This window comes from Canis lupus, chromosome 7 (genome assembly GCF_011100685.1).
Source record: "Canis lupus familiaris isolate Mischka breed German Shepherd chromosome 7, alternate assembly UU_Cfam_GSD_1.0, whole genome shotgun sequence".
Classification (NCBI taxonomy): Eukaryota; Metazoa; Chordata; class Mammalia; order Carnivora; family Canidae; genus Canis; species Canis lupus.
This window is the reverse complement of record NC_049228.1, coordinates 7526571-7598659: the sequence shown is the minus strand read 5'-3', so window position 1 is coordinate 7598659 and position 72089 is coordinate 7526571. Positions and strand designations below refer to the sequence as shown.

General features: G+C 41.6%; 1 long non-coding RNA gene and 1 pseudogene across 2 annotated transcripts; both read left to right on the top strand.

Moving 5' to 3' along the window:
* The first annotated feature begins 15852 nt into the window (after positions 1 to 15852).
* On the top strand, positions 15853 to 51018 carry LOC111096609. 2 transcript variants are annotated; one of them, XR_005361576.1, is made up of 4 exons: positions 15853 to 15991; positions 25971 to 26022; positions 27940 to 28010; positions 50193 to 51018. It is a non-coding gene; the product is annotated as an uncharacterized LOC111096609 (long non-coding RNA). The 2 variants fall into 2 exon arrangements; XR_005361575.1 differs by lacking the exon at positions 50193 to 51018 and adding an exon at positions 29781 to 29989.
* Positions 46984 to 47984, top strand: LOC490271 (annotated as a pseudogene).
* Positions 51019 to 72089: the final 21071 nt, after the last annotated feature.

Here is a 72089-nt window from a genome sequence, read left to right as displayed (position 1 = left end):
TCATTAGTCTTGGTGCTTTTTTACTGTTATTCACACTGGGATAATGAGATTATTGGAATATTTTTTTTCCTAATGAGAATGAGACAGACTACCTTGGTCTCTAAATGATTTAGTCACAGGGGGAACACATTACTCTTCCCTTGATTGCTGTCAAATGCTGGAAAATTGGAATATTATACTGATATTTATCGTGATGGGCAATATTTTTCCTGCCTTCTCAGTGTCAAATGAGATGGCAAAAATATTTGTCTGAAAAGCAGACTCCTTTACAAGGTTTATAGAAAGGAAGACAGATGAAGATGCAGGATAAAGAACCAGGGGTGGAGGTTAGAAGGAGGATAATTGGAGGATGGTTTTTTGCTATTTCTTCATCTTCTTTTTTTCCCCCCACCAGTAGAGCTATCCCCTTGTTTTAATTTCCTACCATCTTCTCTTCCAGTAAGCTCACCACTGCTTGGGGCTAATTAGACATTGTTTAGATTCAGAATAGAAGGTTAATTTCAAGGGGAAATGAGTTTGTGCTGGTCTGGAGGTCATTAGTGGCAGCTAGTTAATTTGTGTTGCTTGGGTAGAAATAATATCCTCGGGATGGAGAATTCCTTGCAGAGGGAAGGAAGGTTTTCACGCTTACTCTTAAGAACCTTTCACCTGAGACTTGTCAGCCCTGGCCAGTATGGACTAATTGGGTGACCTGGGGCACTGAGGTCCAACCCAGGTCATAGGTGGCTTTGCAGCCAACTGGACAAAGAAATTCTGAGTTCTAACTCCTGGTCCAAACTTGTTCTCCAAGAAGGTCTGAAGCTTTGAAAAAAATGACCAATATTAAGTGAAACACTGCCTGTCATCATTATGTGCTGGCTTTCAGAAGGGAGATGTCTTCGTATTTCTACATTATAATCAGGAAATTTTAGTGTTCTCAGCCTAACAGGTGGAAGAAGCTTGCAGCATAAGCACTGGCCCTTGATGTGGAGATGCGACTCTCTGTCAGATTCATTCTGGGATCCAGTTATAAATACAGAAATTCAGGCTTTCCCACGGTGGTCCTGATGCGGTTAGTTCAGGTGGAGGCCTGCTCATCTGCATTCTAGCAGCCTCCAGGAGGATCCTGTTGCAGCCCTGGACATAAACCAGGGCTCTTCCGGGGAACGGAGATGCTCTAGATGCTTTGAGTGGTGGAGGAGGCGGCCGGGAAGAAATATTGGAGGCTTTATGCGAACGAATGAGATGCAGGACTTGTGGATGTATCTGCGATTAGGATTTTTAATCCTAATCCCTGGAAATGAAAAATTCCTGAGGGCCAGGAAAGGGGACATTCCTGTAGCTCAAATGGTGTTTGGATTCCAGCTCCTCCATGAAATTTCCCACCCCTGGCCTGGAATCTCTCTTCCTTTGAACACCTCCGAATTAAACTCAGCAAAGTCCAACTCGCTTCTGTGTCTATATCTATAGGTGGGCAACTGCATCTATGATTTGAACGGTGTGCAACTTGAGACCAGAAATCATGCATTTTATTCATCTTCGACTCTCATCCCTGGGGATTTCTAGAAGGGCCTTCCCTGTGATCTATTTTGTACTGAATTAATTAAGTGGACAAAATTGTGCCACCCAGAGGGACCACCGGGTGGAATGAGTGGCCCTCGGTGGCACCCTGTCAGACACCCTTTCTGTCTCTTGCTCCTTCTTTGTTTTCCTATTCGGGTGTCCTCCCCTCCCCCATCATCTCAAGCTCCCAGATAATGGTTTGCCTTTTTCTTCTTTGAACCCCTCCTCTTCTTCCCTCAGCATCACCATAGAGACATTACTTAGCCCACTCCTGGGTCAGTGTTCCCTATTGCTGCCGGGGACCTTGGGGAGGTTGGGGATTCCAGCATCGTTTTGCATCAGAATGCATGCAAATCATTTCCTGGGTGTCTGTCGAGGGATAGTGTATTCCAGTCACGCTTATTGCTCGTGGAGCTATCTTGCGTGTCACTCCCAGTAATACCACTGATTTAGAACATATCAATGTATCGACAAGGTCGGAGAGCAAGGCTGTCCTAAGGTGAGCTGCACATTCCAAAGGGGTGAGCACTAATTGTTCCGGTGATTGTTTATTTATTGGCGACCACATAATTACTCTCTTTGGGGTCGCACAGTCCCCTCCAGGTTGCCACGTCCTTGTGGCCTTGGGATCAGGCCAGGGCAGAACATGGTCACCGACACTCACATTCCCAAAGCAATCAGCCAGAAACCTTCCAGAGAAGGTGGTGGCCTCTGTTGCCAGAGGGATGAGGAGTGGTGGGTGGAGAGGCTTGGCTTCCCACCCTGCTTTGGAAGCTCTCCTGGTTTTCTGGAAGGGGTGCAAGTACCAAGCGGGTCCAATGTGTGACCCAAGTGACCCCAAAGGGAAATGGGCAGAGCAGATGCATAGGAGTCTCATCCTGGGAGAGTAGTCCCGGGGCTCTGCATTTACAGGTGTGTGGCCAGAACCTATGTCACACCCTCCGAGTTTGGGAAGCACCCCACACTCCACAATCGCACAGCCAGTGACAGGCCCTGCGAGGCACCGCAGGGGCACGTCCAAAGCAGATGCATTTGACTTCTGCACGTCCAGCCACAGAAAACAGATAAGAGGCTCTGCTCCTGATTGGCAGGCAGGCATTTCCTGGCCACGCAACTGAGGTCACCTTCGGGGACCCACCGGTCTCCTCGGAATCGGGGACGACGAGGCACCTGTGGCTGGTCTGCTGCAGCTACCCCTGGGGGCGGCTTCGTCTGTGATGTTTCAGGTGGACCCACACCTGCAAGGGGCTGCGCAAAACTGCAAACCCAGGGGACCCGTGCAGCCCAGGGCTGGCACTGGGGTGACGTTAGTTTGCACTCTGGTCTCCAAGGCTGGCGGTTGTCCCCGGGAGGGGGAAGAGCAGGTGCCCGGAGACGGCTGAGTGCGGGAGAAACGGGTTTCCACCAAAGTGATTTCGTCCAATGTTTTTCTCTATTTCCTTATACATTTTTAAAACAGATTTATTGCTAGCAAAAGTGCTGGCTGGACAAAGCGCTCTCATGCTGTGCGTTTGCTTTTGCTTTGGAAGGGTTTTAAACCTCTCTAGGTGTTTTCTCTCTCTGACACAGGCTGGCAGAGAAACCTAGCCGTCTGGATTCCCAGTTCACTGCGGCAAAGGCTTCGCTGTGTGCTGGCCTCCCCGCCTGGCCAGCTCCAGGCCTGCTGGGCCCCACACTGCGGGCTGCACAGCACCAGATGGAGAGAGGGAAGGCCGGCCCGGCGAGAATCCTCTCGAAAAGCAGCAGACTGCCCAGGGAGGAGAAGGATGGTGCTGGACCAGTTGGACAAGAGCCCAGCTCTGCGCAGCTCCCTCCAGCCCCCCATGCAGGGGCTGGGGGTGGGGGGAGAACAAAACCACAAATGAGAACACTAGGGGGCCACGAGCCAGCTGGAGACAAAGGGGTGTGAGCCTCGGGGTGGGGGCTGTGAGACAAGGAAGGCTCTGACGGGATGTTCAGAAGTCTGGCCTGCTGGTGGACAGCTGCCGCCCGAGCTCCAGGCCCGGATCATTGTCACAAGTCCAGCAAGCTGAGCCGTCTGCCTCAGCCCAGGACCCAGGAAGACTGATGAGACCAGGAAAGGCCTCGGGCCTCCTCCCGCCTCCCCCATCTTTTAGCTTTTCCTGTCCACCCTGGGTGATTTAGTGAGGAGAGCCAAGACCCCCCTCCCCCACAAGGCAACTGGCAGCCGCAGGAGGAGGAAAGGGCTGAAGGGAGGGAAGGCAGGAGGGAGAAGGAGGAGGGGAAGGAGGAGGGGGAGTGGGAAAAGAGGGAGGAGGAGGAGGAAGGGGAGGAAAAGTGGGAAGGAGGGAGGGGAGAGGGGAGGAACAGGAAGGAGGAGGAGGGAGAGGGAGAAAGAGCAGGTTTAGAGATTCAGTGGGTTTCAGAGCAGAGGCTGCTTCTCATCATCCCGAGAGACACTGTCTCTCGGCAGGAAGCGGAATTGGTCTTTCTGGAGGGTTTCAGGCTCTCCAAATTTCAGAACACCAAACAGAAATGGAAATCCACAGCAGGAGGCTGGCCTCAGTCCGGCTGTCCCTATCCTGTTGTGCAGGCCACTCGCTTCTTCCCATTCTGGGTCAGAAAATCATCCCTGCTTGTGTTCTGACCGAACTTCTCATCCTGGAACATCAGAGAGCTTCTCTCCTCTGCCTATTACTGCACAACGCAGAAGATTAAAAGACTTCATCCTCCTCCACCCCCACTCAGAAACAAGAGCAACATGAAGTGCCATTTAGTCATTTCTTTGCATTAACTGATGATCGTCTGTTGAGCTGACTTGAGGTTTTCCAAGGCATTTTCCTTCCTGGGTAAAGATGGACAGGACTGGGTCCTGGTGTGCGGAGGAGAGAGAAGGTTAGGTTCTTTGAAGGTTATTATGCAACACACACACGCACATAATTCATGTCTGTATATACACACAACATACGAACATAGACATGCATGTGTATACTATACACAGATAGATACATAGATGTGCACAAATTTATACGGACACATATACGCTTTTATCTATGTTTAAATGACATTTATACAACATTTAAAATATCTGCATACTGCTTTATATTTCAAAAAAGTATTCCCATATCTAGTGTCACATTTGATGCGATTCGTATGACACCGTTGACGGATATGTAACAACAGAATCCTAGTTTTACAGAGGAAATTCAAGTTCAGGGGGGTTGTAATGTGTATAAAGTCACACAGCTCCTGAGTGGCGTAACTGGAATTCAAACCTAATTTTCTTTTTCAGTACAAGATTTTATGTTCTTTCCTTTACAGGGTTCTGCCTCGTATATTATAAGGTCAAGGAATGCTCGTGAAAGGGGTTCCTTCATCTTTATCAGGTAATGTGCTCGACACGATTTCATCTAATGTAGTTTTTAAAGTAGTTATTTAAAATAGGAATTAGTGTTGTTCAGTATGTAAGTGGTAAAGTCAGGATTTGAACCACGATCTGGATGACTCTAGAGCCACACTCTTTCCATTACTGCAGAGAATGGACAAGATGACTTCTTGCGGGCCAGTGGGGGGCAGAGTAGTCCAATGGTGAGGCATGAGTTTCCATTGAAACTTTGGGTCTGTTGACCCAAAGTCAACAGTTTATGCCTCAGTTTCCTCAAGCATAATGGGATTAACAATATCTATCCCACCGTGTGCTCTCAAGATTAAATAAAATCAGGTAGGTCTCTAGCATAGTGTCTGAGACATAGTAGGTACTCGACAGATGATGCTTATAAAGCTTCTGTCTATATTCTGTCTATATTGTTGCTTTGGATATGATTCCCTAGTCCTCACTTAGACCAAATAACCCCTACAGATCAGGAAATGTCATCTCAGTAAGAGCAGGACGTGAAGATCCAGAACAGGGTTTTTGTTTTGATGCTGAAACTAAGGCTCTAAGGCAAGAAGAAGAAATCCTGGACCAGAGAGGTTCTGAGGATTGTTACTGTTGCCTCTCCCTTCTCCACTTAACCAACTTTCTGCCCCAAAGAGTGGGGGACAACACAGAAATACAAGTACACGGAAACCTCCAGTATTGCTCTCCATTCTGGCCAACCCCATGGAGGCCCTGCCAGCCGTGCCCACGTTATCCGCTCTATGCCAGCTTGAGGGGGTCATTCTTCTTGGCTTTACCTTCCTGAATGAAACAAAAGAGAAGAGTAGCTTAAGTTATATATTAGGACAGGGAACGTTCCAATATGAACCCTCTTCCCTTTCCAGTCCATCATGATCCGACCTCCACCTTGCCTTTCTGCTCATTGACAGAGTTGTCAAAACCTGTTAGCAATGACGGAACCAATGAGTTTACAGAGTATGGCCTGTACTCCACTTTCTCTTTGGTGCAAATGCCCTATCCCTTGGAAGCTTCAGGCTAACGAGGATCTCTATCCCTTCGTTACTTTGTATTTTAAATTAAATTCTGCCCTTTCTGTTTTAAAAAGAAAATAAAATACCGAATTTGCCCTCCAACTCTTTCTTTTCTCTGACACGTACACATGCTGCATTTCTAGGCTCTTAGTATTGGTGTTTTTTTCTTTTTTTTTCTCTGACGCATGTGACATTTTAATAATTCTAACACCAGGGGTGGGAGAAATGAAAAAAGAAACAGCATGACAAAATACGTCTGGGCCATTTTGGAATTAGTGATATTTTTCAGGAGTGATCAATTACATTACTTAACTGGAGAGCTCAGATTATAAAGAGAAATATAATTAGTGGCAAATGTGGTGAGATATATAAAGACAGATAGGCGGGCCAAGGAATGGGAGCTCATCAATTTTTCCAGGTTCCATCAGGAGGGCAGTTGTTTTACTGCAAGACTCCATCCAAGTGATTGGAAAGCAAATGCAAGCACACTCTGAGCATTGCCAGTGCTCAAAGGAAAAAGCATCAGCTGAAAATCAGCGGGTCTGCATCTGGTCTACCATTGATTACCACACAATTCACTTCTCCGGCCCTGTGTCTCAGTTTCCTCCTCTGTAGAAGAGGATTAACAATGCCTATCCATCCTGCCTCCCTGGGAGCTGTTGTGGGGCTTAAATAAACCATATGGATGTGGACTTGCTTTGAAAATTAAAAGCCCTATATACATGCAAAGGAGGATTAGGAATATTATCGCTATTTGAGCTGGATCTTGCAGAATAAGTAGGATTTGACTTTCTGGAAACAGATATGGGGGATATCAATTAAAGGATACAGAACAAGCAAGGCTTCGAACCCATAATTAGTCTCCTGTAGCATAGAATATTGAAATAGAAGAGGAAAATATTATAACCAAAACATGGGCTGGAGCCGGAACATGAAGGCTTAGGAGTCTGAGGGTTTTTGTTTTTTCCCCCAAAGCAGGAGCAACTGCTGACAAGTTCTAGTGGGTAATTCCATAATCTAGCCAGGTTTGCAGAAAGATGAAATAGAGAGTGTAGGGTAAAAGGATTTGTTAGGGGGAAGTGGTTAGGCCACTGTGGTAAGAAATAAGGGATGCCGATGCAGGGACATGGGATCTGAGCAAAGAGGCATTGCAGGAGAATTAGTGAGGTGGGATACACAGGGCTGATTGAAAGGCCAGGGAAGAGGCTGGGGAAAAGGAAAAGGAGAAATCAGGCCTCCTTCAAGTATCAGAGTGTGAGTTTCTGGGAGGATGGCTATGCCACAGACAGAAATCTAGAATCCGGATTGAGGAGCACCTTGGGGTGGGGATGGAGAGCATAGTAAATGCGATTCATCCTGCCAGTGCTGATTTTAAGGTGTTGGTTAGATATGAGTAAAAACTTGCCAGGCTGGAGTTCAGGAGGAGTTAAGGTATTTTAAAATCATCAGGAAAGAGGAAAAGCCATCAGGGTTGAGAAACTCTAGGAAGAAAACAAGAAGAGTCAAGGGGACAGACCCAAGAGTTTCAAGAAGTTTACTGGAAGGTGACGTGGATCTGTCAACCTCACTCGCTCATCGAATTTTCTGCTTTCCTTTTAAAGCTTGTTACTCTCAAGGACAGTGATGCAGAAGGGAGGCATCTTATCTCCTGGGAGGAGGCAACCTAGGGCCACAGCGGGAGTGAGAATGTTCGCTCAGATGGGTCATCCCTGGTGTGGCACTTGAAGAGGGGAAGGCATCGTGGCCCTGTCAGCATCCACGGAAGTCATGGTTGGCCAGTCTGGCCTCAGGGAGTCTGGGAGATTCCTCTGCAGCTAGCTAGGAATCACTCTTAAGGATCAATAGCATTTTTGGATTCCCTGTATCCTTATCCAGAAAATTATCTCTTCTCTGAGCATGCAAATGGCCTGTGTGGCAGCTTTGTTCATGGAAAGCTAGATTCTACTTTACTGGAATGTTCTCCACGCTGGCAGCTTGTAGGTATGGAGGAACCATCAGCCTGTAGCGCTCCTTTCCCTGGAACACAGGATCGACACTGTTATAGGAGAAAGGAAATGAATTAGATCAACAGATTGGAAACTACAGCCGGACAACTTCCCATTCCATGGCTGAAAACCCCACCCCCAAATCGGAATGCCAAAAATGGCATCTTTGCTTTGGTATCTCCCTGTGCCTGGGGATGGTTTTTATGGCTTTGTTTATGTGTGTGCATGTGTGCGAGTGTTTGTTTTTGAAATCTCAGACACACATTTTACAGGAAGAGTACTGGCATTTCAGAAGTCATTGATGTTTTGGGTTATTGTATCCTAGAGATGTGGGTCATTGCTGAACAACCTGACATGAGCATTATCAGGCTTGCAAACCTGTTTTCAAGTGAGATGTTCTAAAGCAATATTTATAGCAAAGTTATGACCTCGAGGCATCTAAATGTAATCCATTTTTAAATCTCATTTTTTCCCTCTGAATCCTTCAATCTAATTAGGCTCACATCAGTATATTATTACGGAGAGTAATCATTCCTTTCTTCTAATAACATTCATGGATAATTTTATTTCTCATTTCCAGCCTCCTACTCCTGTGGTGTAATTAGTGTCTTTGGCACCTCGTGATGCTCAGAATGAGTTGCAGCTGCTAATTGCTAATTGAAAAATTAGAAACTCAGTTAGAAAAAGGATCTAATTAAAATGAAATTAGATAAAATCCCTTCAAACCAGCTCCTGTCTCTCTGTCTTTCTCCTTTTTCTTTGTTTTTCTTTTTTCTCCTTCTGCCTTCTTCTTCTACCACAGAACTATTAGCACTTGCAAAATATGTGTGATAACTGAAAGCCAAATACCTTTCCAGTGAGTGCTATCCAGGGGCCTTTAGGAGGGAATTTTGGAGAGTTTATAACAATTGAACTCAACTTCAGAACTTGGATTTTCTCTCTAATTCACGTTCCACCCATGGAGCTCCACCTTACAAATAAGACTTCCTTGCTCTCTTTGGAGGATAAGTGTGTGATGAGCCCTACGTGCTTTTCTTGTGTGTTTGGAAGGGTGAATCATTGCCAGCCTCCTGCCTGTGAGCCTTAGGGAGTCACTCACTTCTTGTCGCAAATCTACCCCACTCTCCTCTCTACTGTATTTTTCCACCCAATGAATGATTATCTAGTAAATTCTCAGCCCTGTAGGAGACACAGAGTGAACCAAGTCCCTTCTGCCTCCAAAGTACTTAGAGTCTGTCCAGAAGGCTGGACTGACAGACATAAAAACAGAACAGGAGAACATATAATCAAATGCAAAATAATGTATCAGACTATATGTGATATTTAACTCAACCCTTCAAGTATTTTTGAGCACTTTCTTACTGTATGCCAGGTACTGTGCTAGAGCCTCGAAATGTAAAATACACACCACATAGTTCCTACTCTTAAGGAGTTCATGTCTGAACACATGTAAGTCAGTGATTTATAGTATCATATGACAAAAGCAATAGTAACAAATGCACAAGTTGTCAAATTAATGTAGAAATACGGATGATGAATTATGGTGGGCTGGACAGAGAGGGCATCAGAGAATACATGGAGGAAGTGATATCCCCATAGGATTTTGAAGGATGAGTAGGAGTCTACTAATGGGACAAGCATTTTAGACAAAGGTGTCATTTCCAGAAAACAGACGCATAAAATAATATGGTGACTTCTGAAACTATAAATAAGCTGGCATTTCTGAAGCCTAAATTGGAAGATATAGAGCAAGAGATGAGACTGGGGAGGTGGGTAGATCACAAAGCATCTTGTGTGCTTTTGCAGTTTAAAGGATAGATAGATTTGAATATTTGGGAGAAATTTTCTTGGACGATATAGGAATTAAATGATGGTAGGATCAATAAAAGTCTTCAGGAGGGGGTTTTGTGGAATGAGAGGAACATTCTAGATTGAACAAAAAGATAGGAAAGACTTTGCATATCCAATATGACTATGAGAGAGAGAGTAGTTTAGAGAGCAGTAGGTAGAGAAAAATCAAGTGAGTTCAGATTATGGTTAAAAATCAGGTAAGGCAGTTTCTTTTAAAAAGCAACAATAAAAATAGGCACTTTCAACTGCATATTTTCCTTTGTAGATATAAGTGGACTCTCCTTTAAGATGTGGATACTGAGTCGCAAAGCTTAAATAATTTATCCGAGATCGCACAGCTAATTTGTGACTTAGAAGAACTGCAACCCCAGTAGGTCTGGTTCGGGAAGCCATTCCCTCCACTTTCCACCAGCGCCCCCACCTCAGGCCCTGCCTCAGCCCAGTGTCCACCCCACCACCTCTGCCCTCTGCGCATTCTGAAGGCGGCAATTTGTGCTCCGCACAGCTGCACTCCTCCTCAGTCGCTGGCAGACACGTGGAGAATGGATCCTGGCATTTCTTGACTTGCCAGTCCCTCTCGTTCAGCAAGGGAGGCAGTCACCACCGATTGATCTGCAAGCTGGCACTTAGGGGAGGCCATTCTGTCTTTTAAGAATTCTCAGTCAACAAAAAGCACAGAGATAAATGAGAAAGAGTGGTGAACTAATGGGCCAAGGGAGTATTTCCCTGCATATGCTGTGGAAGGAGAGAGCCGGAAACTGCTAATACCAGGAATTCATTCACCAATAATTTAATGTGTTTGGAAAGCTTCTACACGAGTAATCTATTTTCTGCTTTAGGAATACTGTCCAAACAACTCTGAAAACAGAGGTATACATGTTCTGTTCCTCATAACTTATTTTGAGCCCCAAAGATAATGGAATGGCAATTTAAGATAAGACCTGCCTTCAAAAAGTCCTTTTTGATAGCTAACCTATTTTTCATGCTGCAATTCAGCTACCTTCCCTCCAGTTTATCAGAACCAAACCTGAAACTTTTTTTTTTTTTTAAACCAGCCTATTCTCCTAGAATAATTAAAACGCTCTGGTTTGTGCATGACTCATCACGCTGAGCAGAGTTCAGGTAAATGGGTGTGAAGGATATTAGTGTGTGAGCTTCGGATCGGACCCCTTGGCTTCCCACCTAATTGTGCAAGCTGATAAATCTCCCCATGGTGATGATGATGGCAAAAAAATACTAGTATTTGTAAGGTTTGAGGATAGTTACATGAGATAGTACATGACGTGTTTTAGTGCATGTTTGACACACATGGGTCCTGAGACAAGAGAGTGGGAAGAAAGAAAAGAAGGCTAGAGAAGCACAGAAGGAAGCGATGCTGGCCCTGCTTGTAGCACTCAGCTCTCTGCCCGACAGAGACTAAGCCCTCTGTGCTCACGGCTCGCTCGTAGAACGAAATGTCTAGATCGTGCGGATTCTTTGCCTGATTTGCTTCCTGTCACTTCTAGTCATCCCAACTCCATTGACCCCATGCTCTCTTGGTGGAGTGAGATGTTCCGAGGCATACTGAGAAAGGAGATGACACACTGACAATCTCCGGTTTGTCACTTTGGGAAGAAGATTGAGCAAGAAAGAAAACGGGATTGTGAACTGGTCAAGGGAATCAGCTTGAATGCAATTTTAGGAAGCCACACCAGGGAGGAGGGAGGCTACTCCGGTTGCGGGGGTTCCAGATGCTGGTTCTCCTCGGCTTCTCTGTCCTTGATGCTCTCTTGCCCCTCCCCTCATGAGGTCCCTGGGCCTTGAAGCTTTCTGCTTCCTCATTTTGGGGGAAGAGCCTGATAACTAACTGGATACGATGCAAATAAAAACTATGGGAAAGTTAAATGAAATGACTATTTCCTGGAAAAGAAAGTTAAAGGGAGTGGACGGGGCGGGCGGGGGGGCCTCCTGTATATGCTAATTTACTGAGAGGCAGGTTTTAAAAACAAGCTGTTTGAGAGAGCATGTATGGATCATAAATTATAACACCCTTAAAATTCGGTAGCGATCAGCTCAAGTTTTGGGAAATACATTGAGTAACTTGCCTCTTTTCTAAACGATTCCCTTGCACATCACCTTTTTCCCATTTTCCTCTCCCACAAAGCATCACGGCACATTGACACAAAAATAATTTAGCCTAACATACCAGGGGGAGAAGCATTTTTTCCCACTTCAACCTAAACTGTCTCTCTCCTCAAATAGGCAACTGGGGAATTCTCTACCCTCTTGGACTCTGCGTTTTAAGGGGGAAAACGAGAAAATGCACATCAAGACAGTACGTGAGGCACATCCATATTCAAAGCATGATTCTGTAGGACAGGTCAGTCCTTCTGGGGTTCAGCTCACTTCCACCTCAACATACCCTGCGAACTGTAGCCAAGATGGCAAAGCTATTGCTATTCAGCTTCGCAGCGAAGGGATTCTCAAAGAAAGGTGACTTTGAAGGATTCAAGGTGAAAGTCACTGTCAGCTGGCAGAGCTGGCTGTTTGCAGAGAAGGAATTCACTAGGGGATATAAGGAGGGCTGGGGGCTTTACGTCCTCGCTATGGCTAAGCTTCCCATTTCAGAGAAGCAGGTCGTCCTGCTAATTATCTGTCATGTCACCCTGGCTCTCCACAGAAACAGATAATTTCCTTCTCTGGGTTTTTCAAATCCATTTAGAGTTGCAAAAACACCCTTCCCACCCCGTCTTTCAGAGATCCCAGGAACAGGAGTAAAGGTTGTGACCGCTGGAGCAATTTTCTTCAAGGACTTCTGAGTATGTTAATATTTTTGCAGGAAGGTGACTGTGCTAACTCGGTCACCACAATATCTTTAAGTGAATAGATGCTGTTGTATGGTTGCTAGCTACCTGGGGGAGGAGGGATGAAAATAGTAGTAAGGGCAAATTTACTCAAGGGGAATAATACAGTGTATTATGAGACCCAGCTAAATGTCGCACGTAGGATTTTTTGGGCACTCTGACCCAAAAGTGCCAGCACCAAATATTCTAACGATCTAGATTTTATTATGTGCAAACACCTCAAATCACTCTATCACATAATATGAAAGTGATAAGAGGGAAATCAGAATAAAAGGAAATGCAGAGTGATGTCCTCAAGGGAGGCTGGGCTTCCACGAGGTCTAATAAGACTGGTGAATCCACTGAAGTCTAGAGACTGTCCCTCAGCTTTACACGTTCAGATTCACATCGGTCAGTTTCCTGGGGTTCACCAGGGGGACTGGTACTCAGCATCGAGAGTAACGTAAGAATGTTCTATACAACTGCGCTTATCGTGTGTCCTTCATCGTGTTAAGAGATGGCAAAGTCCAGCGCTGAGGAGGGAATGAGCCCTTGGGGAGATGATTGGGTACTATTTTCTCTTTGTAGCTTCAGCATCCAGCCCAGTGCCTCGTCCCTAAATACACTTTGCTGGATGGCAAATGACCACTCAGTGACAGAGTGATTCACTGGCTGGTTGGGTAGGTGAGTGAGTAGATGGGGGCAGGTGGCTGGAGAGATAAAAACAACAGGCAGAAGAGAAAGAGTGAGGGAAGGGAACTTGGCAATGGTCCCAGCTGGCATTTATTGGACAGCACCATGTGCCCAGCACTGTGTTAAGTGCTTTCACCTGCTTTGATCCCAAAACCCTCACAACAACCCCAGAGAGGGTGTGCTTGCCATTTTATACAAGAAGAAAGTGAGGTTTAAAGGAAGGTAGTTGGCTCAAGGATACCCCAAGAGTATGTGGTAAAGTCAGAATAAATTCACAAGAGACTAGGGCATAAAGAAATTTAAAAAAAGATTTTTAAAATTTATTTAGTTATCATGAAAGAAAAAGAGAGAGAGAGGCAGAGACACAGGCAGAGGGAGAAGCAGGCTCCGCAAGGGGGGCCCAATGTAGGACTCGATCCCAGGACCCCGGGATCACCACCTAAGCCAAAGGCAGATGCTCAAGCACTGAGCCACCCAGGGGTTCCATAAAATAATTTTCCTTAGGACACAATGAAGACTAGAACACCTAAGTTAACACCACCCTTGTATTCTCTGGCAAGCATCGTCTCTCCTGCTGGACAAGCTATGTGGGACGCCAACTGGAATCAGACACATCCTTGGGGAAGTTCACCTCAGAAAGAGGAAACCTCTAACCACAGTTTAAATGTTTAATATTGTCCAGTGCCTCCCTACGTGTTCATGACAGCAGTATAACTACCAGGGATCAAACCTTCATTTAATCCTTCCGAGCACTTTCTTCCCTGGATGATACTCATGTGGAAGGTTCTATTTCCCGATGTTCTGTGCTTCCATTGTTCTTCTTTTAAATTTACACTACCTTGGAAATCAGAGGTCCTTTATGATAATTTTAGATATTTCTACTCTAGCGTATATTGTGTGTAATATCATCAACAGCTCTTCTTGTTTCTCTCATTTTTCAGCCGCTGCTACACATTTCAGTGTCACTTAGCATTAGCCCCAAGTAGGAAGTGAAGTGGCTTGCTCAGCTGGATGGGACCGAGTCTCCCGATTCCAGCCTAGTGCTTTCCTGCTATATTACATCCACAGTTGAGCGAATAAATGTCGTTTCACAGAATCTTATATCCATCAAATTAAACTTGTTTTTAATGAGATACGTCATGGTTTTTTAAACGCTCCATGAGTTCGGTGGAACGTGGGATTTCTCAGCTCTTAAGGCTTTAAGTCTGCTTTCTCAGATCTTCCCCAGCCAGGGACCTGCTTCCAGCCTGCGGGCTGCTGGCACTGGTTTATGGAATCTGAGTAGGTTTTTGTCTTGTGCTTTAAGAATTTTGGAAACCCAACCCTAGACCCTAGACCTAGACCTCGCTGCTTACCTGCTGCGAGGTAAGCAGACACAATGTGGACACGTTTCTTAAATCCACATGCCTTTCTAGTACATCTATTTTGACAACAAAATGTCAAGATTCCTAGGTATTCAGGATACCTGTCAATCCCACAGTTAATGGTAAAATTTCCTAGATCTAGAAAGACTTTTCTATATGCAATCTTGCAGGACTTTGAAGGCAACTTGATGACACCAGAAATTCTGGGGAGGTTGAGTGTCTTCTGAGATTTTTTTTCCCCCCAGCGAAGAAGCTAAATGAAGATACGACTACCATGGGGGTGGATAACTGATGGATTACTTTCTGCAAAAAACAGAGAGCTGTTTACAGGAACTTTCTCCCTTCACGGAGTAACAACATTCATTTGTTCCATGACAAATATTAGTAGAAGAAGCCACCCTCCTCCTGTGTGTAGGGACACTCACACACCCCCATGCCCATCCTCACTTACCCCCTCTCCCCAACATGGACCACCAGTGGAAAGCCTGAGAACTAATCAGACTGGCCTTACATGGCTAAATAGGCCTCGTCATTATTTTTCCCATATATTTTTTTCTGTTTCTGAGTAATGTGTCCCATACGCCCTCCAAGTACTTCATTATCTGCTTATTTTCTGTTTGATTCACCCCCTTCCTTAGCTAGCAATTTCACTGGTATAGCTCAAAATTACTTTTAATAGTTTTTTTTTTTAACTCATTTTAAAATATTCCCCTTCCCTAATCCCTTCATGCTAGACTTGGCTTTCTCCTAAACTAATCTGTGTGGTAGCAAATTAAGGTCAATATACATTAAATATACCACCAATCAAAGTTTATAATGAGAATCCTTCCATATATTAGTTTTGTTTTAAATTAGGTGGAATGATTGATGGGAGGGACTTCAGAGCATTGAGGATGATGGTCTAAATTCTCCGAGCCAAGAATAGGGCGGGCATCACCGAATCCAGATGGTGTATCTTCAGACATTTCTATGTTAGCACAGTCTGCAGTATTGCCTTATAGTGAACTCCTCAACCTCCCTGTGGGCTCAGGATCTTAATGTTTTCAGGACCCTAGGACAAAAGTACCAAATGGAGGCTCACATGCCCAAGCATTTAAACATTCTAACTCAAGTTAACAAACTGTTAACTACGTTCCAAGTGTCTACATTGACAATCATATCTAAGTAATAACCTGAGCACCAGTTGACATTTAGAATTCTTCAACCCTTCAGAATTCTGTTCTTGAACAATGAAGAATAAGGGCATGGGAAGGCCTGGCCCCTGACTTGTGGCCTTCCTTTTTACTTTCCACTGCTGGCTCTGATTTGCACTGCAAAGGCCCTCATAAGGCTTCATATGAACATCATAGTCTGCACACCCAAGGTCTGTCCTATCTTTACCAGCAAACCTCTCTTCTGTCCTCAATGTGAGGCATGGATAAACAGAAGACCCGGGGAAGAGTCTTACTTAGATCCTAGAGGTGAACTCCAGGCTGATTGGGTAGGGGAATTCCTGAAGGGGTCTGAGCACTCTGAGTGTGGTCAAGATAGATGGGCTTGGAAGACATGGACACTCTGGGTAGACATCACCTCTTGACTCCATGGGGTGGAGAGCAGTTAGGAGAGTACGACAAAGAGGAACCCTCTAAAGTGTGGGGCCCATAGGCTAGGTCTCTCTTTTGGGGCCAAAGGTTAGCACTGGTGTTGGAAACTCAAGAGAGTTTGGAAGAATTAATGTGAGAAGAATCGGAGCTGACAACAAATTATTACTTTAAGGATATTTTCATCTTATTTTTATGAGGTAGTTTCCATTATTATAAGCAATAACCATTTTTATTAAATTAATAAGCATTAAACACTCTCAAGACTACTCATAAATCATTCAGAGTGCTCTTATTTTAGCTAGATGAAACAATCCACCAACCCCCTAGCATCTATTCCTCCCCTGTACCTGTTCATCCGCCTGCATTACCACCAACACGTACACACACACAAAATGCATACAGACCTTCAGAGGGGAATTTTAATCTAAATTGAGCCTTGCAAGTACAACTCATCTAGTAAATATTTCTAAGCTCTAAGTGCTCTGCGAAATCCTTATTTCCACCCCTCTTCCTTTGTATAGAGTAAGAACTGAGGTTGAAAGACTGGAAATGATTTGCCTTCATTTGCCTTGCTGACCTTCACATCTCCAGATCTCACTGTGACTGGAAATCAGGATGTTGGGGCCAGCAACAGAGTTAATTCTAGGGAAGGGAAAGTAGCCAGTTGTCCCTTGATCAGTGGCTAATTGGTGTGATCCACTAAGAAATCATCCCCCTCCACCCCATTTTAGAAATCTTTTGTCTACTCTTGGGGGAAGTTAACGAATCAGAGGGAATGGAAATATTTTCACTTTATTCAGGACAGAGGAGATAGGCTAGTGTGTGTCTAAGAAACTGAACCATTTTACCCCAAAAGGAATGTAAGGATTTTTTTCTAAAAATCAGGATTATGGAGGTAAATTTTACTTTTAATAAAAATCACCGGTTTTGAAAGTACAATTTGATGAAATATTATATGTGTTTATAGTCAAAATCACCATTGCAATCATCACATAGACCATACCCCCAAAGTTCCTTCCTGCCCTTTGGATGTCAATACCTGCATCTGTCCCCAGCATTTGCCAAGTGATTAGCTCTTTGCTGCTATTGTTTTGCCTTTTCTAGAATTTCATATAAATGGAATCATATAGAAAATAGACTTTTGTGTCTGGTTTCTTTTACTTCTGAGATTTACCCATGTTGTTGCATGTAATAGAGGTTCATTTTTTAAATTGTTTGAAGAGTCCTTAATTAGATAGATAACCCACAATTTGCTTATTCATCAATTGATGGACACTTGGATTGTTTCCAGTTTTTGACTGAGAAAGGAATAAACAAACAAAAGAGAGCATCCCCTGACATTTGAAAGCTGGCCTGGCACTCACAGCTAGGTCATGCTACTGTCCTAGAGGATGTAAACAATCTCACAAAATAAAAATCTCAGACAAGGTTATTCTGAGACCATGATAACATGAGACAAAGCAAATCCACCTCGTAATTTTGTCTAAGTACAGACAAAAATATTTTTTTAAACAATATTTATTTATTTATTTATTTATTTATTTATTTATTTATTTGAGAAGTGAGAGAGAGAGAGAGAGAGAGAGAGAGCACGAGCAGGGGGAGAGACAAAGGGAGAGGGACAAGCAGACTCCCTGCTGACTAGGGAGCCAGGTGTAGGGCTGGATCCCGGAACCCTGAGATCATGACCTGAGCCAAAGTCAGATGCTGTACTAACTGAGCCACCCAGGTGCCTCCAGACAAAAATACTCTTTCTTATTTGCTACCTCCAAATTCTAAACATTACCCTTCTTGGACAAAATGAGTGACTACTGCTTCTTTACTAATTAGAGCTATGTGTTCATCTGCCCTCCCTATAGATTTATTATCCAGATACCCAATTATAGAACTACCTTCACTTTGACACCCTCAATCTAGAGTCAACCCCCACTTCCTTCTGGTGTCTCTCAAATGACCCAACCAGAGTCTGAATCCTATAATAGTCTCATTCTAATACCCTCCTACTGAGATTCCCCAAGCTTCCCCATTGTATGTGTTCTCCCTCATTGCAATGAATACTAAACCCAACCTATTCAACTATAGGCATCTTCCTGGGGCACTTTGGCTGGATAGCTATTTTTTTTAATTACTTAAATTTAGGTTACATACAGCTGTATTATTAGTTTCAGAGGTAAAGCTTAGTGACTTATGTTGCATAAAACACCCAGTGCTCATTACCTCAAGTGCCCTCCTTAATGCCCATCATCCAGTTACACCATCCCCCCTTTGTTTTACTCATGTGTTATTTAGAACTATATTTTTTTTCAAATAGTTTAGAGTTTTCTAGATCTCTCTTTGTTATTCATTCTATTTTCTTTCTGCGAACATATGATTTTAATTTTCTTAAATGTATTAATGTATGCCTATGACTCAAAATATGGTATATTTGGTGCATGTTTCATGTGTACATAAAAAAGAGGAGAATTCTACTGCTATTGAGTAGAATATTCTATAAATGTAATTGATATAAATATCAGATCATGTTTGTTGATGTTGTTAAAGTGCTCTATATCCTTGTATTTATGTGTGTGTGATTGATTATTTTATCAATTACTGAGAAAAGAGTGTTGAAATCACCAACAATAATTGTGAATTTGTCTGTTCTTTCAGTTCTGTAAGTTCACTATTTTTTTTTTATTTGTTCCATCTACTCTGATAGTAATTCCACCCCATGTCTTTTTCATTTCAGGTGCTGCATTTTCAGGAGTTAGTTTCTTTCTTTCTTTTCTTCTTTCTTTCTTTCTTTCTTTCTTTCTTTCTTTCTTTCTTTCTTCTTTCTTTCTTCTTTCTTTCTTTCTTTTTTTCTTTTTCTTTCTTCTTTCATTTCAAATATCTTCCTCATCATTCTCCTATTGTCCTTTGTCTTTTTGAACATATGAAACACATTTATGGTAACTATTTTGACATCATTGTTGACTAATTCTATCAACTGTCATTTCTGGTCCCATTCTAATTAATGAGTTTTCTAGTTATGGCTCATATTTTCCTATTACTCTGCATGTTTTTGACCGAATACAGACATTATGAATTTTATTTTGGGGGTATTGAATTTTGCTGTATTATTTAGAGAGTACCATATTTTATTTTGGCTTGCACTTGAGTTCTTCAGATCAGTTTGTCCTTTATAAGGCTTGCTTTCAAACATTCCAGGGCAGCTTTTGGTCTAGTGTTAATTTAGTTCCACTACTGAGCCAATTTTATTCTGGGGATTTGTCTTGTGTGTTTGGAAACTCTCACTTTGGCTGGTAGGAGAATAAATTATTCTCATTCTTATTTGATGTCTGACATTGGTCTATCTATTGCTTTCTGGTGGTTCTTTACCAATTTCAGGTAGATTTCTCTCCTGCATACTCAAAATGGTGCTCAGTCAAAGACACTAGGGGACCTTTCTTAGATCTCTGGATCTGTCTCTGTGAACACCTCCTTTATCACATTCTTCCTTGCAAACTCTAGCTACACTATTTCCCTGAAGTCCAATTTCTATGTCTTTAACTCAGCAAGACCATTGGCTTTGTTGTGTTCACCTTTCCTGAATGGTAGCCTGAAGAGTATCTCATTTATTTTTTATTCTCTTAGGACTCACAGTCATGTGCTACCTGTAATTAAGTCATTTTAAATGCTGAAACTTTTTTTCTTCTGGTTTCCTGGTTGTTTGAGGCACGCAGATAAATCTAATCCCAGTTTTCTCATCATAGTCAGTAGAGGAGGTCATTTGGTCACTTTTTTGAATGATCAACTTTTCTGTTGAGCTATGGGTCATTTACTGATTGCCAAACAAGACCTATTGTTGAGGTAAATGGCAGGAACTGAGTAAAAGCCTTAGTGGGGATAGAAGTCAGGGAAAAATATTGAATTTTGGGTTTTAAGCACATGGGCTCTTCTATGTGGTCATAGGATCATTTAGTAGTGTGGAAGGGTTGAGACTGATAGAGTTTGTGTGGATCCTTTTTTAAAAATATTTATTTATTTATTTATTTATTTATTTATTTATTTATTTATGAGAGAGAAAGAGAGTGAGTGAGTACATGCAAAAGAAGGGGGCACAGAGGGAGAGAGAGAGGATTTTTAAGCAAACTACCCACTGAGTGAGGAGTCCTCTGTGGGGTTCTGTCTTAAAACCCTAAGATCATGACCTGAGAGGATGCTCAACCTACTGAGCCACCCAGACACGCTTGTGCAGAGATTCTAATAATGGCTTGGTAGCTGTGTTAGTGTGAAAAAGAATCATTCGATAAATTCCGTTGTGTAATTGAGACAGTCAATGTTCACCTGTCATGAGATCTGAGCACTCTGTGGGATTGACACTTTGCCATATACCAGTCACTGATTCTGGAGAATGACAGGACAGCCATTGTGATACGTAAGGAGTGTCCTTTCCCAAATTTGTTCTCAGAAGCCAGACTAGGGCATCATATGTACTCTTATTACAAAAAGAAGATTGCTTTAGAGCTGATTTGTGGCTGTTAACTTTTTAATTTTAAAGTATTTTAATCTTTCAATGTCACAGCACTGGGTGGAAATAAATTAGTAGATGAAGCTCAGGCTTAGAATATTCTTTCTCACTTTTAGTATTAAACAAAAGATGGACTAAGAGGTTCATTATTCCTAATGAGAAATATAGCCATTCTTTTTGAAGAAGTTGAACACTTATCACCTTTAAACTTGATTTTTTTTCTTCTTTCAAGTCCTAATTGTTTTATAAAAGAATCGAACCTGCTTATCAATGAAAATATTTATGCTCTATTAATTAATTACTTTAAGTTAGGCCTACATCCTATTTATATATGTATATAGGGTAGTTTTTTCTTCTCTCTCTCTCTCTTTCTCTGTCTTTTAAAAATTTATTTATTTATTTTAGAAGGATTGCATGTGACAGCAGGGGATAGAGGCAGAAGGAGAGGGAGAGAGAAACTCAAACAAACTCCATGTTGAGTTTGAGCCGAGTATGGTACTCAATCCCATGACCCTGAGATCACGACCTGAGCTGAAACCAAGAGTTAGATGCTGAACTGATGACACCAGCCAGGCACCCCATTTCCTTCTGTATTACAGATTATGAAAGGGGTGTCTGGCTGGCTCACTTGGTAAAGCATGCAGCTCTTCATCTCAGGTTGTGATTTCAAGCCCCACATTGGGTGTACAGATTACTTAAAAATTAAATAAAAATTTAAAAACTGATGATGCTATTTGGCTCATTTGGACACAGGAGAAATAGATCTTTGTAACATGTGGTTATTCTCATTTACAGGATTTTTCGTCATGGTATTAAGAAAGTTGGGAAGATGGGATGCCTGGGTGGCTCAGCGGTTGGGCATCTGCCTTTGGCCCAGGACATGGTCCTGGAGTCCTGGGATTGAGTCTCCCACATCGGGATTCCTGCATGGAGCCTGCTTCTCCCTCTGCCTTTGTCTCTCCCTCTATCTGTGTCACTCATGAATAAATAAATAAAATCTTTTTTTTTTTTTTTAAAGAAAGTTGGGAAGATAGGAAACCTCAGGACCACTCAGTTGAACAAGGGGAATGAGAACATAATTCAGGATAGACTGGAGTTATGACAACCAAGCGTTGTATTTTAGATAGCCTTTTGATCTTCTACTGCCCCATTCAGTTGCTCTGCCGTTACAGTCACGATGTCTGCCTTTGCTCCTCTGTCTTTGCTTCAGCTTATTGTCCCTCTCTGGATTGACCATGTCTCTTTTCTTACTCATGGCTTCTGCTTGTTTATGATTTTGCTATATCATAGCTTCTATTTACTGCCTTCTTTCTACGTTTATTTCCTCTTCTGCCTTTCTCAGTTGTCTACTTGGTCTTTCTATATTCTGATTGGGCTGAATTCTCTTTTTGGGTTACATCATAGGCTGCTGGACAGATGGCTATGTTAGAACAAGTGCCCATCCTTGGTTCAATCACTTGTAACAATGCAGCATAAATAATACTACTGAACTGGTTGGCTCATCTCTATGAAACCACTTAGAAGGGTCCTGGGATGATTGAAGGCACTATGAGATATTCTGGAGGGGAAATAAAGGTGTTAGACATCTTCTATTGACTATATAATGTGTAGATGTCAACTACATTATCATTGAGTGAATGAATGAATTAAATAGTAAACCCACTCTCCTTTGCTTGACTGGCTGAAGAACACTTAGCTACAACATAATTTATGCTTTAAACTTCCATTTTACTTCATCTCAGTCTGTTTTTCCCCCTCTGTAACTCAAAATGGAACTGGGCACCCTGCGGCAGAGCAGATCCTCTACTGCTGAATGAAGGAAGGTGTTTCATTTTTTGCAGCATCCTATCTCCCAACAGCTAAGTGCCTCATTCCTCATTTGCTTCACAGGATGGCTGTGAGGAAGAAATGAGATCTTTTATAGAGAATCACCAATCTCGTGTCTGTGCCATAAAAAGTGCTTCATATCAGTTGGGTATTATTTTTCTGTGCTCCTCATGATTGGGTCCTCAGTTAAGCATATCCCAAGCTCCATTAAAAAAAAAATGTTCCCTTTCACATCAGGAGACATTCCTTGTTTTTGTGCCATCAGTGGCATGGGGGTGGCAGTAAATTAAGTAAATGATCATACTCTGAAGTTAATAAGTTATTTTTCCCTCTTCATAAGATTTTTGTTTTTAAAAGAAGATTTTGTGAACTCTAAATTAAACTCTAAATGTATATATCTCAAGCAAATAGGAATTGGGTAAAGAACATACCTTTTATGAATGTTCAGAGGTAAGAAAATGTAGTGGGAAATACTTATTTTGGCTTATTTGGCTTTCTCAATTCAAGTGCAGAATAAATCAGATCCCTAATATTAGGGTCAGGTTTAATTTCTACAGCTTTTAGAAGACAAAGACCAGGTCCATGTATTACCTTTATGGAAAATCTTCAGCAATCAAATACTTAAAAAAAAGTGGTTAGGACAACTAATTTCACAATGGTGTAGTAAGAAATATTTTCCTGCTTTAGAAAAAGATGAATGAAGAATGGAGATTCTTGACCAATCTAATTGGTGAGTTAGAATGCCAATATAGGCCCGTTCTCCCAGACTCTTTTGTTGGCCCTGGAGCCCCTATTTTTTTTATGTTTTCAACTGCGCGGTGAACCCTCCTCCTCTTATTTGGATCTCTAGGAGAAAGTGGACATTGGTGGAGCTGAGTTGTCAAATGTCATGAGACCCTGGCCCATTTACAACTTCTTAGAGAAAGTAGTCTTCTACCCTCACCCCCCATCGAAGTAGATAAACCATACACAAACTCTTATATGCAGCTGCTTGCTTTTGGGACGTCTTGCTCACTAGTTATTTTAGCAATGTTTCAGCAGGCAGAGCAGTCAAGCAGAAATACCACACTCTTTGTGAAAACTCGAGGTCAGCACAATTTCTTCCCAGGGAAATTGTAACCTTTTGTGCTGAGATTGGGATGTCTGGGTTAGAAAAGAGTAGAGAAAAACCAGTTTCTGGGGCCCCCAAATCCCTTATCTTTTTCCGGAGCACCAGCGCTAAGATCACAAGTTCATTCCTGGCAGATGGAAAGTTACTGTCTCTCAGGGCTGCTAAGAGAACGTAGGGTATTTTGCAAGTCACACTACCAACAATATTTACATCTAAGTGATATACATTTTTGAGTTTCCTGTTGTCTTGCTCTTATCTCTTCCTCCATTTTATTTTCTCCTTCTTCTGTATAGAATGGCTTGTAGAGAGACTAATCCCTCTCAAAGATTCAATCCTTCAAGATAGTCTTTCCGAACTTTACATATCACATGCACACCTCCTTCTCCACCAGCTCTAGGTAGTTGAACTTTGCTCTTGCAGCCTCTGTGTTTGCCTCCAACCTAGAGAGCACAAAGTATGGTATTAAAGTCTGCTTACAGGTCTGTGTCTTCCAGTGTCCCATGAGGATAAGACTCATATTACACTTATCACTGTGTCCGGAAGGCTCAGAGTTTAGTTAAAAGCTTTCAAATTGGAGACTTCTAGATTCAAACCCATTCTGTCTCTATGTCTTCATGAACTTAATCTCTTCTATAAAATGAAGATAATAATACCTTGAAGGTTGATATAATTTTAAAAAATATATGGGTAGATTCCTTAGATTGTTGTAAGGTTTTTAAATTTTTTTATTGAATACACGTTTGCTGAACATCAGGACCCTCTCTGAAGGAGAAGATTCCATGAAAGATATACAGTTTTAGGGGGACGTTAGGAGGTGTAGACAGTAAAGCAGTCTGTCTTTTGGTGACATGGGATGTTGTGAGCTGATTCTAAATGTTTAGGTCTGCTGGGTCTTTCATAGTGTAAGCAGGCTTGGCAACCACTTTCTGGCCAGCCCCAGGCTTCTTCTCCATTGCTGTCTCCACCCTCCACAGCCTGAGACGCATGTCTCCAAGTCTTCGCCTGGGATTATCATGTTTTATGGACAAATGTGGCGTCAGAACAAAGGTCTCAAGAGAAAGAGTCTTTCTGTTTTTATTCAGATCAAAGCTGAGCCTGTATTGGCTGGACTCTGACCTTTTCTTAGAAGACTTGGAATCGTTCTCCTGGTTTCAGTGGATTTACATTTGTGCAGAAACATATTAAGCATATAGGCCTACTTTATGTCTCACCTTTACAGCAAAAAAATAAAATAAAATAAAATAAAATAAAATAAAATAAAATAAAATAAAATAAAAAAAATAAAATAAAGACCATGAAGACTTGCTTTGTCAGTCTGTGAGCACAGTTGAGAACATATCAATTTAGATGGCAAGATTGCTGAGCTGGGAGATGGAGTAGTGGCCCTTGGTGTTCTGCTTCTCTAGACACACATCGAACAAACATTTCTTGAAGATTTCTGGCATGCTAGCCCAAATTTTTCCTTTCAATTCATTTCTCTTAATTTTTATAACATGTGAGATATTGTTGTTGTGATTTGTAGAACTAGAGTTACGGAGGTAAAGAGACTCACTCCAAGGCAACATAAAATAAGTGGAATAGTCAGGACTTGAACCTAAGTCTGCCTTATTGCCTAGTTCAGCTTCTCTCTTTCAGCCCTATTTCCCCAGTGTCAAAACATACTTTCCCCCAAAGCAGTACAAAAGCTGAGGTCAAGGGCAACCCTCAGTTTCGTATTTTGGGGAAGTTCATGGCCTCACTGTGAGCTTGGCAAAAGCTATATTCTTTCCTCTTGGGAAAAGTGTATATATGTATCAAATTTGACATTGAATTTCTTGAATTAACAGAGTCCTGAATCCCATTCATGGGCCTCAGTTTAAGAATTCAAAATCTGGTCTAAATTGTCAGGTTACTTATGGAGAAGTTAATACCAAGAGAGGGGAAGGAAATAATTTAGTCAATCACTTGGCAACAGAAATTTTCAAATTTTTATCTAGTTTTATTTAATCACCCAATGAATCTCCCGTATGCAACTGTACACTGAGAAAAAAAATGACACTCAGGAAAAGAATGAAAGTCAAGGTGAATGAACTTAACTGCTTTAATTATTTAAACCCCAAATTCTAAGCTCAAGTTACTATCAACTGTGAGGGCACTACCCTACAGAGTGGGGTAGAGCATGCCAGTGATTTTAACTCCTTCAGGTGTCTATTCACCCAAGAATCTCAAATTTCCAAGGCACCTCACCTTATTTACTAAGAAGCAACTTCTACATAGAAAGAATCTACGACATTAATATTCTAGCCTTGCCTCACGCCCTATAGATCAATGGCTTGTTCTTATCTGACAGCATCCACTGACATATTTCCCTGGGATCGAAGAAGGAAGAGAAGAAATTGCAGGTAGGATTTGCAGCTGGTTGGCATATTGTGTTTTTATTGAAGGGCTTTACAGTCCCCACATTGCCCGGATTCCCCAAATCCATGCAGTCAAGAGTCTCAGCATGCATGAGAAGCTGATAGGAGAGCCCTGTCAATAAGCCTCCGCTATTCCACATTAGTTGTCTCCTTACCAAATTGGAATATCGTCTTCAAGGGCTCTGACTCTTATCCTGGCAATTCTGTGTTTTTATGAGAGAATAAGCAGAGGAAATCCAAGCTGTGTAAATGTAGATCCATATACGGACTCACCTAGGCTACTCCTTATGGTAGACCACTTACACTGTTAGTTCCAGATCCACAAAGGGAAAAAATATATATGAAGGCACACTATAATTTTGATGAATTGTGAAAAGCACAAATTTTAGATGAAAAGCACCTCTCAGGTAAAAATCAACTCTTACATATTCTTATTGAACATGTGCCTGAGACTATGTTAGGTGATGGGGATATAAGATGAGTAAGAGCCAAGGTGTCCATCCATCCATCCATCCATCCATCCATCCATCCATCCATCCATCCATTATCTACCTGTCCTTTCAGGGAAAAAATGTTCTAGAGTTTCTATAGGAGCACAGAAATAGGTATAAATCAAATTAAACACTCAAGTAGGAAAACCTGGATGAATCAGCCATTAAGCTAAATTTGGAAATGGAGTGGGGCACCCTGGATAAATTAGAGATTGGAAGGATGAGTGGACATCTTTTCAGTGCAGAGATTGTATGATGCACCTCCACTGGCATGGAAGCATTAATCAGCATGGTGGGTTTAGGGAGTTGCATGTACTTCAATATTGTTGGAGTAAAGGTCATGGAAGATAGATAAGTGGGGGCAGGGAGAGAAGAGTCTAGAGAGCTATTCAGGGGCAGAATCAGAAAGAATTTTATGTGCTAAGCTAAGGAGTTTGAACTTTACCTTGAAAACTAAGGGGAGCTATTGAAGGTTTTTAATAGCGGTGAGTGGTAGGATCAGATTTACATTTTGGACAGATTATTCTGTCTGCAGGGAAGAGAATGTGTTGGAAAGTGTCCAGACTAGAGGCTGGAAGATGAGTTAGGAGGCTATTGCTGTAATCCAGATGGGATCCAGAATGAAGCAGTAACAGTTACTAAAGATAGGAAGACATATCTATTAAATAGATATTTAAGATGTAGGATATACTGTTTGTAAGTGGGAATGAAAAGGAAGAAAGAGTCAAGGACTCTGCTTTGGGCAATTATTTGTATGTTGGTGCCATTCCTTGAAGCAGTGGATATAATGAGAGCAGCACATGGCAAGGACATTAGCTTAAGGCAAAGTAATTTTAATTCATTTTAGGATATTTTGTGATTGGAAGAATGTTCAAGTGGAGATACCAACATAACAGTTGGTCTCGGGTAATAAATCTGAACTGAAAATACAGATTTTTGGATTCCTCCTGCATAGACGGCTGTGGACTAGATCATGGAGAGCATAAAACCTGAGAGGAACAAATGTGAAGATGGAGTCCAAAGAGTGGTCAGAAGGTTAGAAAGAAAACTGTAGAAAAATTGTATCAACAGAGGCCAGAAGAAGAGAATGTTTTAGCATGGAAGAGTTCGGCATGGTTGAGTGCCTTAGAAAACAAAGATGGGGTAATTTGGGTTATTTAATGATATGAAGGGCTTTGGTGTCCTACAAAAGATCCATTTCACCAGGGAGGTAAAAGTGGAAACCATGTTATAGGGGGATGAACGATGAGTGGGAGAAATGACAAATGATAAGAAATTAGAAAACAACTATGGTCGATGATGTTTTCAAGAAGATAGTCAAAGGAAGGAGGGAGGTTGGGCAACTGGATATGGTTTTGATTTGTGTTGTTTCATTTTGTTGTTGTTTTAACGGTGTTTATTTTCTCAGCAGGGAGTACCCTAACAAAGGGAGAATCGGATAAAAAAAATGAGACAGAAGGATAGAGCTGCATTCAGTAGGAGGTACAAAGGGACGGGATCTAAAATATGACTGGAGAGGGGATCCCTGGGTGGTGCAGTGGTTTAGTGCCTGCCTTTGGCCCAGGGCGCAATCCTGGGGACCCGGGATGAATCCCACGTCGGGCTCCCGGTGCATGGAGCCTGCTTCTCCCTCTGCTTGTGTCTCTGCCTCTGTGTGTGTGTGTGTGTGTGTGTGTGTGTGACTATCATAAATAAATAAAAATTAAAAAAAATAAAATAAAATAAAATATGACTGGAGAAACCATTCTTAGATAGCAGACCAGAAGGAAGAGGAAAGGTACAGATGGAGGTAAGACTGCAGGTGGCCCGGGAGGAGGCTGAGGGAGTGGGAGCTGCTGGTGGCGTGTCTCTGCATCAAGATAACACAGGCCAGTCTTATTGGAGAATGGCTGTGAGTCATCACTGAGGGTTTGGGATAACTAGAGGCCATAAGAGGTGGCCTGGGCAGCACCGAGGACCCATGGGAGGCAGCAGGCCTTGAAGCTGTAGAGGCACCCACGTGTGCTTTGGACCCGACTGTAGTGTCGCCTAAACCCTGACAATGCATCAGACGGTGGTCTGGAGAATAGGCTTATCTTGCCACAACACCAGGAAGCAGCTGTGGTGCAGCCGGGGAGGCACCGACAGGGGGACAACTATCCCGGGTCTTCATTTCACCAGACCACATTCCGCTGATGTGACCTTGAGCTGATAAGTTTACTTTCTGAGCCTCATTTTTCTGATCTGTAAAAGGGTTAAGATGGCACGTATCCAGGGTAGTTACTATGTATGAGAATTCACTCTGTCAATTATTTAATAATATGTAAAAATGATGGATGTTTTTCTGAATATGAATAATGAATACAGGGCCTTGGAGAGCTTACTACTATCTGATATAGAATAAAAGTAAATGGGAGTTGACGTGGCCGAAACGCAAAGTTGAGCAGTGCTGAACAGAAAGGACCTTTGCAATGAAAGACGAAGGCCTGGGAAAGTCTCTTCTTCCTTTTGTCTTTTCTCTCTCTCTCTCTCTCTTTTGTAAGTGAAAGTTTAAAAGTTATAAGATAATGTTAAAGTTATAAGATAAGATGCCTACAGTATCTCTATCCTAAGAATCTCATCTGAGAATGAGGCCCAAAGGAACCTTTGCTGGTTGACAAGCTGGGAGGTAAATATGGGGACTAGGATGCTGGTGCAAGCCACTAAGAAGTTGCCCCGGGGACATGCATCCCGAGCACCCTTCAGGTCCCACAAGAAGATAAAAGGAGAAGGAATCTGTCATTTTGGGAAAGACTTCAGGACTCTTCCTAAGGCAACTGAGGATATATCTCCTTTTCTCTGACAGCCAGATAGCCTGGTACTGCCCTTCCTGGTGTGCTCACCAGAGCAACGTGTCAGATGAGCAGTGTGGGTCTGTGTGTGTGCATAGAAAGGTCTGTTACAACTAATCTCTTATTTATAAAATCGATCCACTTTCCAAAAAACACTGTATGTTCTGAAATGCCATTTATGCGACACCTTTGGAGGAGGAAACAACAGGAAACAATTACAGAACAATAGAAGGCGGTTGTGTAACCTGGAATGAAACCTTGAGTTACCAATGATGAGAATTACAGAAATTCGTGGCAAGAAAGTGAGCATTGTGGGGCTGGCAGATCAGAATTGGGGGGAAAAAAAGTCAAAACTGGAAGAGCCCTAGAAGTAATGTAGGGTGTTTTTTTTTGTTTTTTTTTTTTCTGTCTGTCTTTTTCTAAACTCAACTCCATTTTACAGGTGAGGTGGTTAAGGCTCAGGGAGATGAAGTCACTTCCCCGGGCTCGCAGTGAACGAGGGAGCCGTAGTAAAAGCAGTAGAAATGGCAGATGCAGCCAAGAGGCAGTTAAGCAAAGCAAGAATCGAAGCAGTAAAAGCAGCACCTATTATGGAAACCATTTCAATTCATGTGGTGCTTCCTGGACACCTTCACTGCGTGAATCATTATATATGCATAATTCTCTTTTAATACATGCGGCTGCTCTGTAAGGTAATTTGTAGGTTATAATGAACATTTATCTTGGGTTCTTTTTTTAATTTGGCCATTCTAAATCTGAATCCCCCTTCTTATGTTTGAAGAATCGGTTGCTTTTCCAGGCAGACCGTGAGCTTCACTATAGAAGTTGGAAATCCCAGGCAAAGAGCAGAAAGGAACTTTCCCGAAGATAACAGGCTCTGGAGCCTGACATTTGAGGTTTTCATTTCAGCTCTGGGCGCACTAGCCAAGTTATTTGGCTCTCCTGTACCTTGGTTTCCTCCCTAGTGAAAATGGGGCTGACATACAGACTCCCCGTGGAGATTAAGAAGACCTGTGAAGATTAAATGAATTAATACATGGAAATACAGAGAAGTGTCTGGCACATCATAAATGCTCAACAACTTATAGCTACTTTCTCAGCCTCCCTAGCATCGGGGGTATGGGTCCATGGTCTATGGCCATCAATCACGCACACTCACTTTCACATACTGACAAGAAAAAACAGGAGCTGTCCAAAAAAAAAAAAAAAGTCATTTTTAGTTAATATCAAATGGCTGCAGCCACAGCAACAATAACTAGCTTCTAAAGATGTCGCTGGCAACAGTGGACCGCTTGGTCCTTCCTGCGAGCTACCCAATTTCCTTCTAATAGACTTCTTTTCTCCTTAAATTATCAGCTGGTATCAATATCTTCCATCTAGGAATGCTGACTCGTTAAAGAAGGCTTACTATTTTTGGCGATTAGCACTTAAGAAATGCTCAAGTAGCTGGTATATAGTGAAGCTAGGAGGCCAATTCAGATTTTTCTCATTCCAAATCCTTGTTCTTTTGCACGATGCTGCTCTGCCTTGGAAACTCATGGACTCCTCGTGTTCATGAACATGAAGCAGTCCCGTAGACCACCCCTCAGGGCAGGGATGTCCCGGACAATATCCTACATGGTGGTCGTCCAGACTCCGCACGAACTCTACCCATGATGGGGAAATCACGGGCCTTGCATTTGATCAATTGCCAGATGCCTTTTTGATTGCTGTTCTTTAGACACACGGTGGTGGTTGGTGGATAAAAGAACAATAACTTTTGGTACCTTCTGTTTTATTAGATTTCCAAGACTACTGACCCCAGTTACCACAAACTGGGTGGCTTAACACAACAGCAATTTTGTCTCTTACCAATTTGAGGCCAGAAGTCTGAAATCAAGGTTGGCTCCTTCTGGAAGCTCTGGCCCAGGAACTTTTTTTTTTTTTTTTTTTTTTTTTTAAGATTTTATTTATTTAGGAGAGAGAGAGGCAGAGACACAGGCAGAGGGAGAAGCAGGCTCCATGCAGGGAGCATGACGTAGGACTCGATCCCAGGTCTCCAGGATCACACCCTGGGCTGAAGGCGGTACTAAACCACTGGGCCACCGGGGCTGCCCTCCTGCCGGGAATCTATTCATGCCTCTCTCCTCATCTCTGGCAGCTGCCAGCAATCCCCAGCCTTCATTGGCTCACAGCTGCACCCCTCCAAACTCTGCTCCACCCTTACATGGTCTTCCTCTTCCAACGTTTTTTCCTCTGTGTGTCTGTGTGTCCAAAGCTCCCTCCTTTCTCTCGTATAGATGACACCAGGCACTGGGTTAGGGCCCCCTTCAACTCAGCATGACCTCATTTTGACTTGACTAAAATGGCTAAGACCCTATTTTCAAGTAGTCGCATTTACGGGTAGGAGGGAGAGGACTCGAACATATCCTCTCGGATGACACAATTCAGCCTACAACTGTGATCAATAAAATTAAAATATGAAAATACTTTTTATTAAAGCACCTGTGAGTTTAGCCAGGTGAGAGAAAAGGCATCCTTGGCTGCTCACAGGAAGAGGAAAAAGCCAGGAAAGAGACAAGGCAAGGTGCTCGCAGGAGATCTGTAGCCTGGAGATGGAGCTTGTCCCTGCTCCAGGAATCTCTACTAGGTCTTAGAAAAGGCTAGAACCTGACAGATACTTACAGATTAACACATTAACATTTATCTGCCAAGCCCTTCCCTTTCCCAAAGATAACCCGCTACCAAAGGCTTTTCTTCAGAGCTGGTTAAAAAAAAATGGATTTTCTCTGTTTATACATATGTATAGTTTAAAAAATATATATGAGGTCAAGCTATATTATATATTTATTTGTATTGTTTTTCATCTTGCCATTTTCTCTTAAATTTATATCCTAGATGAGCATGTGTAGGTCTGCCTTGTTCTTAGTCATTTTACTTTTGATTTGAAATTGATTTTATTTTATTTTATTTTTTGCCAGTGCAAGCAAATTACAGTTAAGAACTTATACAATAGAAGTCTTTGCACACAAATACAAGTATTTCTTTAGATCTTGGAAGGTGATGTTACTATATCAAAGTGTATACGTTTGAAATCTTTATTAGGAACTGCTGGCTTTTAGAAATTAGTTTATCAGTTCATTTTCTCACAAACAGCCTGTTTTTGTGTCCTTGCCTACACTAATATTATATGCTTTATTTTTGCTAATCTGATATGAAAAAAACATATATTTTTTTCTTCACCCTTACTACTGGTAATGTTGGAAAGCTTTTCATATCTTTATTGCCTATTTAATCTCTCTCGTGAATTACCTGTTCATAGTCCTTACATTTTTATTGATCTATTTATCTTTTTCTTATTAATTTGTAGGTGTAATTTTTATATTTTGTATATTAATCCCTCATTTTATATGATCATTGCAAATCTTTTCTCCCCAGCTACTAGTTTTAACTTTACTTATAGTCTTTTGAGGATGGAAGTTTTAAGGTTTTATGTGTTCACATGTATAAATTTTTGTTGTGTTTTTACATCTTCTACATTTTTGGATACTTTTATAGTTTTGATGTTTGTGCTTACTACATTAAATCTTTAAGTGGCTTTATTTTTGTGGACGTGTGAGGGTCTAGCTTCATTTTTTCTAAGAAATAGCCACTGATTTCACCACCATTTATTCAGTAGTTTGTTTAAAGTGTTGAATTCTTCTTAGTGTCTTTTTTTAAATAAAGTTTTATTGGAACACAGCCACCATTATTTGTTTAGTTTTGTCGATGGCTACTTTCACAGGACAGTGTCACAGCTGCATGGTTGCAACTGAGCCTTGATGGGCCAACAAAGCCAACAGTATTTGCGATCCTGCCCTTTAGAGAAAGGACAATATTATTTTTTTATTTAATTGAATTTTTTAGCTTTATTGAGGTAAAAATCAACAGATAAAATGGTAAGATGTTTAAAACGTTCATCTACATGCATATGTTATAAAAAATTTCGTCTAGTTAATTAACATCAGCTCTCATATTTATCTCTTCTTTTGACTCCTAATTCTCTCCTGAATTGAAATACCTTCTTTTACATAGCGCCAATCTGCTTGTGTAGTGACGTTTTCTTGAATTCTCTTCTGGCCCATTTATCTACGTATCTATTCCTGGATCAACGCCATACTATATACAATTATAGGTTAGTGGCATATTTTGGTATCTGGTACATTGGATAATTCCCTTGTTTTTCTGCTTCAAAGAATTCTTTGCTCTTTTGCATATATTACTCTCTATATACGTCATAGAACCACCCATTGAACTCTACAACCAACAAACTCTTGCATTGCTGATCAGAATTTCTATGAATTTGTAGATCCGGTGATATTTGACATCTTAACAATATTAACAGTTTTCATTCCGAAAATGCTTCATCATTTATTTTATATTCCTTTTACTTCCTCGGGGAAAGTTTTATAGTTTTCTTCTATGGATCTTGCGCATTTCTTGTTAGATTTGTGCACATGCATTTAATGAATTTTGTTGCTATTGTATATTGCATATTTGCTATTTTGCCAACCATACTCACCTTCTTTTTTTGGGGAAATCTCATAGTAAGGAAAGGAGTTGCTCTGGTTTTACCTGCCTCTTACTACAGAAGGTAAAGTAGAGAGGATATTTTATCTCCCCACTTCTGACAGCTACAGAATGAACATATAACTTAGTCTTGGTCACTGAAATGCTACTACCATAGACTTTAAACCTTAAGAGAACAATGCAAAGGATCTGTTAGAGATATTTTTGGTGTAGTAGCTGCTTGGAGGTGGAGTGATGAGGTTCAGTGGCTTGGTGGTGAGTGTACTGGGACAGAGGAGACCAGCAGCATGGCAGTGGTGGTCAGTGGTGGCACTGCCATGCAAATTGCTTTTGGTATGATCTTGGGTGTGCATTGCTTGTTCTCGATTTCTGCCTGAACTTCCTCCAATCAATTCAGTAACCTGTTTGATACCCTTCCAATAATCTTTGTTTTGCCTAAGATAACTAGAATTAGTTTCTATTATTTATAACCAAAAATCCTGACAAGGGATTATCTTACCATTACCGTTTATAATTGGTTACGGTTGATGCATATACATGATAGCAATTTTTGCAATAGTTTTAGAAGTCAAGGAAAAATGGATTATTTGACCTTCTGTCATTCATGTTTCAAGGATTCTGAGGCTGTCATAGTCCTGAGAGTGCCTGGCTATTGAACACCTACCACATGACGGGTACATGTGTCCTTACTGCATTCAATTCCTATAATTATTGTGAAGACCTGCCATTTTTATTTCTATTTTTATAAATAAGAAATGGAGTTTTAGAGAGATTATGGTTCATGGTTATGTAATTAATCAGGAATGGAGCCAGACTTTGAACTTATGTTTGTCCTATCCTTGAGCCCCTGATCTTTTTAGTTCAACAAGCTGACTTTTTAAATAAGTATCATCTTTTAAATATTTACTTCCCAGATATACTTGTGTAATATTCATCACATTTTCCCCCCTAAGAACATGGACATTGCCTCAGGTCTTCTCTTTAGACCTCTAAGCTTTATTCATGTCCATCCTGGGGCACTTGGGTGGCTCAGTTGGTTAAGCATCCAACTCTTGATTTCAGCTCAGGTTATGATCTCAAGGTCATGGGATCGAGCTTCATGTCAGGCTCCACACTCAGTGGGGAGTCTGCTTCAGATTCTCTCTATTCCTCTCCCTCTGCCCCTCCCCTGCTCATGCACACATTCTTGCTCACTCTCTCCTTTTTTCTCAAATAAATTGACTGCTAAAAAAAAAGAAAAAAGAAAAAAAGAAACCCAGGTCCTTTCTCCATTTTGACAAAGGGGAAGAAAAATACAATCTCCTCTTTTTCAGGGGAGCTAAGTTTGAAGTTTTTAAAAAAGGGACAACAATTAGAAAAATAAAACGAGGTGCCACAAACAAGTACAGAGACATTTTGCAGAACATAGACATCTGAGCATAATTTTATACGCTGTTTAGCCAGCAAATTGTCGCACATATTTCAGAATGTTTAGAGACCAGTTTCTTTATTTTTATTCATCGCATTCTGGAATAGATATCAAATCATGATGTTCAGATTTCTGGCCTTGGTAGATTTCACTGAGTGTAACTTTTAGTTGTCATGTAGTCTTCAGTTTCCTTCCCCAAACCTGCATTGAATCAAAGTTTCCTTGCTCAGTCCCTCAAGTCATCTTCTCTGGCTTGGTAAGATGGGATTGAGAGTTCAGAGGCTGCCCACACGCAAGCTCTGAGATTCCTTCTCTTGAAGTTTCTCCTTCCCATCTACCAGGAAGAGGGTCCCATCCATCTGATTGTACAAATGCCTCTCAGGGCAGTTAGAAACTCTTACACTGACTTTAGTGTCATTATTTTCCTCTTTCTAGAGGTCTCTATGGCTTCAGTCTATAAGTTCCAAAATTGCCCTTGGAAAACATTTGTTTTTCTGAAACCTATTCGTCAATATTATTAAGGTTGGTTCTCTCCCTAACCTAATATGCTGATCTAGTGTCTTAAAGATTTGGTGGTTACATTTTCCAAATGTAAAATTGGAATATATGGTCTGACAAGGTGATAGAATATTTGGAAAATTTCAGGTCTGACCTAGAAAATTCAGGACATGCAGTTGTCATACATAATGGCCAAGTGGCCTAGATAACACACATCGTTTTCCCTGATGCCTGTCTGCATCATGACAGCTTCATTTTATGGCCCAAGATAGCCTGTCTCTTTCTGCTTTGGGTCACCTCGTTAGTAAATCCCAATTTCCTCTCAGAAGGATGAATCCTGCTTTCAGCTTATTTGTAACACAAGGATGAGTGACAACCCTTGTACCTGGCTTCACCCACTTCTACAGATCAACTTGGCTTTACACAAAGGGAGTTTCCCATGGAATGTCTTGTGGCTGAGTAACCAGCCCAGCCACACTGGAACTCAGGCCATGGAAAGCTAGTAGGCTCTCCTCCAGCCTGTTTGCATGACCTAGCATGCATAGTGTGGGATGGAGATTCTTTTGGGAGAATAAAAGAAATTAAATAATTTTCCCCTGGGAAAAAGTAGGGGAAATTGAAAATAAAGGTGGGAGGAGGAGGACGTGCTTGTTTTTCTGTTGTGGACTGTGATGAGGAGTGGAAATCGATTTGCAAGGCAGAGAGAGCAGCAGCAAGACTAGTTCTCTTGAGAAGTTTTTGATTTCTGAGCACATGTTTGGTTGCCTAGGATCCAGGTGTTCACGGAGAAGACAGAATTTAGGAGAAGGGCTCTCTTCTTATTTGGGGTATAAGACCCCTCTGTGACTTACAGTTTGGGAAGCACCAGGAGAAGATATGGGCTATGCACTGGATGTGTCCCCTCCCCAAGTACATATGTTGAAGCTGTAGCCCCAACCCATGTGATTATATTGTAGATAAAGCCTAGAAGGGGATGATAGAAGCTACTCAGGGTCATAAGGGTGGAACCCTGTTCCGACAGAACTAGTGTCTTTAGAACAGAGGTAGAGACACCAGAGAACTTGCTGTGTCTCATCATGTTTTCCCATCATGTTAGGACAGCAAGAAGGCATCCTTGGAGAAGGCAGGAAAAGAACTCTTATCAGTAACTGAATTCTGTTGGAACCTGGATCTTGGACTCTCCAGCCTCCAGAAATGGGAGAAAGTAAATGCCTGTCTTTTTTTGTTTTGTTTTGTTTTTGTTTTTTAAGATTTATTTGAGAGGTAGGGGGAGCAGCAGAGGGAGAGAATCTTTCAAGCAGACTCACCTCTGAGCATGGAGCCTGACACGGGGCTCTATCTCAGGACCCTGAGATCATGACCTGAGTTGAAACCAACAGTCAGACCCTCAACTGACTGAGCTACTCAGTGGCTGCTTTTTGAACCCCCCAATATCAGGTATTTTGTTATAGCAGCCTGAGCAGACTGAGGCACCTCCATCACAGATGTTGTTTCTTTAGAGTACACTGGCAGCAAAGGCAGGACAGGGTAGAGGGCAGAGGAGGTTCAGCAGAAAGGCTCTGGAGCCAGGTGGAATGGGTTTGTATCATGCTCTGCACTCACTAGTTCTGCAATGGTGCAAGTTAATTGATCTCTCTGTGCATTGATTTTCTCATCTGGCAAATGGTCCTAATTGAAGATTAAATGAGCAAATACATGTGAAGTGCTTAGAGCAGTGACTAGCATGTAGGAAGCTTGAGCAAGTGTTCACTTTTACAGGCCTATCTCATTTTACTGCACTTTGTAGATACTATGGGTTTTTTTTTTGTTTGTTTTGTTTTGTTTTTAACAAATTGAATGTTTGTGGTAACCCTGCATCAAGCAAATCTACCAGCACCATTTTTCCAACAGCATTTGCTCATTTTGTGTCTCTTGTTGCACTACAGTACTTCTGGCAATATTTCAAACTTTGTTTTTTATTTGTTTGTTTTTATTTTTTAGTGAGCTCTATGTCCAGTGTGAGGCTCGAACTCACAACCCCAAGATCAAGAGTCACATGCTCTACTGAATGAGTCAGCCAGGCACTCCTCAAACTTTTTCATTTTTTTTACATGTGATCAGTGATGTTTGATGTTACTATTATAATTGCTTTGGGGCACCATGAACTGTGCCCATGTAAGTTGTGCCAATATATTGTGCCTACAAATTTAGTGGGTAACTGTTTTGTGTGCTCTGACTGCCCTACTGACTCATTGTTTCCCCACTTCTTTCCCTCTCCTTAGTCTCCCTATTTCCTGAGACATAACGATTTTTGAAATTAGGCCAGTTAATAACCCTACAATGGCTTCTAGGTGTTTAAGTGAAAGGGAGAGTTGCACATTTCTCACTTTAAATCAAAAGCTAGGGATCCCTGGGTGGCGCAGCGGTTTGGCGCCTGCCTTTGGCCCAGGGCGTGATCCTGGAGACCCGGGATCGAATCCCACATCGGGCTCCCGGTGCATGGAGCCTGCTTCTCCCTCTGCCTATGTCTCTGCCTCTCTCTCTCTCTCTGTGACTATCATAAATAAATAAAAAATTAAAATAATAAATCAAAAGCTAGAAACGAATAAGCTTAGTGAGGAAGGCATGTTGAAAGCTGGGTAGGCTGAAAGCTAGGCCTCTTGTGCCAGTTAGCCAATTTGTGAATACAAAGGAAAAGTTCTCGAGGGAAATTAAAAGTGCTGCTCCAGGGAACACATGGATAAGAAGAGAGGGAAACACCCTTATTGTTGACATGGAGAAAGTTCTAGTGGTCTGAATAGGAGATCAAGTGAACTACACCATTCCCTTAAGCCAAAACCCAATGCAGTGCAAGATATTGACTCTTCAATTCTGTGGAGGCTGAGAGAAGTGAGGAAGTTTCAGAAGAAAAGCTTGAAGCTAGCAAAGGTTGGTTTGTGTGGTTTACAGAAAAAAGCTGTCTCTATAACATCAAAGTACAAGATGAAGCATCAAGTGCTGATGTAAAAGCTGCAGCCAGTTTCCCAGAAGATCTAACTACAAGAATTCATGAAGCTGGCTACACTAAATAACAATTTTCTATTAGAAGATGCCATCTAGGACTTTTCATAGCTAGAGAGAAGTCAATGCCTGACTTCAAAGCTTCAAAGGATAGGCTGACTCTCTTGTCAGGAGCTGTGCAACTGGTGACTTTAAGTTGAAACCTATGCTCAGTTAGCATTCCAAAAGTCCCAGGGCCCTTCAGAATTATGCTAAATCTACTCTGTTGATGCTCTATAAATGGAACAACAAAGCCTGGATGATATGATAAAAAAAATCTGTTTACAACATGATTTACTGAATATTTTAAGTCCATTGTTGAGACCTACTGCCCCCCTACCCCCCAAAAAAAGATTCCCTCCAAAAGATTACTGCTCCTTGACAGTGCACCTGGTTACCAAGAGCTGTGGTAGAGATGTCCAATGAGATTAATGTTTTCTTGCCTGCAAAATAATCCATTCTGCAAACCATCCAGTCTGCAGCCCATGGATCAAGGAGTAATTTTGACTTTTCGTCTTATTTAAGAAATACATTTGGTAAGGCTATAGCTGCATATATGGTGATTCCTTTGATAAATCTGGACAAGGTAAATTGAGAAATCTCTGTAAAGAATTCATCATTCAAGATGCCATTAGGAACATTTGATTCATGAGAAGAGATTCAAATATCAGCATTACGGGAGTTTGGAAGAAGTTGATTCTGACCCTCACGGATGACTTTGAGGGGTTCAGGACTTCATTGGAGGAAGTCGCTGCAGATGTGGTGGAAATATCAAGAGAACTGGAATCAGAAGTGAAGCCTGAAGCCATGAGTGAATTGCTGCAATCTCCTGATAGAACTTGAATGAATGAGGATTGCTTATGGATGAGCAAAGAAAGTGGTTTCTTGAGATGGAATCTACTGGTGAAGATGCCATGAAGGCTGTTGGAATGACAACAAAGGATTTTGAATATTACATTAACTGAGTTGAAAAAACAGTGGCATGGTTTGAGGGGCTTAACTCCAATTTTGAAAGCAGTTCTACTCTAGGTAAAAGGCTATCAAACAGTACCACATACTACTAAGAAATTGTTTGTGAAAGGAAGAGTCCATTGATGTAGCAAATTTCATTGTTGTCTTAATTTAAGAAGTTGACACCCAACCTTCAGCAATCACTGCCCTAATCAGTCAGAAGCCATCAACATTGAGACAAGACCTTCCCAGAAAAAAGATTATGACTTGCTGAAAGCTCAGATGATGGTTAGCATTTTTCAACAATAAAACATTTTTTATTGAGGTATATACATAGTTTTTAAAATATAATGTTACTTCATACCTGCTAGACTACAGCATATATAAACATAACTTTTTAGTGCAGTGAGAACCCAAAATAACCCACTTGAGTCACTTTATTGTGATTATTTCCTTTCTTGTGGTTGTCTGCAGCTCAACTTGCAATATCTCTCAGATCTGCCTGTATTTTGTTTGTTATTATACTTTTTGCTTCCATAAGGAATCTTATTATCATTTTTTTCTTGTTTTTGTTGGTGGTGTGAGGAATTCAGAGTAGGGTACCATTAATGGAATTATTTTTGAGCTCATTAGATATCTTGCTAGAGCTCCCACAAACAATCTGCATAAGCTTACATGGGGCATTGAGGATCTGTAGTTAATCAGTTGATACAGAAGTCTTTGCAAATTTGGATATAAATATTAATGTGACCTCACTTATATCCATAGGCTGATGAGGCCTGTGTGTATCAGTATAACCTGTAATTATTGTTTTATAATGCTCCTTGCAGAAGCAACTGCTAACATCTCACTGAAGTCCATGCTTTCCTCCCCCTCCTGGACAGATTGTGATGCCAGCTTTCCTGCTGGTAGGTGCATCTGTGTAACAAAAGGCCAGTTATAGAACGTGACATGGAAGTGATATGTGCCACACCCAGGCTTGGCCCATGAAAACTTCCCGTGGGCGCGTCTTGTGCATTTCTTCTTCTAGGTGGCAGGAATGAGAATACCTCTAAAGAACAAAATCCAACTCCTAAAAATGGCAGACACTCCATCAGTCCTGGTCCTTGAATAATAGCAACTGTTCACCCTACTGGCAAAAAAAATGAGCTTCTATTGTGTTTGTGCTATGCATTTTTGAAAGGTTATTTGCTACTGCAGTTAGCCTAATATATTTTAAATATCATAAGCCTACCATAAGTATAAAATACTTCTTTCATGTTTCTTCAAAAGGGTTATTTACCTACACATTATAGATGTAGTTATTTCTTTTTCTTTTTTTTTTAAGATTTTATTTATTTATTCATAGACACAGAGAAAGAGAGACAGAGATACAGACAGAGGGAGAAACAGGCTCCATGCAGGGAGCCCGATGTGGGACTTGATCCTGGGTCTCCAGGATCACACCCCAGGCTTCAGGCGGGGCCAAACCGCTCTGTCACCGGGGCTGCCCATGCCACCGGGGCTGCCCGATGTAGTTATTTCTATAAAAAAGCAAGACTCACGAGATTTGGTTGGAAAGCACTTTTATATTTATTACCCACTGTCTTTTTTATACTTGCTCAGTGGTAGAGGTCTTTCCTTTCCCATGGACATAAACTAGGGTGAACCTCACAACATTTCTGGACTCTTCTAGTAAAGACAAAGACCTATGTTTATTTAAAATTGCAAAGACAAACTCAATTTGGTAATAAACATGTCCATTCTTATATAATAACCAAAGCTTCCAACTTCATTGAAAGGTCATATTTTCCTCCTTCATCTTCTTGCTAGGGGCATGTTGCAGATGGAGTCTCCTGCCTTCGGGAAAGATGGTGTGGTCAGTTTTTTCTCTATATTTTATCTGACCATCCAGGGTAGAGTGGAGTGTGGAATGGGGGATGGGGATGGGGGGCATGAGAAGAGATAAGGGGAGCAGAAAATTTGCACAGTCAGACTCAAGAGGTAGACACTTCTTTCTGTCTCTTTCATGAGGCTGATCTTCAGAAGTTTTTTGGAGATATCGTTTCACTGGTAGTTTCTGACCTTCAGTTACCTAACCTGGGTGTATGATTCTCTGGCCCAATTTTATTATTGAATCTTGAGTCCCCTTCAGTTTTTAAAAGTCCGTGATCCACCTCCTGGTTCTCTCTGGTCTTGACAAACTTTCAGGTGGGCTATGCTGAAAAGCAGTTTAAAGACTCTAATTCTGGCTCTGTCTTTGGTATCCTTTGATCTGACAACTTTTATTTCTTGCTGGATGGGTGAATAGTCAACAGAAACCCTCCTTTGTTCTACTGCCAAAGCCTCTAGCCAGTTTATCTTTTGTTCTCTTGATTTCCGGAATGGAATTAAGATATCAATACATCGTGGTACCCTTATCCCACATCCAAGCACAGGAACACATCTCAGATCCACTGAGTGTTCTCATTGAACCTAACTTTCTTAGAGTTAGGTGAAGGTCAAAAGGAGATACTCATAGTCCTATATCCCCAAAGAGATTCTCATCACAAATCTCTGCATTCGTGTTCTCTTCTCTCTTTTTGTTAAAGATTTATTTATTTATTTGAGAGAGAGAAAGAGAGAGAGAGAGAAGAAGAAGAAAGAAGAAGAAGAAGAAGAAGAAGAAGAAGAAGGAGGAGGAGGAGGAGGAGGAGGAGGAGGAGGAGGAGGGCCAGAGGGAGAGGGAAAGAGAGAATCTCAAGCAGACTCCACCTGACATGGGGCTCAATCTCATGACCCTGAGATGGTGACTTGAGCTGAAACCAAGAATCAGACGCTTAACCAACTCAGCCACCCAGGTGCCCTGTGAATTTATATTCTTTTGTCCCTTAATATATAACCTTAATGTGGATGAGGAGGTTCAAGAATCATGACACTGATTTTTATCATTTCCTCTGAAAATCTGCATCTTGATTGTGTATCTGAAGGTGGTATCCAGTATAATTGTAACTCATTATAAAATTTCAATTTAAACATCCTGCTACAAAAATAAAAAATTAAAAAAATAAACATCCTGCTACAAAGAGGTTAAATGTGCTATATATCAAAAACTAGGATATGAGATTCTGAGACTCAGCAAGTAGGTGGTTAGTGAAACGATGAAGAGAAAGTAGGATTTGAATATATACTGAGTCTTTATTATATAAAAGCTTCTGAAAAAGGCATTAGAGGTTGAATAAAGTAGAAAACGTGCATAGTCACTGCCTTTATGGAGCTTGTAGTCCAGATAGGGAGACAAATATTAATTAAATAATAATTTTTTTAAAAATTTTTATTTATTTATGATAGTCACAGAGAGAGATAGAGAGAGGCAGAGACACAGGCAGAGGGAGAAGCAGGCTCCATGCACCGGGAGCCCAACGTGGGATTCGATCCCAGGTCTCCAGGATCGCGCCCTGGGCCAAAGGCAGGCGCTAAACCACTGCGCCACCCAGGGATCCCATAGTTAAATAATTAAACAAAATGATATATAATTTAAAATATTGATGATTATATGAAAGGACACTATTGGATGTTATAAGACAGAATCAGAAACACCTGATTTAGATGGAGAGTTTTGTTTGTTTGTTTGTTTTTTTGTTTTTGTTTTTTTTAGATGGAGAGTTTTTAAGGAAAAGTCATTAGGAGGAGGTGGCCAGGTGAAATTTTGAGAAGAGCATTACAAAGAGAAGGAAGGTTATCTTTAAAGTCTGTGAGGCTATAGTTGGCATAGTAAATATGAAGAATTAAAGGAAAGCCAGAGTCAGTGTTCCCTTAGGAGCCCAGTCATGCAATGCCTTGGAGGCCAAGTAGGACATTTTGGAAATCCATTAAAGGAGGAGTAAAAGGGTAATATTTGTGCTTAGGAATGATCATATTAACTGCTGTAGAGAGGCTGAATTAGGATGGGAATGAACCTAGATAATCCAGGAAAAAAAATGTGATTCAGACCAGGTATGGTAATGAAGATAGATGGAAAGAAGAAGGCTTATTTGGGGTATACATTGGAGGTAATCACAAAAGGACTTGGACTTGAATTGGATGAAGAAAAGGGAAGTATTTAGGACAACTCTCAGGTTTGTGGTTTGACCAAAAGGTGAACAGAGAAGGCATGCACTGATGAAGGGAATGCTAAATAGGAGCCAATTATAGGCAGGAATGAGAGAGTATAAGGAAAGCAAGAGGAACTTGGCTCCTGCAAACTGGTCTGAGGCAAGGGTTAAAAATTTTCATATGCTTGGACACAAACACCTCCTTCTCGGGAAGAGAATAAATGAGAGCAAATAGCCATGAGGGAGTAATGGTTGCCTGGACGAAATTAGAAGAAACATTTTAAAGCCGCTTGCGTAAGTATTTTTATTGTCCAGGAGCCCTAAGAGAATGTTGATCAAGAACAAAGGCATCCTGTGATTGTCTTGTGTCCACTAAAAAGTAATGACTACAAAATAATGCCTGTGAGACTGAAGGACACTTGCCTACTCCCAGCCTTTCACTCTTTGGAAAAGCGTCTTTAGAAACCTTGCATGCTACACAATCAGAGAGTGATATTCCTCTGTCTTGTTGGCTCCCTGGTATACAAGCTGTCCCTAATAAATACCTGCTTTCTTTCTCTCAAGTTCAATGCTCATTTCTATGACATTGAGACTCAAGAAACTGGTCTTAGAGGTCTGGTAATAGGAGGAAGATATGAAATTTAGTTCAAGACACACTGGATTTGAGGAGTCCGTGGAACTTCTAAACAGAGAGGCTAAACCAACATTTGCATAGAAGCATCTGGAGCTCAAAAGAGAAATTTATTTATTTATTTATTTATTTATTTATTTATTTATATTTTATTTATTTATTCATGAGAGACAGAGAGAGAGAGAGAGAGAGAGGCAGAGAGAGAAGCAGGCTCCATGCAGGGAGCCCGATGTGAGACTCGATCCCGGGACTCCCAGATCACGCCCTGGGACAAAGACAGGCGCTAAACCACTGAGCCACCCAGGGAATCCCCCAATAAATTTATTTAAAAATTTTTTTTATTAATATGTATTTTTTATTAGAGATTGATTTGCCAACATATAGTATAACAGCCAGTGCTCATCCCATCAAGTGCCCCACTCAGTGCCCGTCACCAAGTCACCCCATCCCCCTGTCCACCTCTCCTTCTGCTACCCCTTGTTTGTTTCCCAGAGTTAAGAGTCTCTCATGTAAAGATTTTATTTATTTATTCATGAGACACACACACACACACACACACAGAGGAAAAGGCAGAGACATAGGCAGAGGAAGAAGCAGGCTCCATGCAGGGATCCTGATGCGGGACTCGATCCTGGGACTCCAGGATCACGACCTGAGCCAAAGGCAGATGCCCAACTGCTGAGCCACCCAGGTGTCCCTTCAAAAGAGAAATTTAAGCTAGAGATTAAAATGTGGGAGTTGGTGGCATACAATTATCACTTAGAGGTTGCATAGAGAAGGAGTCGTCAGTGAGGTGAGAAAAAAAAAAAAAACAGGACCATGAGACTTTATCAAAGCAAGTCTATTAAGAAAGAAAGAGTGGCAGCTCCATTGAAATTTGTTGAGATATCAAAGTAGGAACAGCAACTAAAATGTGCCCATTGGATTTTGCAATAGTGATTTTGCCATTAGTGATTCTAGTAAGAAAGTTTAGGGAAGAAAGAACTTGGAAGAAGTTATTGTTGAGTGGGTAGCAAGCATTCCAGGATCAGATGCTGGAAGGACAAGATTCATTACCAGATAGTGAGATGCAGAAAGTGGAGAGTGGACACAAGTCGGGAATCAAGCACACAGAAGGATGCCAGGGCAAAGTACTACATCAGAAGGACAAAGAATGATTTAGAGTCAGAGGATCCTCAGTGATCATTTCATCAAACCTGACTCCACAGATGAGTAAGGGGAGCCCTAGAAATGACTGTGGACGCCACACAGTGAAAGGATAGGTGAGCCAGGACTAGAACCTTGTCTGTCCAGGATTGGAGTCCATCACTTTTCCTGCTACCTATGTGGCCTCCCACGGTCTGCTTCTTCCAGGCAAGTGACTCAGGAAGAGGATCTCAGCTCCGTTGTCAGGCAGCACCTGGCACTCCCATCTGGAAGAAACTCATTGGAGCAGACTTAAGTGACCTGTACTTACAACCGGCAAGCCAGGGTCAGAAATAATCAAGCCTCAGCCGGATTTATCAGCAGCTAGAAGCACGCTTCCGAGGCTGCCTGTCTCTTTGAGTTGCTCAGGCACAGGCCACACAGCTCTCCCTCGGTCTCCAGTGGCAGGAGGACTTCATAAATGACATTTGATTATGCTCAACACAGCAGCCAGAGGCTGTACACCAACTGCAGTAAAGACAGCAAACACAAGCGATCTCCATAAAACACGGGAGCCCTGGGGGAATGGAATCGAAATCTTAATGTAGAGATCCACGGCCACTAAGGCAAATGACAGCAAAATGGGAACAAATTGCAAAACCAATAATAATAAAATTCCTGCTTGTGCTGCCTGTAGGGCATCGGCTCTCCAATATCACCCCCAGGGAGCAAAGTCGACTCTCCATGGGGTCAGGGGAGGCTATTAGAAGCCTGCTTGCTGGGCTTCTCAGCTGGAACCCATGGTTGCTGAAATAGCTTTGTGTTCAATTGAGTTGGAACCCTCTAATCCTGCCTTTCCGCCCGAGGAATCATAGGCAAATTTAGCCTAATTCCCAAACCGGGAATATTGAGACGTATGAATCTGGATTTTTTTTTTTTGATTTCTCAAATATTTAGTTTTGAATGAAATTTTTGAATTTCAATGCTACTAGAAGTCTTGGAGAGATCATTTAGTTCTCCCCATGTCTTTATTCATAGAAATGGAGAGCCAGAGAAATAGGAGCCTTTGTCCCGAATCACACAGCTCGTGACAGTGCTTGAATTGGAATCTGGGGCTCTAAATACACAGTCATCGCTCCCAGGCAGATGTAGGGAAGGAGGACTTACTGTTAAATCAGGAACTAAATATAGATGGACTTTTCCCCCCCATTCTAAGAGAGTCACAGAATTTATCTCAGGGGGAAATTTATTCTTTTGTTTAGAAACATACTTTCATTATTATTATTATTTTTTTGGTCAGAAAAGGCACAGCTTTGGGTTTTGTCTAAAATGGTGAAGTTAGGCTCTCTCCTCCTCCCCGTTCGACAGACAGCGGCATCTTCTGGTGCAGGGCCAGTCTAGTCCCTGAGACACGATGGTGAAGGTCGGAGTGAATGGATTTGGCTGTATTGGGCGCCTGGTCACCAGGGCTCCTTTTAACTCTGGCAAAGTGGATATTGTCACCATCAAGGACCCCTTCATTGACCTCAACTACATGGTGTACATGTTCCAGTATGATTCTACCCTTGGCAAATTCCACGGCATGGTCAAGGCTGAGAACGGGAAACTTGTCATCAATGGGAAGTCCATCTCCATCTTCCAGGGGCGAGACCCCGCCAACATCAAATGGGGTGATGCTGGTGCTGAGTATGTTGTGGAGTCCACTGGGGTCTTCACCACCATGGAGAAGGCTGGAGCTCACTTGAAGGGCAGGGACCAAGAGGGTCATCATCTCTGCTCCTTCTGCTGATGCCCCCATGTTTGTGATGGGTGTGAACCTTGAGAAGTATGACAATTCCTTCAAGATTGTCAGCAATGCCTCCTGCGCCAACAACTGCTCAGCTCCTCTGGCCAAAGTCATCCATGACCACTTTGGCATCGTGGAGGGCCTCATGACCACAGTCCATGCCATCATTGCCACCCAGAAGACCATGGACGGCCCCTGTGGGAAGCTGTGGCATGACGGCTGAGGGACTGCCCAGAACATCATCCCTGCTCCACTGGTGCCACCAAGGCTGTAGGCAAGGTCATCCCTGAGCTGAATGGGAAGCTCATTGGCATGGCCTTCCGTGTCCCCACCCCCAGCGTGTCAGTTGTGGATCTGACTTGCTGCCTGGAGAAAGCTGCCAAATATGACGACATCAGGAAGGTGGTGAAGCAGGCATCAGAGGGCCCCTCAAGGGCATCCTGGGCTACACTGAGGATCAGGTTGTCTCCTGCGACTTCAACAGTGACACCCACTCTTCCACCTTCAATGCCGAGGCTGGCATTGCCCTCAATGACCACTTTGTCAAGCTCATTTCCTGGTATGACAATGAATTTGGCTACAGCAACCGGGTGGTGGACCTCATGGTCCACATGGCCTCCAAGGAGTAAAAGCCTCCTGGACCACCAGCCCCAGCAAGAACAAGAGGAAGAGAGAGGCCCTCAGCTGCTGGGGAGTCCCTGCCCCAACTTAATCCCCCAACACACTGAGAATCTCCTGACCTCCAATTTACATCCCAGACCCCGAGGAAAGGGAGGGGTTTGGGGAGCCCTACCTTGTCATGTACCATCAATAAAGTATACTGTACCCAGCCAATAAATAAATAAATAAATAAATAAATAAATAAAATAAAATAAAATAAAATAAAATAAAATAGAATGGGGAAATTAAGTGAACTGTATAAAACTGCATAACAAAATAGAAGTGCATTCTCCCCAGGGTTGGAGGGATTGTTTTGTTCTGTCTGGGGATAGCAGTGGGGTAGATTTCCCCTGGAGGAGAGTTCTGGTGGGTTCTTAGCTTGTGGACAGAAGGGAGAACTCACCAGGCTGAGTGAAGTTGGCTGTGGGTTTTACAGACCTAGACAATTTGGGGAGCAATGGCCTCCTTACAGGTGGCTCCAGAATGTGTGATATTACCCTGACATTAGCCCTGTTAGCCTTCAATGACAATGGTTTGTTTCACTGCTAAGCATAGTGTGAATGGTGTTGGGTAGAATGGAAGCAATGTATGGGCTTCCGGGCACTGAAGAGGGGAGGCCTTCCTAGCACCTCTCTCCCTGGAGACTTTGAGGCCTAGAAGAAGTGAAAGCAGCATGACAGGAAGAGAGAACCACATCCCAGAATTCCAGAAGCTGACAAACAAGTGGAGGCTTTGGGGAGGGCAGGCAGTGATGACCACCAGCCAGGTGGCAGCATGGGAGTAGGGAGCAGTTGGACCCAGACTCAACCCAAAACCAGACTTACTGGGAGGAGGTACTCTTGCAGGAGTGGTGGGCAAGCCATGAAAGGTAAGAGACTCTAGATTCTGCTTTAGGAAATGAGAAATTGTGTGGGTAATAAGTATCAGAGGGGACCCTGGCCTTGGGTATTCGAGTTAGTCACTTAACTTTGCTGAATTCTCTGTCCTCATGCTAAAAGAGGTTCAATTTTACTCTTCAAAGTTGTTGTTCTGATTCAATACAATAATATGTTAATGTGCCATAGAATGAACACATTATTTCTCTCTTTATATTCCTGCTACATGGGCCATCTCAACCCCAAAGCTAATCGGTGCCAATATCAGTGCAATCATTCATTTAGCTTTCTCTCCTGCTCAGTCACAAGGTCATTCCAAAGAGCAGGTGAGCAAAGGCTTTGTGGTATAGAAGGGATTCCAGGCTCACTCCTTCCTAGAAAGTCAGCATTTCTCTCTTTGAATCTCCCTTTTTATTTGGGGTTTCAGGATGAAAGATTCAGGAACTGAAATCGTCCCCCTTCTACATTTTGAGATTAAGATTCCAGAGGTATCCATAATGGGGAAAAAGTCATGAAGAAAAGTAAAGCCATTCTAATCACCAGATACTTAGATATGGTCAAAGGCGATAGGGATTGCAAGGTAGGTGGAAAGGAAAACAGGAGTCAGAGAGGATCTGAACCTCTTTTACTGGCAGTTCTCTGGAGCTTGTGGGAAAGCACAATATATATTTTGAGCTGTGTACATCTCATTTCACTGTTTAAAGGAAAATAGCAGGCCCAGGCCACAAGAGGCCCACACGGAGAGACGGGGCCTTGGGGTATACATACACTCAATACTGTGACCTTCTCAAACATAAACATTCCAGAGATGAATAGTTTATGACTTCTGCTGGTGCCTGAGATAGCTTCATAAATGAATGAATTAGATTTGGCCACAGTAAATACCAACTGTAAGAAATTTGCAAGGCCAGCAAAAGAAAAACAAAGGAATGGAAGCTTCTGGTTATCCTTACAAGAAATGTGATGATTTTTCATTTGTAGACTCTGTAATATATGTTAATTTTCATGCTTTCTAAAGAGAACAAAGGATTCTTACTTTTTCTGGTGGATGCTATAGATTATGTGGCATCCCTCTTCTCCTTTTTTCTTAATGATTCAACTCTGACTTTGTTTAGGGTGGCAATGAGCCTAGGTATTCCCCAGCGCCTCCTTGTGCATAAGGTAGCTGAATAGAATAGTTCTGGCCATTAGGTGTAAATGGAAATCACTGGTTGGAACTTCTGGAAAGGTCCTGAGAGGGGTACAGAGTCATCTCATTTTTACATTTCTTCCCTTGCTTGTTGTTCTTCTATTGTCTTCTAGAATGGAAGCCAGCATACTTATGACCATAAGGATGACAGATGCTCACTGGGGCGACTGAGCAGAAGCACAGGCACCTGGCATCTGCTGGTATCTTGGGGCTACTGCACTATTCCTCATCAGAGGAGTCCTCTGGACTGCTTTTTTGCACAAAAGTAACCGCCCAACTGCTTTTGTGAATTTTTCTGTTGAAGCCAAAAGCAATTCTCACTGATAGGCTGGTAATTTTTAATTTTAAGACACATATGGAGAGAAATGAAAAGTAGTAACCAGTATAGTGAATTCACCATGATTTCCTCTGAAGAATGCACAGGAATATCACACTGGTGGCTAGGATTCTCCATGGATCTGAACACCCTCAGGGGAGTGAGAAAGACTGCTTCCTCCTGGGATTAAAGAGGCAAATTGAATGTAGACCTCCCAAATCTCCTCCAGGATGAGATGATCTATAAAACACCGGAGAGAATCCAAGTAGACACATGTGGAATGAAACCTTGAGCTTAATCCTTGCTTACCATCTGTGGGAAAACTTCAGGAAGATGGTCAAACCTGTCTCATGGCAGTTTCATATATTTTCATGCTAAGCGTGCAGGAGACACTCCACAAAATTTTGTGAGGTGAGTGGAATTCAGAAGTCTCTTTAGAATTATCCAGACACTTTGGCAAATCATAGGTGTGTGTGTGTATGTGTGTATTATATATATCAAAGACCAGGACACTGAAGGCTCAAGGATATCCGATTATTGAAAAACATAAACCCAAGCTTTATCTGACAGAGGTCAAGTGCTGTGCCTATTTGATGGGTTGAGCACTGGGTGTTATACTATATGTTGGCAAATTGAATTTAAATAAAAATAATAATAAAAATTTTAAAATGCTGTGCCTAGTGTTGACTTTTTTTTATTTTTTTAGGATTTATCTATTAGAGGGAGAGAGAAAGAGCACAAGCGGGAGAAGAGCAGATGGAGAGGGACAGTGAGAATTTCAAGCAGACTCCTCGCTGAGAGTGGAGCCTGATGTGGGGCTCGATCCCACAACCCTGAGACCATGACCTGAGCCCAAACCAAGAGTCAGATGCTCTATCAATGGGCCACCCAGGTGCCCTGTGCCTGCGTTGGCATAAACTGTTCTTCCTATAGGGCACAGTTGCTGTTAGGTTGGTAAAGTCTAAGTGACATCTCCTCCTTTACCCAGGAGAAAGTGACTCATGTTTAATTCTGCAAGAGCACAAAGGAAGCATGCCAGACACATGAAGTGTATTTTGTAAAGTGAATCAGAGCCCCTTCTCTGCTTCATTTAATTTCAAGTTCCCTATCGGCCTTGTAAATTTTTAACTATTACAGCTCAGGTTTCCTGAAAGGGGCATGCTATTGGCAATTACTGGTAGCCTTTGAGAACAGAGCAGCTCCGTAGAACAGCAAGGAAGCCACCAGCAGCCGAGCAGTTAAGAGAGGCATTTGTTGGTAAAGGAAGCAAAAGTAATTGTGCAAAGCTTTTATGAGCTTTTCGAAACAGTCTGGAAGGTGATGATCTTTCTGACGGCTAAGCTCAGCCTGAATGACAAGGAGAAGGTAAATACACTGACAAATCATTCCCCAAATGTGGCTGCGAGGTGACTTTTTTCAAAGGAAGCATATTGGAGATAAAATGAGGCGACCTTTTAATGTTCTGCTCCCAGTCAAGTTATTATAAGTTGCTTTATAACAAACAACACCAGGAGTAGCATCCCCAGGCCACTTCCCTAATGTGGCTCCTAGAAATCTAATTTGGAGATTGGATGGAGACCCACTAGAAAGGGCAGCCTTCATCTGAACCCCCCTGTTCTCAAAGATCTTCACACACACACACACACACACACACACACACAAACACACACACACACGCAGGAATTAAAATTGATTTTTCGATGTTTTGGCAGCCACAGGAGACCCTTGTCCCTCCAGCAGCATTTCCCATCGAAGATATTACTTATCAGAGCTGGTCAGCATCAGTCATCTCTCAGATAAATAATTTATATGGGGAACTAATAAAATAATGGAATATTTCGGGGGATGGTAATAAGCAGGCAAAACCAGGGCCTCCTGGGGACACTCTTGAGAAAAGGCATAGATCTACAGCTTGGGTGCACTACTGGTCTTTGCTTTAACTCCTCACCAGCCCTCCCCTCCCCTTACCCATGGAATGTCATCTCTTGTTGTACTTGCTTGTACTTCAAACTCATGTAAATTCTCCCCAATATTTCAATAACCATCTCAACTCTTTTCTTTTTGCGACAGGCTTTCTTGACCCTTCAAACCTAATCTCTCTTTCCTTCAAGTGTTCATAGTACTTAAGTTTACATGATTTGTCCAGTATCCCTTTGATACAGCCATGTGTTACCCCTTGTCTTGCAATGTTATTTAATTTTTTGACTAAAATTATATGGTAAACTCTTTGGAGGCAGGACACGTTGAATAGTCTCTGTCCCAGCAGTGTATAGCACATTGTTTCACACCTGCCAGTTGCACACATTTGCTGACTCACCTCCAGGGCGAGAATCCTCTCAAGAAATTATTTCTTATATGATGTGAGTATAACATCTTATATGATGTGGGTCTAAATGTACTGGATTTTGGTGGCAATTTCAAAAACAAGGTTTTTTGTTTTGTTTTTGAAGAAATAGACAAGTTATGCCCAAGAAACAAAAACATATTGTTTTGGAGGAAATTTGCAAAGAACAGGCAGACTCTGATTAGCAGACAATTAAAAATAAATTGTCTTTTCTAGAAAGAAGTCTTTGCTCCAGTTTGCCTTTCTTTGTGCCAATGGAATGGCAGCCTAAAGAGAAAGGGCCTTAAAGTCAGGAAGGAGACAATGAGACCCATCCAAGTGGAGCTTCAGTGTGGCTCCCAAGGAGGGCTGGCTCTTTTGCTTGATGCCTGTAATGACTGGCTTTCTGGATCCTTCCCTCAAAACTATGGGGCTTCATTGCCCAGCAGGAATCTTTCACAGAATCCTCAGTTCTAAGAAGCAGTTATAAATGCTTCTTTCTTACAGCTATGAGCTGGCCTCCCTCCTGCATTTCCCCACCATCTTTTCTTATTAGGAAATCCTGAGATCTTGGGTAGGAGCCAGTTCTCTGATGCCTGAGTTTCTCTCATATTCTCTCTCTCTTTGTGATACTTTAGACTCAAACCAGAAAACCATGCTTCTTTGAGTAGGATGGTCATGATGGATTTTCTTGGAAGCTGACATTTAAGTTGAAGCCTAATGGATAAGACTAGCCAGCTAAGCAAAGAGCAGAAGACTCTGGCTGCCCAGGCAACACTGTGTAACCTCTTTACCCCCCAAGCATTGGTTAACACACACACACACACACACACACACACACACACACACACAAATATGTAAATGGGTGGGGAGACTTCCAGGGTCAGAGCCCAGGAGAACCCTTCCTAGAGTGCTAATAATGAGTGGTGATTTGAAATAGTTTTGAGGTGTATGAGATCCTTGAGGAGAAAGAAGGTCTTCAATGGTGTTGAAACAAGGTCAGCAGAAAAGACCAGACAAAATGTGGGGAATGTGTAGAGCAGTCACAATAGCTTAGCTAAGGACTTCCAGGTGTTCAGACCCAAGTCTTACTCAGTCCTCACTGTGTGCGTCAGACATGTGTTTTTTCCTATTCTATGTGTGTGTCAAAGTCAAAGTCCACGGGAAAGGATGGTAGGTAATCTATGAGTCTAAGGGCAGTGAGACTGTACCATATACGATCAATATAAGGAGCACATCACTGCCGAGCTCCAGGAGATTCAGAAATCCTGCCTAGTGTTGTCATATATAATAATTTTTAAAGAGACACTAAATATCTGGATTTGCATGTGAAATTTACTCATTTCCAGATGTTAACAACTAATAAGAAAAACACTGTGTGGAATAAAAAAATGTCCTTTTGTAGACCATGTGAGCCACATGTTACAATCTAGTGCAGGACTGAAGCAACATGGAGGTGAGACGAGGGCCTCTTTTGTACACCATTGTCTCCTCAACCCCACACAGGGTATGGCACCTAATTGCCTCAAATATGCATAGATGAATGGATATCTGTACACCCCATCCTCTGACCACTGCCATGCCTGGTTCCTCCTAACGTAATCAGTCTGTCTCAAGTCTTACACAACATCAACTTAACATAGGAGGGTCAATGGAATTAATTTCTCCCCTTTTTTGGAGAAAGAAATTCTAGTACCTGAATTCTCTCAATCCCAATCACATACCCAAACGCTTTCAGGCTTCTCTGAGTCAGACTGGGCTTTGCATTGCATTCTAGCATTTTCTTTCAAGCAGCCATGATGGAGTAGTTATTTTTTCCCCAGTCTGGCATCTTAAAGTGTTTTTTATCAAATGTCTAATTAATTAACCGTAATTAATTGGAATTTTAAATCACTTTCCAAATCCACAATAATGTAAAGCTGTCCTCTCTTACTCCTAGGAAGATTCAGTAGAACGTCCTGCATTACCATTAAGAGCATAATATTGTTAAAGCACGTCTTTCATGAAGCCTATGAAATTGTTCAAAGAGAAAATCAGGAGAAATTGTCTCTATCAAGTGGCACAGGGCTATTTAGATAGAATTACTTTGTCAAGCCAGCTTTGAGCTAAGTTATTCTTTTGTGAGATTTCTTTTTTGCTTTGAGTTTTTTTTTTTTTTTCCCATTCCCCTCCCTGATTCTTGTAAAAAAAAAAAAAATCAATGTTTTCTGGAAGAACAGAGATGAGAGCCTTTGGAGAACTCCACCTCCTGTTTGCTGCAAAAACATTAATAAATGTCACCAGCAAAGTTGGGTACCAGGGGAAACTAGATGACCTCATGAATATATTTTCTAAAGAGCTTAAAATGTCCATCTTGTATATTATTCGTCCCTTAAAGAGTCTAAGAGCTATTGATTCCTTGGACTGCTGCAAAAAGCAATTTAAATGCACTGAAAGCTCTCCGTACAAATGTATAGACAGAGCAGTGACTGTTCAGAGTAGCTTGTAAATGTCCCCTTTCTCAATGTGGAGAACTGCTCTGCAGTAAAGGGTCCCCCATGGTAGCTGGTGTCATTGAGTCTATTATCACAAAATAAAAGGAAATTAGTGCTGCTTTCACTTTAAATGATAGTGTCTAGTCCTGTTAAAACTTACCTGCTGATAACAATTGATTGTTATATTCATTGGTCACCATTGAAGGCCTACCCCCTGGCCTTCCACAGGGGGCAACTATCTGACACTCTTGGCCATTTACTTACTTATTTAGTTCTTCTGCAAGCATTCAGTGGTGGGTACAGTATTCTAGAACAGCACATAATGTAAGGAGTGACACAGACAAGAAGTTCTGGATAGAGATCTAGTTGTTGTAGGGTATTAATGATACATTCTTTTCTCCACCAAAGATCTTCTAGGTGATGCTGGATCACCTACTTCGCCTGTGATTTCCCTGCTGATAGAATGTCCTTGCCCTGTCTCTTGGGGGTTATAGGGTGACTAATGAATGTGCTCTGAGATTAGTAGTGTCTTTTGTCAAAATGAGGCAGCTGTAGGTCTCAACCTAAAATTTCCGGGACAAAGAAAGAATATTTAAGATTTTATTCTTCAGGAATTTCAAGACACTCTGAGGCTTTTGGTTCTGGCTCTGTTGCTGCCACCTGAGAACCTTCAAAGGTTCTCCATCAGCTCTCAGCTCAAGAAATAGGAGATTTCTCCTGTTACCACTCCTTATTCATACAGAGACATATTAGCAGGGATACACAACTAGGCCTCTCTTCTTGAGTTCCCAGTGATATGAGGAATCAGAGATGTCTCATACAACGGTGACTGTAGTACAGAAGGAAGGGGACAAAGTTGGGACTCAGATCTACTCTTTAATTCCATTTCTGCTGCTAACTAATTTGCTGTGCAAACTTGGCTGAGCCATTGACCTCACGGAGTTTTAAGCTTATCTATCTGTAAAATGGGGATTATAATAAAAGTGTAAGGATGAAAACCTCTCTGTGAAAGCATTATGTAAGCTATAAATAGAAAAAATACTATTATGAGATAGGTGAGTCACAAACCAATTTTTTTTTTCTCTCTGAGAACAGTTTCCTGGTTTCATCGGGATCTCACTCATGTGCTTCATGATTCATCATTGATCTTGGTGTAAGCTCTCCTTCTAAAATTTCCTCAAAAACACTCTTTTACCATCCATCCTCCAACCACAATCTGAGTATGAAAACCCTTAAAGGCAAATCTTTCCTTCAGGAGATGAAAATCCTTTGGTTCTCTCCAGCTTCCATTTCACCCAGGTAAAAGCACCACCCATTCTGGCAAACATGAGCACACCCAGGATCCATTACATTCCATCCTAAATACAAGAATGTGTTCTACATTTTAAAAACTGGTCCTGAGTTAGTAGCCAGATGATTTTGCTCTGTACCCTTGTACCAGCCTCTTTGTCCTAGAGTAGATGCTTTTTTAAGAACCATAACTTTGTTGCACTTGTATTTGCTGCACTTTTGACAGGCTTGGACAGCAGCCAAATATCCATGTGACATCTCACAGGTGACATTGTCTGGCTAGGCAAAAGCCACTCAAGTTCACAAAAGTTTAAAGATAAAAAAGGGCAATGTTTCCTTCTCTTTGTAAGAGGCATCTAATTTTCTATAACACTCATGGTCATGCAAAGCCCAAACTGACTTTGTTTTAGGTGATCAAGGTTTGGAGAACTGTACGTTCAATCTTGGTCAGGCCCTGGCTGGGGCTTGGTAGGGATGAAGCCATGATATTTGTTAGTCTGTCCTAACATTCTGGTGATGTCAACCTCAAAAGATTTGGGAGATACGTGAATTATTTTACTTTCCTATATATTAATTCATCAAAACTTTTGAACTTACATATTTCTTTTCTAGGCTGCATTATTCCCGCAGAGTAACAAATGCCCAACTACATTTCCAAAATGTGAGTCTGATTGTGTCATTTCCCTTCTTAAAACTCCAGCGGCTCTGTCTCTCATGCAACTCTCAGGTTGCTTCAGGTGGCTCCTCCTACCTTGGTTGGAGACCAATTTGCAGGTTCGCCTCCAGTACTTCCCACTTCCTGTAATAGACTACCCATTTTCACATCCCCATGCTTTCTTATGCTCTTTTGTCTGTGTCTGAAATGATCTTTTTCACTTTGTCTGATGACATAATCTTACTCATTCTTCAAAGCTCAGATCAAATGTCACCTCAGCCGTGAAGTCCAGTGATTCTTTTCTTGAATTACCACATACTTATGATAATGCAATCATGCCTATTTTTCTATAGCTCTCTCTCTCTTCTGTTAAATTTCCCATCAAGGGCAGAGTCATATTCTATTTATCCAGGTGTTTTAAGAGCCTAGTTGAGTCCTTGGCACATAGTAGGTGTTCCACAAATGTTTGGGAAAAGAAGCAATGCAGAATCAAGTATTGACAAACACTGAGTTTCTTACAGGTTCCAATATCATTTTTTTAAGGTTCAAGAGTTAGCTCCTACTTCATATATATACACAGTACAGTCAATGGATACCTTATATGACACATTTTTTCCACACTCTGTACTCTTTTAAAAGATTCATATAGCACATCCCCTCTCAACTTTTTTTTTTCTTTCCAGATGGTTCTAATCTTTCTGATTCATTTTCATGTATTGCATCCTGTTGATAATTTTAGTTGTTTTCTCTGGAGCTTTGCAGTATTATTTCATCTTTTATAAAATAAGGACAGGTTAGACAGCCTGAGCTGAATCCAGGATTCCAAGAGTGGAAGATTTATGGTTTGGACAAGGCTGCAACAATGTTCTCTGCCTTATTACAATATCTTCTTGCCCCTGAAGGCCAAAGGCTCTCTTCAGGGAATGGTTGCAATGTCTCTTGAATCCTCTTATCAAGTTCTAATGATCACTCAGAGCCCAGTGTCCTTTGAGTATAGATGGATTTTTTTTTTTTTCTAAAGTCATTGCCGTATTCTTGTTCATGTGGAAATGTGCCTCCACCTTTTGACCTCCACTTGGTCTTCCTGACATTTTTCACAAGTACATCACAGGAGTTTTCTTTTCCCCATATGAAGAAATTCTCTGTTATCTGCAAACTTGGAAATTTCACTAGATATTCACTCTTCTGCTTCATTAGCTAAACTTTTAAATAAGAGTGATCAAGAGTCTAATATCTTGGTGATCCTACCATTAACGTTTCATCACAGAATGCTCATTTATTTCAATCCTTTCATTCCTGGATCTATGCCAGTTCTCTAGCTACAAAAAAAAAAAAAAAATCTCTTTAATTATGTGTTTTTAGGAAAAAAAATCACTTAGCATATAATTTAGTCAAAGGCTTTTTGAAAGTGCAAATAATTGCATCTCTTAATTTTATTTTACCAAGTTCAATTTATATGTTCAGAAACACCACAAAGATTAGGTAGCCGGGCAGAGCTGCCAGTGGTAACCAGAAATACACTGATCAGTAGGAAGACCAGGTAAAAGAAAAGCAGGGAGAAGAAAAAGCAAAACAGTGAGGCTAGAGTTTGCAGAGAATAGAGAAGGGGAGTGAGTTTAGCCAGGAGGCAAGTAAGGAGGGCCAAAGGCTGAGGAAGGCAAATGCCCATGAGACCAAGGCCCATGTAAACCAATGAGCAGCCAAAGGATAGGAAGTAGATATAGGTGGTGGGGTGGAGTATACTTGGATAGTGGTTATTTTTAAAGATCTTATTTTCTAAGGGCTTGCATCTCCCCTAAGTGCATGAATCCCTGAGGTTGACTTGTGAAAGTATAGATTTCTGAGATATGGTTCCATCTCCACCCACACTGTGCTACTGTGTTTTAAATTCACTTCATTCACTGTTCAGTGATTCTATCCTTTGTTATCCAGTCAATAGACACTTACTGGACACCTATAATTTTTAGGTCCTTGTTAAAAACAAATAAGATGGAGAGAATAGAGTTCTCTCCCGTAAGGACATCACAATCTAGCAGATGGGGTAAGACAAATAACGACAAAAATTGATATAAGATAGACTAGAATAAGTGCTGTAAGAAAGGTAAAAACAAAGTGTTCGGTATGCTGGCATCTCTGTTTAGAAATTCCTTCTCATCGTCACCAATCTCTGATTGTCAAAATATGGATTTCTTTCCAAAGTAGCCTGTCCTATGAAGTCTTCTCTGACTCTCTCTGGCCCCATAACCTTTGGTTTACAACTTCCTTATGGCATGGTGTGTGTTTGAGGAGTTATGAAGATTCTAATTCCCAGTATTAACCTGATGAGTGTTCACCTAGATTTTTCTGGACAGTTAATTTCATGTAGCTGTGTTTCTTTTTTCGTAGTAGAATGCTTTTAATATCTGTATGGTTTAATCTTTAGACCTTATCGCTCATTAGACCACATGTTCTGACCCTCACCTTTGTTTTGGACAATGTGGTGACTGCAGCTAGAGTCAGAGATAAAGTGCGTGTTCCCTCGAAATGACTGACCCACCAACAATTGATGATTGGCACCCATACTGAGTGATTAGGAAAAGTCTATTCTGACTGGTTGGAGCCTCTGCTGTGTAGGTTAACTATTTCAAATATCACTCTAGGTGATAGGGTATTTGCAGAAATATCAGTTGGGTTCAGAAAAGTAGAAACTTACACAGTAGGTTAGGGAACTTTGAAGGGCACTTCAAAACCATCAGTGGTTTTATACATATTTACTCAGGTCAAATGGTTCACTGGTCAGTAAACTCAAAAAATCCTCTTATCAGCGTAGACATTCTTTTGGCTTTATGCATTTTGCACTAAGTTATTCAACAAATACATATAGGGTACCAATGTGTCAGAGACTGTTGACTATTTACCCAGATCCACTGCATATTTCTGGGGGTAGCTATACATTTTCTGCATCCTTTGCAATTAGGTGTGACCAAATGACTAGACTCTAATATGGTATGACGTGGATGGAGAGGCCCTTGAGTGACCTTGAAACTATGGGTTTAATAAGGCAAAGTGGCCATCATCCTCGGTGGTGAATAACTGTGTGGACCAGTGTGCCCTCCACTTTTACCTCACCAATCTGGCACAGTTAGTGAGCAAAAATTAAACTTGTAAGCTATTAAGCCATTTAGTGTTTGGATCTACTTATTATTATTGCCTGGTTACATCAATTAGGATAAGCTAGGTTATGATTTTTTTTTTTTTAACTCTGTGGTCTAAACCATAAATGTTTGTTTCTTATCCATGCTATTTAATCTTTGGGGGTTTTCTGAGGGATATATTCCCATATTGTTCTTACTTTTTCACTCTCGCTCTGGGGCCTGGCCACATGGAACATCCACCGTTTGGATCATCCTGGTTACTCTGAAGGAGCAAAAAGATCCCTAGAGGGTTTTCATTAGCCATTAAACAAGCAGCCAGCCAGACCTCACTCCTACCAATAACTCATTGGTCAGACTTGGCCATATGGCCCTAGTCAAGGCTAAAAAGTACAACCCTATCATGTGTCTAGAAGCTGGGCAGCAGAAGAATTCAGAAAGTATCATTAAAGACCACCAAAACCAGCCTATCTAAAACAGCCTACTGTGTGCTAGACACTATGCAGAATGTTGGCATTTGAAAGTAAATATGTCAGGGTCTCAATTTTGTAATTTTATGATACATTGTCTTTTAACCCTGTGGGTTGATACCACCTGTATTTGCTGGTTTTCTGTAATATGTTCTAACACAACATTGCAATTAACTGTTTATTCCTTTTTTCCATCAATACTATTTATTAAGTGTTTCCTTACTACATATATCTTTCCTGGGAACTGTGGGGTTTACAATGATAAAGTCGACATTAATCCTGCCCACAAAGAACCAGAGTGTAGGAAATGTGTTCTCATACCTGCAAGCTACCCACCCCTTCCCCTCCAACCCTCGCTGCCTCCCCCCCTCCAACCCAAGTAGCTCCCTGGCCATTTTCTCAATAAAACTAAGGCTGGGGTTTCATTTTGTTGTTTTGCTCTCACCATGTGAGAGTCAAGTGTTAAATTGGAAGAATGTCTAGACCTCTGCCCAAGGCTCATGGAGAGATCCCCTGGTGTTCTTCCACTCTTGGTTCCTGGGCCCTTGACTCATTTGGAGGTCCTGTGAACCACAGTCTATATGTGATATGGGTCTCCACCAATATACCAGAAAAACAAAAGACAGGGACACAGGCTGAAAACAAGATACTCTGCTCTAACTCATTCTTTTTCCGATGTCCAGGCCCTACTTTTTTTTGGAAACTTTTCAACTTCCAAGTCTCTAAGAAAGGTAAGAGAATAGTATTTTCAAACTGTGCTCTACAGTGCCTGAGGAAAAAGGAAGGTGCCCAGGGAGGGGAGAGGCAACCCAAGCAGGAAGCTGCAGGCATGCTGTCTCAACTCCAACCACGGCAGCTTCTCTTTTGATGATTTCATGTATCAGAATTCTACCTATGATTCTATTATTAGAACATTTAATTTCTTTAAAAAGATTAAATGATCTAATAAGATGCTTTTACAAGACATTTACAGGAGCCCAAGAGAATTAACAAAGTCACCTTTCCAAAACAAAACAGACCATGAAATCTGGAAGGGCCTCTGAATCATCCACATTCTTTGGAGGGAGCAGCTTCGGTCTACGGCTCACTGTGTCATCTGGAAAATGCAGAAGATCTCAATGAATAGACTCCATGCCCTCAGGGCCATGATTTCCCCAAAAGAAGCAGTTAGATGATCAAAGAGTATCTGTGACATGGGAAAGAATCAGGATTAACCTTCTTTGTCATGGGTAAGAAGAACAAAGCTCAGAATGGTGAAGGTTTCTGCCCAAAGTCACACGGTAAAAGCAAGAGCAAAGTCAGGAGAAAACTCTAGGGCTTTGTACACTCACTTATGTCATGGTGACTCCTCAACAGCAATAAAAGGTTCAACCTCAGTCTCTTACTTCTTATCCTTTGCTCTGTCTCCGTAGCCATCCTCATGATATAACAAAGATGGCCCGAGTTCCAACTCAAATGATCAATGGCCTTGTCCGTCTGCTATCTGTGAATATGGGATGCAAACGAGGTGTCTCTTATCCTCCATGATACAGACTGTCTCTCCACTGCATCACCAGGGGCAGGGCACCCTCAGTGGGGGACCGCCCAGCAGCAGTATTTGAGGGAGGTGTGAACAGAAGACAAGGAGGCAGTTGAAGGAGGACAAGTCATACTAGGGTTAGGTTCTTGCTGTGTCTTTTTCCTTTGTGCCTTCTTTTCTTTGCATCACCGATGATGTTATTTATGGAATGCCAGTTTCTTTTTTTAATTAAAAGAAGGAAAAATCCAGTCTTGTACGAGAATAAGAGTGATGACTCAACAGGACTGCTCGGTGCCAAATGACTTCCTGTAATCACTTCGCTAACAAGACTGCTTCTTACAGAAGCAGGCTTTTGGACGTTGGGTGAGACGGAACCCCCGGATGCCCACCTGTCCAAGTGGCTCACTCATAAGACAGCCCAGGCTTTCTGGCACGTCTGCAGTCATGAACTCTGGGCTGGAGAACCCAAGCTGACCAAATCTTGCTGGTCTAGGAGCACAGAGAGGGAAATAACTTAGAGGAGATAATGGAATTCTTGCTCAAATCTTTCAGAATCTCAATAGTAGCCTTTTCTGGCACTGCACAATGTCAGAGGATCATTATTTTTAATCATGTAAATTACCTTGAAACTCACCTGTTTTAACTCCTTCCTATGACTGGTAAGAAAACTGAGACCTAAATCAATTTGGCAAATATGTATTGACTACCTACTGTTTGTAAAGGAATGTGCTCAGCCTCTCTGAACCAAGTGACATTTAAAGGTCTCACAACTTATTGGATTGGGTGACAGAAGTGAAAACTAAAGGACTTTACTCCCTTGTCAGTCTTCTTTCCATCATTTGAATCTAGAGTTTGGGTTATTATCATATCTTGCTGGTCTATAAATTCTAAACTGGTATGTGATTGAGTGTGAGAGTGTGTGTGTTTTTCTTAACCCTGGGCATGTAGCTACGAGAGATATATAGCAATCCAAGCTGATAAGAGGAAATGCTGGAGGCGGCATGTCAGAGTTAGACAAACACTCACTTTGGGTTCAAACAGACATAGTTATGAATCCTGGCTTTTCCACTTACTATGTGACTGTGGCTCAGTTTTGTCTTAAAAGAATATATACAATATACAGAATTAATATATTAACCATATCTTCTATTGTCTAATGCTTCAACATCTTGGGGCCTTCCTGAGTATGGAAGGATTGTCCCTCACAAGGTTCGCTAATCCCGAGTAACCTTTCATAGACAGATCAAACAATCCAGAGCCCATACCCTCAACCACTTCCTTCATTAGGCTCTCCCATTCTAGACCACTATTCCTCTAACCTAATCACTCCAGAGCCAGGTGTCAGACATGTAGAGACAGGCCCCTGTGATCCAGAACCTCTGAAGTTCTTCAAACTAGTCAATCTTAAATCTGTTTACCCTGCCTTGTCGTTTCTTTCTAGTGGAAATGACAATTAAGGCTCTTGCCTAGATTTTCCCCTCCTCCCTTTGCGTCTCCATCTTTGTCCTTCCACTGTGGCTTCCCCCAGCGTGGCTTCAGCCTTCAATCCCCTCACCCCTTGGGATCTGTGAGTAACAAATTATCTTTTCAATGACAACCATCCAATCTATTGGCCTCACTATACCTGAGTCATAATAAAAGCTATATTTTAAAACATAGTGTGCTTGACAAAGGACCTCATGCATAAAGGTTTTTAATAAATTCCTTCCTATAACATAATGTATTAATGACCTGCTACGTGCGAAGTCCCAGGCTGCACAGATATGAATAATACCTAGTTCCTCCTCTCAAAGAACCTAATTGAGAATAAAGAAAGCAGCAACCTATCAGAAGTGGGGGCAGGCTGTGAAAATTTCTCTATGGCAGATGGAGAGGTAGGAGGACCGCGGAGGTAGTAAATGAGCTGCTTTGGGACACACAGCAGGATGGCACCAAGGAGGACTCAAATTCAAGGCTTTCTGACCACCAGGCCAGGATCTGGTTTTTGGTGGGGTCCATGATTTCTCTGCGTGCATGAGACTGGAGCTGGAGGAGGCAGCGCATGCCTGGTTGCCCTTGAAACAGTCATCCTCGGCCTCTTTCTGCCCCTCTAGGGGTTTGCTCCTGTGGTACTTAAGACAAAATATTCAGTTCTTCTTTGGCCTCTATTCTACATTCCATATTCATTTATTTTCAATAAACATCCTCAGATTCCTTATTTCTCCCCCTAAAGCTTACAAATAAATTTTTCTGTCTTGCTTTTCTTGCTACATTTACATAAAAGCCACACTGAAAAATTTATAGCAGTAATGGAGGTCTTGGGGAAAACAAAATGCTCTGAGAACAAATGCTGCCTTAACCCTTTCCTGAGGAGCAACGCCAGGCTTGCAGGGCCACGGAGCAGGACTTTACATTGGCAGAAAACATGCTGGAGATGCTCATTTTACCACCGAAGTGTTCATCATGGGCTCAATTTGGGGGTCCTCGTGACTTCAGTCACTACTTCTTTAGACCACAAAGGACACTGTGGAAATAAAAGTGAATTCAATTGTGAAATCTTGAAGCTGCTATATAAATTCTATGAAAAGTTTACTGTTTGGAAATCCTGAAAGGATGAAAAGTAGCTCAGGGCAAAATACAACTTCATGGGAAGTCTGCTTAGCAATATTTTATAAGGATTATAATTTGACCACTTTGAAATATAGTACATATAAAATAAAAGACCAAATCATTCCTCCTTTCATCCAATGAACATTTAATGAGCATCTACTATGTGTGGGTCCCTCAGGATACAGAGAACTTAATGCATTCCTTGCCCACAAGGAGTATGTAGCCTAGTGTTCATTAATAGAAAATTGGTACTAATAAGCCAAATAAGCTAAATTAGTAAAAATCAGGTTTTTTTTATTTTATAATGTAGCATACACATGAAAATACTTGAGCACATGAGAATTAATTTCTGAATGCCTGGAAGTAAAAGAGATCTTTAATTTATAGCATGTTCAGTTCAGAAAGGTTTCTAATTTTAGGATGAATTCCCTTTTTGAGTAAGCCCCACAACATTCAGAGAGAGACATGATTCGAGTCTTTGTATCACTCCGATCAAGCATGTGCTGCCTATCATGATGGAATCGGTGCCAAATCCACATTATGAAAACTGCACTCAATTAGGCTTTGCTGATGGCCTTGACATTGGTACCATTCAGGCTTGAAAGGGATATAGGCAGTCTCTGCCATCCGGTTGCTTCAAGCCTTCCTTTCTTTGAGCAAGTGAAATAAGTAGATGGGAAGATTTTGCAAAATTTCCATGATATGAAATAATGCTTCTAATTCCTTGGTCAAAGTGATCACAGCTAACATTAAAAATATATATGTTTATATATATATATATATTGCCAATGGTTAGGACATTCCAGTCCAATCTCCCATTTTGGCCTCTTTACCTGCTAGTACCCAACCTCCAGAGCTTTGCCTCGGTGTTCTATATAATCAGATGAATTATCTAACTTCACTAGAGATTCAGAGAGTATCTCCCATCTAAAGATAGGCTGTGTGCAACGTATAGTAGTCTTGAATGCTGTTCTTCCTCTCCCTTGTTTAGATATATTGAGATTGTCTCTGGGAAGCCTAGGCTGAAGAAATCCTTTATCAACTTTCAGCTTCATCCTCTGCAATAGCAGAAGGAAGGAAGATGACTAAGGCACTTGGGATGATCATGAGCAAGAACCAACAGACAGGTGAGACACCACCTCCGATAATGGACTCACTTTTCCCTTCCTTGCTGGGTTATGCAACTTTGGAGCCAAGTTTGCTCTGACAACAGAGGCAAGGTTGAGTGATGCTGTCGTTGGTTCTACTTCTCCATCCTCCTTAGCTAAGCATTCGGATTCCCCTCTGTGTAAACGTCGAACAAATATTGGAAAATACTAGTCCTCATGTTTCAATTTGTCCCTGACCATAAATTGAATACCCAGGGAAGTTAATACTTCTATGTCTCCAAATTACATGTGTTTGAATGATAATAGTGAGCGTATAATAAAATTAGTAATAGTACGGTAGTGGCAGCAGTAGTGGTAACTCCTATTTGCTGACCTCTTCCTTAGTCTTACATGAGGAGACTAGGGGTGAGAATTCTGGATTTGATATGGTTGGTTTTACCCCCCAACTCTGTCATTTACTGGCCATATAGACTTAGTTAACCTCTATCTCAGTCTCCTCATTTATTAAAAAAAAAAAGATTTTATTTATTTGAGAGAGAGAGAGAGAGCACAAGCTGGGGGATGGGGCAGAGGGAGAGGAAAAGTAGACACTCGCTGAGTAGGGAATCCAACATGGGGCTCGATCCCAGTATCCTGGGATCATCACCTGAGCCAAAGGCAGACACTTAACCAACTGAGCCACCCAGGTGCCCCATCAGTCTCCTCATTTTTAAAGTGCAGATAATAATAGAACATGAATTTATGGAGTTGACAAAAGGATTAATTGAAGTAGTATATACAGAGTCTTTAGAATATTCCTGACACGTATGTGACATTACTTTATTTGTTATTACGATTTTATATTTTCCTTGTAATAGCCTTGAGAGAGAGGTATTATTCTCATTACACAATTAGGAAACTAAAGCTCTTGGAAGTTAAACAATTGGTTCAAGACCAAATTACAGATTAGTGCCAAAGCTTATTTCAAACCCAGGTCTCACTGATTCTGCAGCTTCTCTGACACAACATCTTCTGTCAGTATTGGATAGTCCTTGAACACAGCGGCTCTTGGGTTGAACTGCCTAAATTCAAATAAGAGCTCCACCTCTTTTGGCCATGTGACGCTGGGGGAGTTCCTTCACCCCTCTGTGCCTTTGTTATCTCATGTCTCAGGTGAGGATCAGAGTAATCCCTATCTCAGAGGGTTAAATAGTGAATATACAGAAAGTACCTTGCATAAAGCCTCACACACAGTAAGTACTCAAGGTTTTTTATTTTTTACTGTTGTCCACGAAAGCCATTTTATAAATTGGGAGCTTTGGGGTACAGGATATTAATTCCAGTGTTTTTATTTAAGTAAAAACATCCATATTAATCAACTTTTGTTGAGAGAACGTAAAATTTGGGTTTTGGATATTCTCTGCTACATTATCTTCCCCTCTCAGAAGTGTTCAGACTTCCTTGTGCTTTGTGTCTTGTAACTTACTGCTTCTGCTGTCCAGGTTGTCAAGCCACACTGACATTTGTTTTCTGGGGTTATAGGATGCATTTTGTCTTCCCCCTACATATTCATATACTGAAGCCCTAACCCCCAGTACCTCAGAATGTGACTCTATTTGAAAAGAGGGCCTTCAACAGGGTGAATAAATTAAAATGAAGCGGTTGGGAAGGACCTAGCTCAGTATGACTGGTGTCCTTATAAGAAGAGGGAGATACCAGGGGTACTCATGCACAGGAGGATGAGCTGTAAGAGGGCAGCTTTTTGCAGGCCACAGAGAGAGGCCTTACAGGAAACCCACCCTGCCAGCACCTTGATCTTGAACTTCCAGCCTTGCTTTAGATCAAGATCTAAATATAAATGCTGTAGCAACCAGTGAACATAAAATGATTCCAAAAGCAGAAATTAAGTCAGAAGGTGCAGATGAACTGAAGGTGGGTCCTGAGAGCAAAAGCAGTCATGTTTTTTGTGCTTCTGTGACCATGGAGCCCATGGCAAGAACTGCAAGAAAATTCATTTAAGCCACCTGGTTGGTGGTTTGTTGTCCTGGCAGCCCTAGCAAATGAATATTCTTGGCTTCACGTACTTGCTTCCGCATACCTACAAACTCGTGGGCCCTGTTTTATCTATTTGAGCCTGCTTAATCTCAGCCTCATTCAGACTAGATTCAGACACACATCATGAGTGTGGGCACAGACTCCTCCTCCACCTCCCACCTTGCTTGGTCCCAGGACCACAACGGATGGACCTTCTTCCCTCCTCCCAGCCTCCCTGGGGTGGAGACATGGGTGTTGGGCACCATTTCCTAATTCTTCCTTCTGTAGTTGTAATGCAAGAATGGATTGATACCAAAAAGAATTATGGTCTTGCAGGCACCTATAATTGAAATTAAAAAAAAAAAATACTCTGTTAGGAAGTCTGACAAACTTCCGATTTTACCCATGGTGATTGTTTTGATGTTGGGGGGAGAAAAAAGAAAATAGCAAATTTTTCTCTACCCTCATGTCACCTCCAATTTATTTTGTGGTTTTATGGCCCTGTTGGAACCTTGAACACATGTGTATTTTGCCTGTTTATTGATAAAGATTTAATAGGATGACTCCCAGCAGCTCCATGGTATCCCAGCTCTGGCATACTTGACCTGCTTCTTTGACTTTCATCCCACCTTAGCCATATAGTCTGGGTTGACCTCCAAGCCTCTGCCCCTGCCTCCACCTTCAGTTCTCCTTCCTAGTTTGCTGCCAAGTTGCAGCTGCTCTGCTTGGTGCCCAAGTCCAGCATAACAGACACCAGCCCTGCTAGTCATTCTCCACAAGATTCTGCTTCCAAAAGCACCATTTTCCATTTTTTTCTGTAGAAACTTTGAATCAGTTTAGTGCTATTACAGAGTGGTGAGGTCTGAGAGAAATCAAGAGCTCTGGAGTTTGAGGGATTGAGGTTTGAATGCCAGCTCTAACTTCAGGACTGTGATCTTGGGCAATATATGGGTTTCACGTGGCTGCTGTAACAAATTATGATAATCTTAGTGGTTTAAAACAACAGAAATTGGGATGGCCGGGTGGTTCAGTGGTTGAGCATCTGCCTTTGGTTCAGGCTGTGATCTCCACATCCCAGGATAGGGCCCCACATCAGGCTCCCTGCATGAAGCCTGCTTCTCCTCCATCTGCCTGTATCTTTCCTTCTGTCTCTGTGTCTCTCATGAATAAATAAATAAATAAAACTAAAAAAAAAAAAAAAGAAAAACAGAAATTTATTCTTTCACAATTCTGGAGGCTAAAAGGTTGATATCAGTGTGTTGGCAGAGCCTCACCTCTGACGGGTTCTGAGGAAGACTCCATCCCTTGCCTCTTTCAACTTCTGGTGGCTGCCCAACATTCCTTAGCTCATGGCCACATCATTCTAATCCTTGACTCTGTGGTCACCTTACCTCTTCTTCTTTGCATGTCTCCTCCTTTGTGTACCTATCTTCTAATGATACTTGTGACTGTATTTAAGCCCCCCTGGGATAATCCAGGATAAGCTTATTCTCTCAAGATCCTTATCATAAACTCATCTTTTACCATATAAGATAATATTGACTCTTTTCCAATAGGAAGTAATGTTCACAGCATCTGAAGTTTAGGACATGGACACACTTTTCCAGGAGCCTCATTGAATTCACTTCTGGCAAGTTATAGTGCCTCAATTTCCTTGTCCACAGAACAGAAATAACAGCTACTTCACAGACTCAAAGTGAAGAGTGAATAAAAGGAGTTTAGCAAGTGGTAAGTGTTACTATTAATAAGTCAGTAAAAACCTGTGTCTCCAAGAGCCCTACATACTATTGGGTATAAACCTTACAACTCCTAGCTGTCTCGGCCCTAGTTCAGCTGCATTTTAAGAAGTCTATTACCAGGTGTCTCAATCCCTCTCAGTCTTAGAATACCTCTTGGGAGACTGTGCCCGACAGAATGGCCTCCAGGAACAAATAGCAACTCTGGGCTCATTTTCCCAGTGTCTAGGGATGGATTTAGTTTTCTAGTCAGTCTAGGAGCATTTGCAACATTTACTTTATCTAACTCACCCATTCTCATCAAATTGACCTTTAGTCTTGATTATTGTCTCATCTTTTGGTGTCTGCAGTAGATTTTGACCAGATCTAGTCTCTGCCAGTCTACTTCCCTAAGACAGGAGTCTTCTTCTCTGTGGCCTCCACCTTGTCTTGCAGCATCCTGCACTCAGCCTCTTCCCTGCCTCACCTGCCTACTCCCTCTGCACCTGAGCCATTCTCTGTCTTGTCCATTCCCTCTGTACTTGAATCATTGTTTGCTTCACCTGTTCAGTCTCTACATCTGAGCCATTTCTTGCTTCCTTCCCTCTGCACTAAAGCCATGACATATGCTCTCTCAGTGGCACCATTCTCTTCCACCACTATCCCTTGGCATGTGTAATTTATTTCCTGGAATGTTCTCTCTGGCCTGTCTGATTACTTCTCTATTTCTTTGAAAATTATTACTTCCTACAGGAAGTCTTCTCATATTGGGATTGTTGTTCCTTCTCCATGCCTCCATCATGGCTTTGATACTGTATCATGCTTGGGATTTTTTTTTAGCATGACTATCATTCCTAGGAAGTGGTGAGCTTCTTGAGGCTGAGTGTCTTTTTATACCATTGCCATCTAGTGCAGTGTCTCAAGATATTAAGTTCTCAGAGAAGGACTATTGAATGGTCCTTATGTCAAGAACTATCATCTTCCCAAAGTCATGATGCTAAATTCTTTGAATGAGATCTTCTTTAACAGACAATGGGTCCCAATTGGACTTTAAAGTGTTAATTGAAATTGTTTTAGATCTCTAGATCCTCTCAAAGACCATCTCTGCCACTGTAGTCAATTGTTTTTAGACTCATCTTGAGCCAATCCAAACAGGTTCCCAAATCTATCTTCCTCCTTGATGGAGGCTCTTATGACATGCTGAAGTGGGTCTCTGATGTGTTTGACAAATGAAAACCTTTAGGAAATGAAATTCACCTATCTAACCGAATGCACTCAGCTGAGAATGAACTTATTCACCGTGCTTTTCTAGATCAGAAATGGGTCTTACTTTTATTGTTATTACTAGCAATAACATACTGCTTCATAGTTTGCAAAAGTGTTTTCTTCTATATTACATTAAGCCTCATGTTGACCCTTATAGGTAGGTATTAGTGTTATTATTTTCTCTCCTTTTTCCTCTCTTTTCTATAAAAGTGTTGTGGTGAAAGACAATGGTACTAGAGTTAGATTTAGGTTGGAATCTCATCTCTTTTGATAACTAGCTGTATGTCTTTGGAAAAATCAGTTAACCTCCTTGAGCCTCAGGATTCTTAAGCAGCAGGATATTTTAACCATACCAAATTGAAACTGCCGTTTGACTCCATCATTTAAACCTCTGAGATATTTCAATCTTGCTGTAAAATTGAAATGGAAAAGAAATAATGCTAATGAAAATGGGAAAAAATTACAAATGATTAAATTGTGGAATATGGAACATTGATCAAGGAATTAAATTGGCTTAATGGAGCTCACTGGAAAAATACTTTCTCCACAAAAATGTATGGATGTTAGCATAATTCTGATTAAAATACTTGTATTGGAAATGTACTTGGGAGCCAAAATGGGGCTGAAGTGGTGAGCACAAATAGCCTGGTCCCTGATGACCATAATAATAACTGTAGTACTCTTACTGAGCACTATTTCAAGTGCTTTGCATGCAATATCAGTTAATTATCCTAAAAATCTAGGGAGTAGGGCTGTCATATGGCTCCATTTTACAGAATTGGAACAAGGTCTGGCAAGTATGACTCTGTGATTACCATCATCATTATCTCAGTGCCTTGATGCTGATATTTTATGGTTTCTCAATACCATCAGGATAAAATGATAAAATCCAAACTCTATCAGGGCCAGGAAGGCTCTCATTTGTTCCCTAAACATTTTACCCTTATTTCCACTCTTTTCCACACTCATTCATACTTATTTCTTACAGCTGCTACATGCAACAAGTACATACACCCTTTCTAGTCCTATTTATGAAATGTTTTTCCCCTAGAGAGGTACATGGTTCCCTCCATTCATTACTCATGTGCCACAGAGGGTTTTTTTGACAACCTTGTCTCAAGTAACTACCTTGACGCTGTT